General features: G+C 44.6%; 3 protein-coding genes across 3 annotated transcripts in view; 1 reads left to right on the forward strand and 2 right to left on the reverse strand.

Annotated features, from left to right (window-relative positions):
- Positions 1-1,503: 1,503 nt before the first annotated feature.
- Positions 1,504-19,790, reverse strand: LOC132570155 (granzyme A-like). The gene is made up of 5 exons (XM_060236587.1): positions 19,730-19,790; positions 13,535-13,679; positions 8,251-8,392; positions 4,375-4,623; positions 1,504-1,668 (listed from the first exon to the last, which is right to left on the reverse strand). The coding sequence occupies exons 1-5, from the start codon at positions 19,788-19,790 to the stop codon at positions 1,504-1,506; spliced, it is 762 nt and encodes a 253-aa protein (XP_060092570.1).
- A 9,125-nt stretch (positions 19,791-28,915) lies between these two features.
- LOC132569675 (granzyme A-like) lies at positions 28,916-37,617 on the reverse strand. The gene is made up of 5 exons (XM_060235988.1): positions 37,544-37,617; positions 35,124-35,262; positions 33,446-33,587; positions 32,333-32,605; positions 28,916-29,461 (listed from the first exon to the last, which is right to left on the reverse strand). The coding sequence occupies exons 1-5, from the start codon at positions 37,605-37,607 to the stop codon at positions 29,303-29,305; spliced, it is 777 nt and encodes a 258-aa protein (XP_060091971.1). The 5' UTR covers positions 37,608-37,617; the 3' UTR covers positions 28,916-29,302.
- A 33,689-nt stretch (positions 37,618-71,306) lies between these two features.
- Positions 71,307-71,474, forward strand: part of ESM1 (endothelial cell specific molecule 1) — a 9,988-nt gene continuing 9,820 nt past the window's right edge. Inside the window, exon 1 of the mRNA XM_060235989.1 lies at positions 71,307-71,474. This exon is cut by the window's right edge and continues 485 nt beyond it. The gene's annotated coding sequence lies outside the window, so the exon portion shown is untranslated.

Genomic DNA, 71,474 nt, shown 5'->3' on the forward strand with positions numbered 1-71,474 from the left:
GGAGTTAATGCCTTCACTTGGGTGGGTGGGGAGGCACTTGCCCAGAGCCTCTTTCTAGAGCCCATTGTATTTTCCCCACAGCAGACCTTATTCCTAGTCCCTCATAAAAGTGCAAAAATCAAAAAGCTGACAAGTGTGTGATGCAAATACTTTTATTCTAAAGTGTAAAACATGATGGCAGGACCGCAAGGCAATGATTATAAGAAGACTGTAGAGCAAAAATTAAATTGTAATGATTTAGATTTTGGTTAGAACTGAATTTCCCCACAATAAATTTCAATACAAAAATAATTTCTTTAATTAATGAAACAAGTTGAGTAGGTTACCTCAAGCAATAAGATTTCTTGGCTTTCAGTAATTCAAGCAATAGAACAGAAGGCAATCAATAAGGGTTAAGATGCTTTAGTTTTTGGACCTCAAATGGGCAGTTGCCCTGGACATGACACTTAGAGTGGAGGCTACATAGACCAGCAGTACTAAGTGTTTGAAACTGGGCTTATTCTTGACTTCAGTCCTTGAGTGCACATGGATCTATGCTTTGTCATGGATCTATGCTTTGTCTTGCTGTTTCTTCTTTCCAGTCATAAAGGCTGTTGAAGAGATCCATGTAAAATTTACTCCTGTGGCTCCAAATAAAGATTCAAGTCATTATAAAACACTGAGAATGTTGTACCAAAACCACCTGTAACCAGGAGGTGTGCCCATTTGTTTTCTATAGATTTCAGTCTACATCTGTGCTTGTGGAAGTGAGTTCCCTGTTGAATGAATATTGTCAGTTCTTATGGACTGTTTGATGGCTTGAGTATATCACCATGGGAGCATGTTATAGATTAAAAAGTGTGTAAAATGTTTATAAAATATTTGGGGATTTATTGTGCTCCTATATTTCAGCTGTTATGTTTATCAATCTCCAGCTGAGGGCTGGAAATCACTCAGAATTAGAACTGCTCCCCAGATGACAGACATCAGCTCCCCTGGAGATGGGGGGATGTTAATGCCTTCACTTGGGTGGGAGGGAAGACAGCAAGACACTCGCCCAGAGCCTCTTTCTAGAACCTGCTGTATTTTCCTCCACAGTGGGCCTTATTCCAAGTACACAGAATAAAACTTAAAACTCCAGTGAAATGGGTAAAAAAGAAATAAACCTGGCATTGAATGAAATGGCTTTACAAGTTGGCCAAAGAACAGACAAGATGACTTCTTTAAATTAGATTTTTTTAATCTAATCTTTAGTACGCAAAGTTTTCCTAAATTATGATGAAATCCTTTGTGGAAGGGCTATGGAAGAATTTCAGAGCCATAAGAATGAATGCTGGATGCTCCTAAACTTTAGTGAGACCCCCTCTTTACTTCACATGGCCTTACCATGCATCTATGGAAATGGAATGTAGTTGTGAGATGTGGCACAGAGATGAGCATAAAGCAAAGAAGAAGCTTTTAAAAAAGGTGCTGCATAACCAGTGATTAAGAGAGCAGAGCATAAACTGCAACGATCATCTTAAATCATCCCCGTGTTATATTGTTAATCCAGACTACGTGATCCTTTGTGAGGCGAGTATAGACATCTGGGGCTTTGCGCCTAAGAACACCACATCTCATATTATCTGCAATATAAGAAGTGATGCCTCTTTGTATTCTTTCACATATCAAAGGGCCACCAGAGTCACCCTGGGAAAAGAAAGAAAGACATTTGATGAAACACACTCTACTTTGATCAGACTGTTATAACAATGAGAAAAGTCAGTAAAAATGAAGATCTTGCACCTGTCCTGACCTGGGTGGCCCAGGTGAGCCCAATCTCATCAGATCTCTGAAGCTAAGAAGGGTCAACTGTGGTTAGTACTTGGATGGGAGACTGTCCTTGAAATACCCAGTTGAGAGGTGGAGGTAGGCTTATTCAGCCACCTCTCAGAATATCCTCCAGGCCCTCAGTAGGGGTCAGTCAACGGGTTGACATGACTTCTAGGTGTACACACAAATACCCCCCAAAATGAAGATCTTGCACTTGATGATTTACTGAAAGATTTTAAGTAAAGTGGTGCATAAAACACAGCATAACTTTGACAGTCTAAGTGCTGTAATGATTCACCAAATACACTTTGGATAGTTGAAAAGATGTTTACAAAATTGTTAAGTCAAAAATAATTTGAAAAAGTAACAAAACCTCATTTCTATGCTGGCTTAAAATGAACGTTGTACTTTATGAAAACACATTCAGACACTGGACACTGTTTTCCTCCACATTTACCCCACATTTAAAAGTAGGCTATCAGATAGTGCTCAGATAAAGCATTCTCCCTGGCATGATAGTTTTGTATGTGCATAGTCATTTTGGGGTCGGGGAGCATTCAAACATTCATCCACTATTAGCAGTGATGCAAAATCGACTATTTCTGGTTTCTGACTTATGTGTACTGAAGTCCAATGTAAACTATACTCAGGATCAATTTATGCAATCAGCGTAGTCAAGCAGAAGTCTCTTCTCCCAAAACATTCAGCCCAGTTTCCTTACCTTTATTGGAATATACAAGGTCTATAGTTCACCTTCTTGGAGAAGATCAGAAGAACAGCTTATAGAGGGTGGACTCTATGGCATTATATCCAGCTGACGCCTGTATCCTCTCCAAACCTTGACCTCCTCAGACTATATCACAAAATCTCCAGAAATTTCCCAACTTGGAACTGGCAACCCTAGTCAAGCCAGGGTCTAATCAGCCCTCCCTCAAAGGCCAAAATAGGTATGGATGGGGCCCTGCCCCCTACCTTTTAACACTAAAACCTGGATTCAAATTAGGGTTGCCAGTCCCCAGTTGGGGGCAGGGACTCTCGCAGCTTGGAGGCCCTCCCCCCACTTCAGGGTCATCAGAAAGCATGGAGGGGGAGAGGGAAATTGCTGCTGGGCACTCCATTAAACCCTATGGAGATCAATTCCTATAGGATAAAATGGGATTCCTATAGGATACAATGGAGCCCAGAGGGGCTGTTTTTTTTGAGGTAGAGGCACCAAAATTTCAGCATAGCATCTGGTGCCTCTCCTCAAAACACCCCCCCCCCCAAGTTTCATAAAGATTGAACCAGGGGATCCAATTCTATGAGCCCCCAAAGAAGGTGCCCTTATCCTCCATTATTTCCTATGGAAGGAAGGCATTTAAAAGGAGCACAGTCCCTTTGGAGTTCAATCATGCTTGTTACACCCTTGTTCCTGACTCCACCTCCAAAGTCTCCTGGCTCCACCCCCAAAGTCCCCAGATATTTCTTCAGTCGGACTTGGGAACCTTAATTCAAATACTGCTGTTGCTTAACAACAGACACTGAGGGAATCTGTAGTGTATAGCTCCTCTTAGCATTTTTGCATTTTTAAACCGCCAAGTATAGGGGAGAGAGTAAGAGGGGAAGAGGGAGGGGGGAGAGGGAGGGAGAGAGGGGGAGAGAGAGGGAGGGAAGAGGATTGGGAGGGAGGGGAGAGGGGGAGAAGGAGAGGAGGGAAGGAAGGAGAGAAATTTCACATTTTTCTGCAAACCTAGAATCCTTTCAAGGTTTGTAGAAAGATATGTCTTGCCTGTTCACAGCTCCAGCCACCAGCTTTAAGTATTCAAAGACTGTCTGACATAACTGTTAGTATATAGCTGGGTAAACTAAACATTAGGAGTCCTGGGACCCCCTGGGACCATTTGCTCCTGTGTCACCAGAGGACTTTTGGGGGCCTTTCAAAAATTCTTACATGGAAATAACATTATTATTACCCACTGACATGGTCTACTTGCTCCTCTCAATTCCCAGATTTCATTTATAACAAAGGAACGCTTGGATTCAGACTGGTGTTTTGATGGGTACAACTATTGCCACCCATTGTGGTTTCCTTACCTTTCCTCTCCCACACCTATTGCAGCTCTGAAAGCCATCCAAATGCCATTCCTGGGCTTCCCCTACCCCACTGAAGCAGGATTTGGGGAGATATTTAAAGCTGCCACAGGAGGGAACCAGAGGGAAAATTGAACCACATGAGCAGAAATCCTTGTTTTTGTGGAAATGTTGGTCTAGAACTGAGTCCAAATCTAACACCCTTTTTATAGAGGAGATGTGTCAATGAAAAGAAAAGGGAAAGACACTTATTGTATAAATAAAAGCTGGTAATTTGGAGGAGCTAGTAAATCATGTCAATAGATCATGGCAGTGACTAACCAATTCATGATTGACTGATCCAGGTGGGCAGCTGCCTTGGTCTGAAGCAATAGAACAAAGTTGACTGATTAGTGAGTATAATTCTATGTAAGGTTACTCCAGCATAAGCCCATTGAAATCTCTGTAAAAGTACTTTAACTGGTTAAAGCTAAGCCTTATCTTAAACCTACATTGGTAAACTAATAGACTTACTCTACAGACGCCTCCATTTAAGTTCCTGACAATAGCACACAGTTTATTAGTTGTTATTCGATGGTTATAGTTGCACTTGCGTCTGTCCACAATAGTGACATTAATTTCCTGCAGCACATCAGACGGCCACTCTGACTCTGTTCTTCCCCATCCGGCTGCTAGACAGTGTGTGCCTGGTCTGACATCTTTATTAGTTCTGGGAAGCTGAATGGTTCTCACACTTCTAGTGATCGTTGCACATTTATTAAGCTGAAGAAATAAGAATGAAAAATAGTTGTTTATAAACAAATGGCAGTTCCAGATATTGGTTGTTCTAGGCTAGCTGTTCTACACAGTCTGGAACAGACCTGATTCACAGCACAGTCCTGAAAGGACTTGCTCCCTTCTAAGCCTGTTGACTTCAATGGGCTTAGAAGGGTGTTATCTCTGCTTGAGAATGACTGCCATTCTCTCTCTCTCTTTAAACTCGCAAAACACTGTGCAGGACATTGCTCCTTCACTCTCTTCTGTTTTACAGTCCGCTCTGACTAATGGCTTCTTAATTTGCTATGTTTGGTATACTCACAGTGAGTGGGGTATTTCTGAGTAAATTGTTAGCACTTCTTTTCCTGGAGCTGGTAGTGATTTGCACAGGAAAAGAGCTTTAATTGCTGGCTTTCTCTTTGAAGCCAAAGCATTTGCACTTTGCTTTATTTTATTACCATTGCTAGGGGTTGTTGCTATTATTTCAATTTAATGACTTGTCCCATCCCAGCTGGCACCAGACTCTGGGCAATGTACATCAATAACACAATAGATACACACAAAGTACTAATATATGAGGCACTAGAGGTGTGCCCGCTCACTGTGCTCATTAAATCCCATAGTTAACTTACTTCACTTGCAATATTTAATGGTAGTTTGAATATTGAATTTGTAGTTCAGCCTCCTGCCAGAAGAGGTGCAGAAATATCAGATGAAGAAACAGCAACGAAGATCACTGTACCCCAAATTATAATTATGACAAACCTTTCTCCCCAGTGGGGACCCAAAGTATCCTCCTCCCCTCCATTTTATCCTCATAACAACGACCCTGTGAAGTAGGTTAGATTGAGAGGGTGTGACTGGCCCAGGGTCACCCAGGAAGCTTCAGTGGCAAATTGTGGATTTAAACCTGGGTCTCTTATATCATAGAAAGACATTCTAATTTATACATTCCACAGGCTCTGATATGTCAGGTTAGTTGTTAAAACTATATTTCCCATGTTCCTTGTCTTTGTGGCCATTTTCTGCAAGGGGGACCCAAAGTAGCTAAAAATTTCTCCTGTTCTCTATTTTATCCTCACAATGACCCTGTGGGGGACATTAGACTAAGAGGATGTGACTGACTCAGTGTCACCCAGCAAGTTTCTGTGGCAGGCTGGAGATTTGAACCTGAGTCTCTTTGATCCAAGTCAGACCCTCTAAGTCTCTTTGATCCAAGTCAGACCCTCTAACTACCACGTTAGAGGTAGTTACAGCGGGGTATTTTCCACCCTAGGCTTCCCAATCCCCAGGTCCCAGCAGGGGATCCCCCATTTTTACAGGCTTTTCCCCGCCCCTAGCCAGCTGGCTGGCGGGGGAAGCCCCCCCCCCCACAATCACTATGTAGTTTTAGAGCTCCTGCAGGTCCGTTTTTAAAATATGTGCCTTTAAGGCTGAGCAGGAAACAGGAAGGGCTTTGGAGAACGGCCCCTCCCTTTGTTTTGCTTTCGTTTTCAGATCAAGTAAAGTTCTGCAGGAACAAGACCCAGTAAGTATTTGTGTGTGTGAGAGAGGGAGGGGGCAGGGGATTCCCTGGTTTGGAGGCCCTCCCCTCGCTTTAGAAAGTGTGGGGGGAAGGGAAATGTCTACTGGGCACTCTATCATTCCCTATGGAGAACGATTCCCATAGGAAATAATGGGGAATTGATCCGCAGGTATTGGGGGCTCTGGGGGGCTATGTCTTGAGGTAGAGACACCATATTTTTAGTATAGCATCTAGTGCCTCTCCCCAAAATACCCCCCAAGTTTCAAAACGATTGGACCAGGGGGTCCAATTCTATGAGCCCCAAAAGATGGTGCCCATATCCTTCATTATTTCCTATGGAAGAAAGGCATTTTAAAAGGTGCGCTGTCCCTTTAAATGTGATGGCCAGAACTCCCTTGGAGTTCAGTTATGCTTGTCACACCCTTGTTCCTGGCTCCACCCCCAATGTCTCCTGGCTTCGCCCCCAAAGTCCCCAGATATTTCTTGAATTGGATTTGGCAACCCTATTCCACCCTGTTTTTCTGTGGTGCCTCATCCTTCCTGGCCTTTTGTGGGTAAACCATTCTGAAGCTAATCTGGCCAGGAAGTTCCAGTTCCCTTTATTTTTGACATTGCATACCCTATAATCATCCTGAAACTTGGCGAAGTCTGAGACTCCTAGCTTTATTTGTGATGAGTAATGCCTTCCACACACAGACAAAGTTAACTTCCATTGGAAACAGCACTGGGGGTGGGAAGAGGTTAGTTCTGGTGATAATCTGGTCCAGCATGGTTTATTCCCTTCATTCCTGGTACTACAACACCCATGACCATCCTAGTGCTAGTGTGAGACTCTTAGCTTCATTTTCTGATGAGTTATGTCTGCCACAGACAGATGTATTTTATGAAGAAGAAGAAAAATTGTCACAATCAGATATTTGATTTGTAGATGATGTTCTGCACTTTGTGATCTAGCCAAATTTTTGGGAACTGCAGATGTCTCTTCACAGGATTCTTGCTGTTCTAAGCAACACTGTCTTCTGAAGCTGAGCTGGTGTTATTTGCTCAATGCCCAGAATGTTCAGTTGTTTTTTGAGCCCTCTAGGCACTTCTCCAAGTACTCCACTGACAACTAGCACCATAGTAACCTTCTTTTTCCCATAGGCACTTTAACTCTATCTGTAGGTCTTGGTATTGTGTGGTTTTCTCCTTTTCTTTCTTTTCTATACTGCTGTCTTCTGGGATTGCAATGCTGATGATGATAACACAATCTCTTGTTTTTTCTACAATTGCGGTATCAGGGGTGTTATGCTCCAGGTGTTTATTTGCAGTTGGAAGTCTCAAAGAATCTATTTAATCATTTTCCATGATCTTGTCTAGTTTGTGCTCCCATTAATTTCTGATTGAAGGTAAGCTATACTTCTTGCAAAGATTCCAGCGCAACATAGATGCGACTCTGTTGTGACATTCTTGTAAAAACTTTTAAATCTTTTACTGAGGTGATTTTTAAAAAGAAAATTAGCAAGACAGAAAAGATGAAAGGCACAAAAAAGTTCACCCTACCATTACTGTGAAAATATATACTAAAATGATCAAAGTACATATTGTATGGCAAGTAATAGTTTTAAATGAAAGTTTGATTTCACTTTTTTGTCTCCCTGCTTTTAGGGATTATCAAAAAGTAATCTGGTGATATTATTCAGGGTCTCATCTTTAATCCAGTTTTTGACAACTAGTAGAAGAGTACATTTTATGGAAAAGAAAAGTAAATGTTCATTTAGGCCCATACTATTCAGCTCTGGAAGCTTTTTGCACTCAGGGTTTGTACTATTCAATCACATTTGAATTAAGTTCTCTCTCATAGGCTTTTAAGTGAAAAAGCATCCAATTCACCTGATGAGAAATACATAACAGGTGGGATACAGACAATTTTTTCTCTCTGTCTTTCCCAGTTCTTCTTATTTCAGCCTCTACCCCACATGCTCTTTTCCATGCAAGAAAGCTTTGCTTTCTTTGGGTAGTCTGAGAGGTCCACCTTTTCCCTTTCCCCCCAGAAAAAAAATTGGTTAGATCCAGCCCAGGATTTCATATCCCTCTCCCAGACATTCATGTTCAGTTCTAAAATGTACCTTCAAAAGCATAATGTCATTTTCAAGTGTTTTGGGGATATAATATCTGTGACGAATCACTCTGGTAACTTGAAACACCTGCTTTTGTTTCTCATATTTAGATAGCGAATGAGCACCAAGGATAACTTTGTCTCCAATATTTCTGGAAAGATAAAAATAGGTACATTTAAAGAATAAACATGTATTGTCCAAAGTGCATTTATTATTTGTAATTATATATTTTGTTTGTGACAAGTTTCCTGCAGTAGCACATTGTTTTGTAGCATTTTGAGTTTTGCTGTTCTTGGTCTGAATCTTTTTTTTTTTTTTACTGCACATATGTAGTAAGCCTGATAGTGCAGTGAAGGGGCTGTAGCCCATGGAGGGGCTCAGTGGTAGAGCATCCACTTGTCATGCAGGACACCCTGGGTTCAGTCCCAACATCTGCAGTTAAAAGGATCAGGTAGGAGGTGATGTGAAAGACCTTTGCCTGAGACTCTGTGGAGCTGCTGCCAGTCTGAACAGACAAGACTGAACCTGTTGAGCCAAGAGTCTGATTCAGTATACAGCTGCTTCATATGTAATTTCTTTACTTTCCCTTCCATCCCACTCCCACCAGCAGAAATGGTGTGTGTGTGTGTGGGGCTTTTTGCCCTTTTTCTCTGCATCCCTGTACCCAAGGAAGGACATATGAAACCAGAAAAAAGGGACAAAAGCCCCCCCCCCCCTTGCTGTTTCCACTGGCAAAAGCAGGCTGGGAGGGAAAACAGAAACTCCTTCTCTCTCCTTACAGTGATCCCTTGCAGCACCAAGCAAATGAGTGTTTAAGATGAGTTCCAGAAATGTACACCTGACAGCAAGTCTGATTCCGCACCCATGACCTGGCACATGTCAGGTGTATTGTGTATTTTGCCTCCATGTCTTATATTGTTACTTTAAAATACATTTTCTCCTCATGTTTGCATGTTAAAACTAATGCCAGAAGAAGGGACATGCAAAAGGTTTACTTAGATTTTCTGTGATTAGAAAAATGCAGCTCACAGCTTTTAAAATGATGGAAATAATTGCTGGTATCTTTCATGTGTGTCTGTATCAAATAATCACATGAGTAGTTTGCCTGTGGGCCTTTGCTGGTGGATAAAACATCTGCACCAGCTCTGGTACGAATAGACACAACCTTGCATATTTACCTAAGTGGTTTACAATGGAATCTCACGCAGAGTTATTCCTATTTGAGGAGCACAATCAAATATTTCTGATCCAATAAAGTTTGCAGATGGCTGGATAATTTCTGATTCTGAGTTATCCATTCCCAATAATAGTGGAAAATATCGGATGTTGTGTCAGGAATAGCATTTGTCACATCTCATGCAGCATGGCCTCCAACGGCAACTGGATCGAGGTGGCGTGGCGGTGCTGATGTTGTTAGACCTCTCAGTGGCTTTCGACACGGTCGACCATCAGCTACTGACCCGCCGCCTCGCCGACATAGGGGTTAGGGGGCTGGCCTTACAATGGCTTTCCTCCTTCCTCAAAGGACGGGGACAAAGGGGGGCAATCGGGGGTGAGCTCTCCCGGAGGCGCACACTAGATTGTGGGGTGCCTCAGGGAGCAGTTCTCTCTCCGATATTATTTAACATCTACATGTGCCCCCTTGCCCAGATTGCCCGGAGGTTTGGGCTTGGTTGTCATCAATATGCAGATGACACCCAGCTCTATCTGCTAATGGATGGCCGACCTGACTGCGTCCCAGGGAACTTGGACCGGGCACTACAGGCCGTGGCAACTTGGCTTAGGCTGAGTGAGCTGAAGCTGAACCCGATGAAGACAGAGGTCCTTTGCGTGGGCTGCGGCGCTCTGGGAAGGGAAATACCTCTCCTGGTTTTTGACGGTGCGCTGCTGAAAGCGGCGCGCCAGGTCAGGAGCCTGGGAGTTCTACTGGAGCCTTCACTATCGATGGAGGCCCAGGTAGCCGCCACTGCCAAGTCAGCGTTTTTTCATCTGAAGCGGGCAAGGCAGCTGGCCCCTTTCCTGGAGCGCCGGGACCTGGCAACAGTGATCCATGCGACAGTCACCTCAAGATTGGACTACTGTAATGCTCTCTACATGAGGCTGCCTTTGTGTCGAATCCGGAAGCTGCAGCTAGTGCAGAACGCAGTGGCCAGGCTGTTACTAGGACTCCCGAAATGGGAGCATATACAGCCAAGGCTGTGCGAACTGCACTGGCTGCCAGTTACATACCGGGTTCGCTACAAAGTGCTGGTCATTACCTTTAAAGCCCTATATGGCCAAGGACCTGCCTACCTGAAGGACCGTCTCTCCCCATACGAGCCCCAGAGAGCACTGAGGTCAGCAGGGAAGAACAAGCTGACTATCCCTGGGCCAAAGGAGGCGAAATTGCAGAACACCCGCGCACGGGCCTTCTCCGTTGCGGCTCCGTGCCTGTGGAACCAGCTCCTGGAAGAGGTGCGGGCCCTGCGGAGCCTGGACCAATTCCGCAGGGCCTGCAAGACCATCCTTTTTAGGCAGGCCTTCGCAGACTGCTGACTGAGGATGGCCGAACTGATGAACCATCAAAGTGATTCTATATAATGATTTTTGCCATTATGTAAATGGACAGAATAGCGCCAGGAACATCACTGCTGCTGTCAAATTATATAAACTGGAATGGCTTTTTAAGACATCGATTTAAAATATTGTATAACTTTTAATGCTGTTTTAAATTATTGTATATATTGTATAATATTTTATCTGAATGTTGTTAGCCGCCCTGAGCCTGCCTAGGCGGGGAGGGCGGGATATAAATAAAAATTATTATTATTATTATTATGAAGTCCACCTAGTTGCTGCATGAGTGGCAAGTGCTAGTCAGTATGCCAGAGCATCACCTGATCAGTTAAGTGACCACCTACTGGAACTCTACCTACACTATGCATGAGCATCTGGTAGAGCAGAGGAATGCCCTATATGATGTGGCTGTGGACTAAGTTGGCATCCATTGTCTGGCAACCGCTGGTAATATCACTGTCACAACACTGTAGAAATTTCCAGTCTCTATGGTTTGAACAGGAAGTGATATCAGGATACTTTAGGAATTTTTCAGATCTTTATGTAAAAACTACAGAGATTTGGACATTTCTGAGGCATTATGACACCACTTCCTGTTTTGGGACAGAATATGAAGCCAGGAATCTTAAACTTCCTAGAGTGTCCTGACTTCACACTCTGTCCTCTGTTTCAGTTCAGAAAGTGACATCCCATTGCTGTTCCCTCTTCCCTGTTTTCCCTATGCTCCATTGAGAAGGGAGGGTGTGGAGAGTGTTACTGGAGGTACTCTTCTAAATCCAGGTCAGTGGCAACTGTGCCATGGAGGCAGGGGGAGAGACCACTTAGGCACAACAAGAGGCTGACTCTCCCAGACAGTGCTCATCTAGAGGCCTTTTTAAGGACTTTATTGAGGTATGATGCTTCAGCACAGCCAGCCTGGGTCAGGTAGTCACTCCCTTAGCCCACATTCTCCAGGAGCTGATGGCCTCCTGTTGTAAGCTAGATCAAGCTGGCATCCAGCTCCATCCCCTGGTGGCAATGCTGGTGAAGAGGTTGCAGAGAGACATTGAGTTTCGGATGCAACCAGAAGAGAATTTGCATGTTTATTTATTTAAAACATTTCCTGTCTGAACCATTCCTGTCTAAACCCATTGAATTCAATAGACTTAGAGTGGTTAACTCTCCAAAGAGTTGCAGCGTTGATCAAATGATCACAGTCATCACCAAAGCAATTACATTCCTCACCTGCCATACTTCTGCTGCTGTTAAGCTCATAATCTCAGGCATGCAGCATAAAGCAATGAGTTCTCTGTTGAAAGGGCCATCCCTGATTTCACAGTGTAGATCACAGGCATGATCAACTCAGACATAAAAGCTTTTCAGTGCAAGTGCAGGCAATTAATGCATTCAGCAGTAAGTCACAGAGGAACCATGAGGAACCATGAAGATTTAAAAGGGAGGCAGAATCACCAGCCTCTCTTCCAAGACGCACACAGGAAGCTGCCTTGTATTGTGCTAGAACTTTAGCCTGTTAAGGTCAGTGTGACATTGGCAAATCTGAAGAACCCCCTCCCAGGTTCCTCCTCAGCCTAGTACATGTAGAGCTTCCTCACCTTCCTTTACAGCAGGCCTACCCCCCCCCCCCCATTCATGCTTCTCTCTCCCAGTGTTTTCATCAGTCCATTCTGCCCTAGTCCTTTCTTGTCTTCTACTCAGCCAGTTTCCCTTTTCAGTCCTCTTGTTCTTTCCTTTGTCTGCTGGACTCTCCTTGTCACTAGGTAACTCATGAGCATCCTGCTGGGCCTCCTTGTGATGCCTCCAGTGCTAGTTCTCTACAGCTAAGCTCTCTGGATCTCTCCTACTGAATGCTCCTCCTTCTGCTAACTCTTCAGTCACATCTCCTTCTGTGACTCCTACAGGCTCCTTACTCCCTGCTTCTCCCACACCTAGTCTTTAAACTCCACAACTGGCCAGCCAGCTTCCGCATCCCCAACAGTGATGGCATGTAACTTCCAGCCTGATCATCCTTCTTCCTAATCATGCTGTATCCTACCTCTAACTGCTGTCATGGCTTTGCAGGGCCTTGTGTGTCTCAGTCAATTTGATCTGATTTTACCAGCAACTGCTCTCCAGATTCTCAAAGGCAGGTATTTTACATCTCTTACTTCCTGATGTAGAGTTGCTGACAAACCAGATATTCTGCCACTGAGCCACAGCCCATTTGTCATTGCCGCACCCCCCCTACTATCTTTGCTTCTCCCCTTCTCATTCCTACTATCCCAACCCGCCCCCCGTTTAAAAGCCCAAAATATCGCTCCAAACCCATAGTGAATTATGTCTGGATTCAGATAGGCACCTCACGGCAGTAGCCTCTCAAAAAAACCTGGCACAGTCTGAGGTGCTCTGCCATGAGCAGATGGCACATGCCTGGCTGCTGAGAGAGGCATGGGCTGCATGTGCCCTGGAGGAGTGGTCACAATGCTCATGCTCTTGGAAGGCGCTTGCATGGTGTGCTCCAGCTGTTCAGACAGCCCAGAAATGCGCCATTCAGGCGCTTCAGCAGTGCTTCCTAGTGGCTTTTAAAAGCTGAGTACAGCTGTAGGAATATGAGGTGGATCACTTGCAGCTTGATGCCTGGATGTGCACATGTAAACTCACTTTTTAAATCTGGGGGTGGGGGGTGGGGTGGCTGTGTCAAGCTAAATTGCTCATGTGAATGTAGCCTATGTAAAAAATAGAAATATGTTTGCAAACTTACATGTGACAATGAGCTGCTGTTAGCACCCAGTTTTTTTGGATCAAAGTTCCTCCACAGTGGATAGCATTTCCTTTAACTATGGCTGCCATGTAGGGTCTTGAATGTGGAATTGACAGTCTCCCTCTCACGATTTCTCCACAGTGACCTGAAGCAGAAATAATGCAAGTGAATCAAGTTGCTTCATATACTCTGGGCTGCAGGTTAATCAGTCAGTTCCAGTGCAGGGAATGTAAATGGACAATGTTTAAAAAAGCACACCTACTCCAAGCCTTTCAGTTGTATTGAAAACTGGAATGTCACTAGATTCTTCTAAGGCTAAGTTCAACATTCTGGGTTTTGGAACAAAATGAAGACTGCAGAAGTGGTCAGGGGCATATGTGGCTGTAACAGTGTTTAAATGTTCTTTCCTCATAAGTCTGTCAGGTACCATAGAACCAGAAGTTGCAGCATGTTTTGTGGGACACATGGCCAAAGGGTGATTGACTGCATCCTCACAGGCATTTTCTTTGGTATGGAAAACAAGAAACCTCTGGATGCAAGGGGAAAATCCACGTGATGTTATGCTGATTCTAAGGAGCCGTCCTGGAGGTTTCTTTTTTCTTTTCTTTTCTTTTTAAAAATGGAAACCTGTTTCTCCCCAGTTTAAAGGGGAAGCTCCAGACTGGCTGCAGAGGAGATCCATGTGGAGATTTTCTCTGTCACCATTAAGGGAGGGCTTTCATGGAGCTTGGGGAAGGCAGTGGCAAACCACACTATAAAAATTCTGCTAAGAAAAATGTTATGATGTGACATCACCCCATGGGTTGATAAGGAGTTGGTGCTCGCACAGGGAACTACCTTTTACTTTTAACGGAGCTAAGCTCTGCTTTCTAAATGGTTTCAGGAAGCTCACTGCTGCATCCTGTTCTTTCCTTGTAACTCTTTAAAGTTTTTCCCCCCTTCCTTGCTAAGCTGTGCTGTGTCATTACAGAAAGGCTTGAAAGCAAAAGTGAAAGCGAAGGAGCCATTTCAGAGCTGTGAGGGATCGTGGTGTGATCACCCACAGCCTGGGAGTTTCTGCAAACACAAGACAGAAAGGGAGAGGAGCAGGGGTGCAGCTGGTGACAGTGGCAGGGATGTGTTGTGGGCAGCATTAATTAATTTTTTTTAGTTGCCTTTCTTCCTCTAGAGCTCAAGGTGGCTTATAATATAAAAAATACACTGAAAATTTAAAAACATTCAACTAAAATTTTAAATCACAGTTTAGGACTGCTTTAATTAATTGCAGTCCTAAAGAAACAGTCTCCATTTGCCTCCTAAAGGGGGCCAGGTGCCCCTTGTCCCATAATCATGGGGCTGTCATGAAAAAGGCCTGCTCTTCCCATCAAATGGACATCTTTGATTGATGTCAGGAGGGTCTCTCCCTTTGATTTTAATTCCTGGGCAGGAACATATAGGAGAAGATTGGCCTTCAGATACTCTAGTCTCCAGCCATGTAGGTTTTCATTCATTTTATTTATTCATTAGAAACATTTGTTAGCTGCTATTCTCCTTTGAGCAGATCAAGACAGTGCACAATATTTTATTTTTATTTTTTTAATTTATTGTGGTAAATTTATATTCCGCCCTTTCCCAGGCAGGCCCAGGGCAGATTACATCCAAGTAAAACCAGTCAAATACAATAAAACCAATAAAATGCAATTAAAATAACAACACAAGACAGTACTGTATAACAAAGGCGGGCGGGCTCATAGTGCAGGCTGGAGTATAATCAGTGGCCCAGATATAATAGTTCAGATGATGGATCACTATGGGGAAGGATAGCAGATGGTATAGGCAGCAAGGAAAATACAAATAAAACATTATGAAAGCACAATAAAATCATAAGCAATCACAAAGCCCCCATAAAATGGCAATTCAAAAACTCCAATTAGGTCTGCCAATAATAAAAGCTAAATCAATCACATGCAGGCTTAAATAAAACTTTCAACTGCTTCCTGAAGATGAAAGGGGGAGCACTGTTGTTTAAACTCTAGTTCTGTAAGCATGTATGGTTGCTATAGAAACTAAGAAAAAGTAACAGTAACAATGGTTAGAAGGAGAAGAGGGGAGGGGGAAGATTAGGAGTGTTATACTTTTAAAACCTGCGCACGTTGGTGCTAGGCAAGATTGTGAGGAAATCCACCAATCAGTGAGTTCCACAGGGGGTTAGACTTAGGTATATAAGGACTGTGCTGTGACACAGAAGGCGGAGTCGACGGGTGGAAGCTAATCTATCCGGGCTCCCCATGCTTTGCAAAACATGTTCTATTAAACAATCCTTGTTGGACCCTCCCGTGTATGAGTCATTGCTTAACATACAACATCTGGACAGGCTCTACACGTGACAAAGACAGACAGTAAGTGTGCCAGGCACACCTCCCTGGGTTGTCCTGTAATTGTGGTGCTGCCACAGAAAAGGGCATCATTCATGTGCCCCATCAAATGAGCATCTTGAATTGGTGGGGCAGTCAGGAGGGCATCTCCCCTATGATCAGTGTTCCCTTTAAGCTCAGTTAGTGTGAGCTAGCTCACAGTTTTTTAGCCTCCAGCTGACACATATTTGTCTTAGTTCAGAAAAAATGTCCCCAGAGCAAACTAATCTATGCAGTAGCTCACAACTTTAATGCCAGCAGCTCACAAAGCAGAGTTTTTGCTCACAAGACTCCACAGCATAGATGGAGTATTGCCTGTGATATTAATTGCCAGACAGGAAAGTATGGGAGAAGATACTCTGGTTCCAAGTCACATAGGGCTTTAAAGGGCACCTTGAATTGGCTCAGGAGAAGATCAGGAGCCCATGTAATGCTGTAATATTGGGGTCATATATTCCTAATAGCTGCCCCCAGCCAAGCAGTTTAGCCTCAGCGTCCTGCACTACCTTCTGAACACTCTTCAAGAGCAGCCCCAAGGAAAGGGCATTGCAGTAGTCCAATGTTATGTTTCTAAGGCGTGGATCACCATAGCTAGATCTGACTGGCCCAGGAAAGAACACAGCTGAAGCCAGCTAAAGCATTCTGGACCATGACAGCCACCCAGTTTTCTAAGGTGACCACTGTCCCCAGCAGCATTCTCAAACTGTGTGGTTTCCCAAACCAGTGGCTTCCCATGGAAAACTGGTAGACTCTGATACTCTGGTTTCTCTTCAGATTGCCTTTTACTAGAGAAACTCTAGTAGACTCTTGAGAGGAAAAATGTATGAAGACCTAAGTGGAACCCTGATATTTTGAATGTCATTTTCAGAAGCAGCTACAGTAAAAACAAAACATCTGAATATAGAGTGTCACCTGGAGAAATTTTAGCTTGCTCAAGCCCTGTGGAGATCTTTGAAAATACTTAGAAGAGTTAATTAGAGTCCAGTAGTAGAAGAGAGATGAACAAGATTTGGGGTGCACTGTACAGCTACCCTCTGAAATATTCCTTTTAGAGAACTTTTGATCAGCTTTTTAAACCCTTTTAAAGTTTTTTTTTAAGCAACAGCAAAGCAGCATAGATCATAATTCCCCTATGGTGGTGGCCAAATGGAGCTCTCCCATTGGCTTAGGGGTGCATTCCACGCACTCTACAAACCATTGGCCCATCATGGCTCAGTCAGCATCTCTGGCCTCCCATTGGCTGACACCCTTGCTCCTGTCTATTGCAGGCCCAGGAATGTTGAACAAACTACCAAAACAGTCTTGCCTCAGAGACAGACACATCTCCGATGCTTCTCTGTGTCCTCTCTGTCAACAGACCTCAGAAAGGACTGCCACTCTACTGCAGCCTCACATCATGGTCACCGCTGGCAACAGACCTCTGCTGCCCCACCAACGGCTTACACAGACGGCCTCCCAACACACGTTTCTGCTTGTGCACCAGAGAGTTGATTGTACTTTGAAGCATTCTTGCTATAAACTATATGAATGTGAAGCTGGACAAAGCTCTTGTGAAATGAAGAAACTGGAGTTCCACCTCATCGCATTAAGGATCAGTTTGTTCACAGCTGCGCACCAAGACAATTGTGCTATGCTGCACATCTGGAGAACTGAAATTGACTACCTGAACTTTATAAAGAGAATTTGAAGATATATTCTGCATGATATTTTGGACTTACTCTTGTGAAATAGGATTTGGACTCATCATTTACATTCCTGGTGATTTACAATATATATTCTGAATTCTTTTTGTAAATCGGTTTCATTATTTCTGATAAGAATTGTTTATTTCAGTTTATTATATTTAGAGGTTTGATGCTGGTTTCTCATGGAACCTTGCCATCTCATCCGTGTATTCTTTTTTGGGTTGCTAATCTCCAGGTGAGGGCTGGAAATTACTCAGAATTTCAACTGCTCTCCAGATGGCAGAGATCACTTCCCCTGGAGAAAATGGCTGCTTTGCAGAGTGGACTCTGTGTCATTATACTCTACTGAGGTCGCTTCCCTCCTGCTTTGATCTCCACTGTGGAGAAAGACTGTAGAGGTTGCAGGCAGAGGGGAGAAGATGGAAAGCTGAAGTCAAATCAATTCCCATACAGAAAACAGCCACCTTGAGGCGTATGTTCTATGGTATACCATAACACAACCAAGCCAGGCAAAACACCCCAGATCATGCCACAAGCTCATGTTGATGCTAAGCACCACAAGGCTGAATATGACAGGAAAAGGTGGCAAAAATGCACTGCAAACAAAAGGAATGCTGAGCTTCAGCATCTGTGTGACTGTCATCATGCCCCCCCCCCCCCATAATTTTTCTTATCTTCATTCTGGGCCTCTTTCAGGAGTTTGAGCCACCACAGACAGGGGGACACACACACATGTGGGGCGGGGAACTAGTATCTCGTTTAGCTGTGAGGTGGGTGGGAAGACAGCAAGGGTGGGGGAGTGAGTGAATGCTAATGGTTAGGGGTGGGTGAGAAGACAGCAAGGATGTGAATGAATGTGCATAGTGCCCCAGGCAGCCTTCCTGCCCGCTGTCCCCCACTGGCCCTGTTAGCACCACAATGCAGCACTGCGCTCTGTTGCCCCCACACAAGGAGGCTCAGCCCCCCCACCCCCTCCTTCCCTGGCACTGTAATGCAGCGCTGCGCTCAGTCGCACCCCCCATCAGAGCATGCCATGCCAAGGTTGGGCCCTACTGGCTTTGACATGGCCGGCGCGTCATCTAATGCTTTGAAGCATGCGTGGGAGAAGGCTTCTCCCCCCCTCCTTCTTGGAACTGGAAGTGAAGGGGAGTGAAGCCTTCTCCCATGCACACTTCAAAGCATTAGATGGCACACCGGTCGCATCAAAGCCAGTAGGGCCCAGCCTCAGCGCAGCTTGTTGCTCTCTGATGGGGGGTGGTGGTGATGGAGTGCGGCGCTGCATTGCATAGATGAAATACACCCACACATGGAGGGGAATATCTCAATTTTCTCTGATGCAGCTCTAATAAAACGGCACAAGTGTGTGAAAGTACTTATACCTGCTGTTTTGTGGCTGCATTTTTATTCCCACCCCTTGGTCTGGTTTAAATTTATTTTTGAAGATAATTAATTAGTTTTGTTATTCCACATATTCTACATAGAGCAAAAATACAAACACAACTATGGGTTCTTGCATTTTCATTTTCATTGCTTGGATGTCCCTATTGCTTTCTCCCTCTCCCCCTCCCCCCTTTTACACATGTTGCTTCTTGTAATGGTCAATTTGATATTATGGTTTGGTATGTCTGGCATATCTCTCAGTGGATTTAAACTGCAGGTTTTTATGCCAGATGTGAACTGATGTAATATTGAATTGACCACTAGAGGAAGCAAAAACCCATGAATCAATAGGGACACACAAGGCACAAATATGAAAATGCAGAAAAGCTTATATCTGCAGGAGTATTGTACTGCGGACAGAGTATTGTAGCTCAGCTGCAGGGTTCAAATTCCTCTTCATGTATGTTACCTATCTGGTAATCAGATGCAAGTCAGTATCTCTCTGCTTCACATGCCTAGCTTTCCTTTCTTGTGAGGTGGAATGGAATAACTCCATGTCTGCCACTCTGAGCTTCTTGAAGAAAAGTCAGGATAAATGTGCAATAGATGAAGCTTAATAGAAAAAAAACCTCTAAATAGCTTGGGTTGCCCAGTCATTTCATCATTCTATCACACTGTACTTCAGACACTATGTGGTAGGCAGTGAGAAAAATACCTCAGTCTGAGGCAACACTTACCTCTGTGCATTCCAAGGAATAGAATGGCAGCAGAGAAGGAGAAGACAAAGAGAACACTCATGGTTGCTGCTTTGTGTTCCACCCCACAGTGATATTCCTCATATATATGGAGAATATGAAGGAGGTAGGCTTTGATTTTTTTTCCTTTTAAGGGCATTGTTTTTACATAGAACTCCCACAAAGAGGTCTTTGGGCCATCTGTAACAATGTCTCAGTTCTGATGAGGTAATATGTGTCATCTAATTGGGGGAGGGGCTCTGAGGAGGTGAGGGCCCTACGATGTTTAGAGGGATTCCGTAGGGCCTGTAAGACCCACCTTTTCAAGATGGCCTTCAACTAGCGAAAAAACTGTGACAAATCTAGATATGCTGCTAGAAATGCTTTTATTCTTGAAACGTTTTTACTTCTGAAATTTATTGAAACCTGTTTTTAACGCCATACTGTTATATTAATTTTAATACTCTGTAATTGTTTTAACCATATTTTATAAGTATAATTGATGTAATGTGTGTTTTATGTTGTGAGCCGCCCTGAGCCTGCCCCGGCGGGGAGGGCGGGATAGAAATAAAAAATTATTATTATTATTATGGTTCAGTGATAGATTTCCAATTTCAAACTTCCAGCATTTCCTGTAACAAGTGTCTGGTAGCAGGTGATATGAAAGACCTCTGCCTGAGACACTAGAGAGATCTCTGCCTCATTGAGCAATTTGCCCAAGGGTGGAGGAGAGAGAGAGATGGAAGTTTATTGTGAAGTTAAGTCATTTGCTACTGCTGCAAAAATCTAGTTCTAGTTCCAGTTTATGGGACCTAGATAAAGAGGTGGCAGTGGTGGCTGCGGTGTCTTTCATTAGCTGTCACCCTTTCTGGGCAGAAAAGATATTAGCACGATGGTACATGCCCAAGTAACATTAAATTACTGCAATAATATTGTGGACATTAAATAATAGACTTTCAAGCCTCCCTGAAAGACAGCCAGTTGGTACAGAGTGCTGCACCTGGAATGTTGACTGCAGTGGGTCATGGGTAGCAATGAGGCAGGGTTTATTGGGCTCGAAGCCACCCCAAATAAAGCCAGCCGGAAATAGAGCGCCCTGGAGCTTCCGGATAGTGCTCGGGGAAAGGGGCAGGCCGTGGGCACCTGGGGAGCATCAGGAAAGCTTATGCGTCCCGTCTGCGGCTCCCCGGGCACTCTCCAGGTGCTTCCCGGCCTTCCAGATGACCAGGAGGTGCCTCAGAGGCACCCCAGTGAAACAGCACCACTTTTAAAATGGTGCCTTTTTGAGCTGGGTGGATCAGCCTAGAGGACGGGGTGAGTATGGGATGGGGCAGACGGCAGATGTTGCCATCTGGAGGGTCTCTGAGTCAACCCAAAGTGCTGGTCTGTTAGCAGCCAAGGTGTTCCCATTACCCTTTAGAACTCTGTATGGCTTGGGAGACAGCATACCTTCTCCCATATGAACCCACCCACTTGGGTCATCTTCGGGCACCCTGATTCAGGTGCTCTGGCCATCAATCTTCAGGTAAAAGGATCAGGTAGTAGGCAATGCGAAAGACTTCAGCTTGAGACCCGGGAGAACTGCTGCCAGTTTAAGTAGACAAAACTGATGTTGATGGTTTGATTCAGTATAAGATGGCTTCAAGTGTTCTTCTGAGGAAAGACTGAAGACAATTTAAGAAAGGACCTTTTCAGTCATGGCACCAAACTCTCCACAGGGAAATTCATCTTTTCCTCTCCACCAGAGGGTGAAGACTTCTTAAATTTTGTTTGGTTTGCCCTCAGTAACCGTTACTCTTTCCATTGTTGTGCTATGTGTGTTTGCCTGATTATACAATATGTTGGAATGTTTATTTTATAGATACATATAGATGCTGTTTTAATGTTGAAAAGTTTTAACATTTTGATGTTGGTCACCTTGGGGGCACTTGTGACGGAACCGGCCCGATTCTGCCTTCAGACCCGGTCCCGTCAACTCCCTATTGAGTCGCCAACTCCTGGAGGGAGCTATTTCTCCTCCGGCCACCTGGGCTCGCTGCCACCACCTGCTCAGTCTAGGGGTTCAGATTGAGAGGAACAGGACTCCCAATCCCCCTCTCCAGCTCTGAGGCCAGGCCTCAAGGTCCTCTGCCACCCAGTACTTGGGATTCACAGAGACCACAGCACTTCTTCGGGGAACCCCTGGAGGACTGGCACCTTATCCAACTGCATGCCTTCCCCCTTCCCCAGGGCCCCCTTCATAAAGCAGCGTGGTCTAAGCGGTCGGGATCTATGTGGTACAGAGATTGACTGCCAGCATTCAAAACAGCAAAAAAATATATTTAATTAAAAGAGAAAAAGAAAAGAAAAGAAAAGAAAAGCACAGCAAAAATAGTTGCATGCAAAAGGTTAGCACAGCACAGCACCCGCACAGCAAACAGCATGACAAAGAAAAGGTGGTTATAAACGCATCCTACTGTCCCTGGTCTAAACTTGCTTGCTTTGTGGGTGACTTACTTGGTTTGACTGCCTGGGGGCCTCCTTTTCCTGAGGAGGCCTCTCCCTCAGTCAGGAGCCCACAGACGCACCACCTCTCTACTCGAGGGCCAGCTGCAGACTGCCCTTTTCAAATAAGAAAAAAAACAAAAGAACTTCCTGCCTCTCTAGGAGGCTTTCCCCCTAGAGTTGCTGGTTTGGCTCTGGAAGGGAGGGGGGGGGAATGAAAGGAGGGCTAGGCCCCAAAGCCTACCTAGCAGTTTCATGTTCCCTCCCAACTAAGATGGCGTTTCTCCACAGCACTATCTTGATGGAAATGCAGCATGGGAATGTTTTCAATGAAAATAAATAAATAAAAACATTCCTGACCAAAGAGACCAGTGGGAATTGTGGGGTTTATTTGGGTGGATGATTATGTTGTGCAGGGTCAGAAGAAGTAATGAATTTAAGGAAGGTGTTGGGATAGATGAATGGAAAGAATCTGCAACAGGGAACTGTGAGGAAACCCAATTCTTCCTTGCTGTTTTGTAAGGTTCATAATATGGTGACTTACAGCCCAAAAGGTTTTCCATGCAGTTCTCTGTGTCTTGACATCCAGGGGTTTTTTTGAGCAGGAACACAGTTCCGGCTGGCTTGGTGTCAGGGAATGTGGCCTAATATGCATATGAATTCCTGCTGGGCTTTTTCTACCAAAAAAAGCCCAGTTGACATCTATGCCAATGTTGAGAAAACCAGTAGTAATGACAGGGAGAAAATAAAGCCTGTTAGGTTTGTCCTGTGTCCCAGGAACATCAGTTTGCCAGTCCTCGTCAGTAACCTTTCTTTTTTCTCTGTTTTTTCTTGATACTGATCTAGAGACAGAAGATCTTGCTCAGTGCACTTTGTTTTCTACTGTATGACATTTTGGGCCAATTTATACAAATAACCAAGACATTAATTGTGTTAATCTGTTGTGTTTGTTGTGTCAGATTCTATTCAGGAACATTGAGGTGGCAAGGCAGTCCAAAGTCACCTGCAACTTTGGCAGGGAAAAGGCAAATGGCTCCAGAGCTGCTTTCCTCTTTCAGCATTTCTGTTTGTTGTGGTCTATCCTCAGTTTCTCCCTAACTTTTAAATATTATACCATCACTCTGAATGGGGGTCAGTGGCCTTCTGGTTGGCATGCTATGGGTGCAGGGATATGCCTAGATCAGAATGCATTGTCTGCTTTCTGGGGCACTCACCATACTCTGGATCCATGTTTCATGTGGGCAGTGCTGTGTGATCTTTTGGAAGGTTCTGAGGGTGTGAAAACCATGAGTCTTCCAGCATATGCAGGTTTTCATGCTGTTCTGTGCAAGATTGTCCAAGGCCAATGGGCAACTTTCCCCATTGGTTTTATTTACCATTATTTCAAGTGTTTGATTTTTCTCGACTAAACTCCAAACCTTGTACTGGGGCTAAGGAAAAATTCTGCAGATCTCCCAAGCAATCAAGATTTCTGCAGATTGTTCTTGCAAGCTTTGGTATTCCGTGGAACTGTTGCAAGCATTGGTAATCTGCAGAAATTGCAAAAATTCTGCAGAATGCCAAAGCTTGCAACAGTGCTGTGCAGAAATCCCAAGCTTGGGGGTGGGGAGTGGCAGCGATGCACTGTACTCCACTGCTTGTATTTTTCCCACCAGAATTCACAAAATGCCCACACACATCTCCAGTTTCTTCTTGCATTTTCAACTCTGTCTTGGAGGATTGCCAACCTCCAAGATATTCTTGGAATTACAACTGATCTCTAGATGACAGACATCAATTCTCTTGAAGAAAATGGCTGCTTTGGGGGGTGAAGTCCATGGCATTTATACCCCACTGAAGTCCCTCCCTTCCTTAAATCTTCCCTTCCGAGGCTCTATCCCCCAAATCTCCAGGAATATCAAAACTAGGAGATGGCAACCCTATCATGACAATTGTGGTAATTGGGCTCCTAGCAGCAGGAATCTGGGATGCCAGTGAACCCAAAATGAGACTTTAGACATTGCTGATGAGGTCTTGCCCAGTGTTTTGTTTTTAATGTGTTTTTATATTTAAAACTTGAAAGATTCTTACGTTCTATAACATGCTACAAGTTATTGTTTGAGGCAATATATTTTGAGTATATATTGAGGCAAGTATATTGTGCTAATAACCTTATTAACAGAATAATACTGGGTACTGATTGATTTTCATTATGTTAGTTATGAATTGATAATTCAATTGCTTTCACAAGGAGGTTTGGCTGCAGTTTGGCCATGGGGGGATTTGGGGAGGAGCATTCACATGACATCATCCCTTAATGGTGCGTTTCCCATGCTTTCTTAAGCTTTGCTGTAAACTTTCCTATACTCTGATTTTGCTATATGCAGATGACATTGTTTGGTGTAGTGGTTAAGTGTGGAGAGCCAGTTTGGTGTAGTGGTTAAGTGTGCGGACTCTTATCTGGGAGAACCGGGTTTGATTCCCCACTCCTCCACTTGCACCTGCTAGCATGGCCTTGGGCCAGCCATAGCTCTGGCAGAGGTTGTCCTTGAAAGGGCAGCTGCTGTGAGAGCCCTCTCCAGCCCCACCCACCTCACAGGGTGTTTGTTGTGGGGGAGGAAGGTAAAGGAGATTGTGAGCCGCTCTGAGACTCTTCGGAGTGGAGGGCGGGATATAAATCCAATATCTTCTTCTTCATTGTCCTTTTATTGAGGATGCTGCTAGGACTTTGAAGGGCATGTGATAGTTTTACTACATATTGTGGCAAAGATAATCTCACAATCAACTTTGATAAGACCAAAGTCTTGGCATTTGATAGTTTGTTCCGTGAGGGGAATAAAGTCAAGCAGATTAACAAATTTACTTATCTTGGGTTTGTATTTCAGGAAGCAAGATCTAATGCAGCATATTTTAATTTGACGACAAAGTGTGCTGAGAGAGCTACATATGCAGTTCTGAGACTCTTCTGCACCAAAGAGGAATCTTATGTACCTGCTGCTCTGAAGTTTTTTCAAGCTAAAGTAACAACTCAACTTCTTTAATGTATTTCAGCATTCTTTTGAAAAAATACAATCTAAATTTCTTTGAGCTATTTTACAGATCCCTCCTTGTGTTCCTAAGTCCCTTCTTTGACTAAAACCTGGACAAATGGGAACTACGGTGAGAATTCTGTTGGCCTTTCAGTGACTTGGAATACACAGAAATCCAAGAGGCCTTCTTCCCTTAATAATGTAAGATTTCCACCAGCCAAGATGGTTACACTTAGCTGAGGGTAGTCTAGAAAGAATGGGCCTTTCACCTGGTGCTCTATTGTCACAGAATATGGATCATGCAAAATTAGTATAAAATGCTTTAGGTTTAGTCAATATATCCAATATTCAAGTATGATTCTTTGTGTAAGGCATTGGTTCTAATTAATCCCTGAATTGTTAGGTAAAGGTAAAGGTATTCCCCTGTGCAAGCACCAGCCATTTCCGACTCTGGGGTGATGTCACATTACAATGTCTTCACGGCAGACATTTTACAGGGTGGTTTGCCATTGCCTTCCCCAGTCATCTATACTTTGCCCCCAGCAAGTTGGGTATTCGTTTTGCCGACCTCAGAAAGTTGGAAGGCTGAGTCAACCTTGAGTCGACTACCTGAACCCAGCTTCCTCTGGGATTGAACTCAGGTCGTGAGCAGAGAGCTCAGACTGCAGCACTGCAGCTTTACCACTCTGTGCCACGGGGCTCCTTCCCTGAATTTTTAGTGCAAGTTTAATGTGCAAACAGGTTGATTTGTCTATCAGCCACAGTAAGTGTTATTGGCCCTTCTCCCTCATGGTGTAATGTGTGTTTGTTGATTTATATGTCTTATTAGATTGTTCATTTTATGTAAACATTAGTTTAAATGCTGTTTTAATGCTGACAAGTTTTAACATTTTGATGTTGGCCACCTTGGGGGTAGAAAGCCAGCACAGAAATGTTTTAAATAAAAATAAATAAATAAAAAGGTTTCTAGAAAAAAGAGACCGGTGGGATTTTGGGGTTATTTGGGTGGATGATTATCTTCTGTGAAGTGTGAAGAAGCAGTGAGTTAAAGAAAAATGTTGGTATAGATGGATGGAAAGAATCTGAAACAGAACTGTGAGGAAACCCGGTTCTTTCTCACTCTTTTGTAGGGTTCATAACATGGTGACTTATAGCCACAGAAGTTTTCCATGAAATTCTGTCTGTGCTGAAATCTGTGGCAATGTTGAGAAAACCAGCAGTGATGACAGGGAGAAAGGAAAGCATGTTGGGTTTGTCCTGTGTCCCAGGAACATCAATTTGCCAGTCCTCAAACTTCAATCACCTTTTTCTTTTTTCTCTGTTTTTTCTTGATATTGACCTCAAAAGACAGAAGATCTTGCTCAGTGCTCCTTGTTTTCTATCATATGACATTTTGGGCTAATTTATACAAATAACCAAGGAATTAACTGTGTTATCTGATAGTTTGTTGTGTCAAATGCAATTCTACATAGGTGTCAATTCTTAAGGTCTCAAGGCAGTCCAAAGTGACTTGTAAGTTTAGTGGGGAAAAGACAAATGGCTGCAGATCTGCTTTCAACATTTCTGTTTGTTGCAGTCTATCCTCAGTTTCTCCCTAAAATTTAATTATTATACTACCACTGTGAGATTGCTGCATTCAGGAAGACATGAAATAGGGCTTTATTTTAGATGGTGTTTTGGTGAAGGTGACCTATTTTGGCCGACCTGCCTGTGTTTTTATTTTATATGTTGTTTTTATTCTGGTTGTCTTTTTTCTCTTGTTGATGGATGGTTATATTGGTTTTATGTGATTGCAACTTGGTGTTCCATTGTTAGCCACCTTGGGGAGGGATAGTGGCTCAGTGGTAGAGCATCTGCTTGGTAAGCAGAAGGTTCCAGGTTCAATCCCTGGCATTTCCAAGTAAAAAGGGTCCAGGCAAATAGGCGTGAAAAAGCTCATCTTGAGATCCTGGAGAGCCGCTGCCAGTCTGAGTAGACAATACTGACTTTGATGGACTGAGGGTCTGATTCAGTATAAGGCAGCTTCATATGTTCATATATGTTCATATGTTCACCTTGAGTCTAAAGATATAAAGTGGGACATGACTATTTTAAAATAAAGAAGTAATAAACTTCATTGTCCTCCTGCTCAACTTTATGGATTCTATATGTAATGGTCTACAAGTGGAAGCAGGTCAATGGGCCATCAGTTCTAGCTCTGTTCACATGTTACTGTGAATGCATGAGAATGCTGCCTGCCAACATGCATTCACTCTACAAATGAAACCAGTGACCAGTATCTAGATAAATGTGGGATTTGTGTCACATGTTCAGCTGCACATGTGTAGACTGTAGTACGTTAATTACTCAATGCACATCCAAAGAATTGTCAGCATATGCTTGCTAGTAAGACGACAGGCTGGAGTCAGATGCTTGATCTGTGACAGCTCCTGACAGCTTCCCTTATCTGGTTTAAACTGGTTCTGTCCAGCATATTGTGCCTATCCAAGATGACTCAGCACTGAGTGCTGATTGGTGCTTCTATATTGCTGTATGTATATATTGCCATGAATAGGCTGTACAGTTCATCTCTGCTCTCAGTCGTATTGTCTGGCGAAGCACTTTGTCATTGTGTACCAGCATAACTGTAAAACTTGTAAATAAATGTAAATAATTAGCACAAGTCAGTGTGCAACTGTTCCTGTCTATTATTAAGCCTCACAAATCCAGAGCATACCAGCAAATACGCCAACAAGAATAGTCAAGTGTCCACAGACTGTATATCCTCCATTTGTAAGTTATGACCATGGTTAGTGTACCAGGGCAATGCTCAGACACTGAAACTTCTGGTTTTTACTTCTCATAATTTTATACAAGTCTGCGGTTGACTCTAGGGATTCACTAGTGGAAGGTGCTCACTTTTCTTCATTTCCCTCCCCTGGTAGTCTTCCAACCAGACTGATAGCCACATGGAGGGGACAACTGTCTTCTCATTCCTCAACAGAACCTTGTTAATGAAAGGGGAAGACAGCCATTTTGACCCCTTCTCCTTCCCTGTTATTGCTTCCTGACCCATGTGACTATAACTCCATGTGACTTTTGAAAAACCTGTAATAAACTTTTGGGGGCTTGGAAGCATCTTGTAGAAGAAGGGAAATGTAGGAAAGGTCCACAAACATTGTGTTTCTTCTAACTTTGTAGAAACATAGACCTTATGTCTGTTGGCCACACTGTATTGACATTTTGATCTTCACATGATCATTAGATAAACACACAAGTAAAGTTTCTTGAAAGCCTATACTGCCTGAAAGTTAAAATGCTTTATTTTCTGGTGTCAATTGATGTTACCTACCTCTATATGCCCCCTCTGTCTTCCTTTTTCCCCTCCTTCCCTCCCACTGATGCCTCTCCCTGAGAAAACAATGTTTGGTTCCAGCTGCAGCATGGTACAGGCCACTACTTGAATTGACTGGTGCTGGTCACTGGGCTGGTCCCAGATGAGCAGAAGGAAACCATCAAGATTTGCTGGGATCACCTCACTTTCTCCTGTTTTCCTCCCCCACATCATTTCCTCTGTTCTTCCTCCCAGCAGTACCCACATTCTCATCTTTCGATACCTCTTTTTTCCCTTCCCATTCAACCATCTACCAAGCAACCCGGCAACCCAAGATTACTCCCTTAGTTCCCCATAAGTTAAAATAAGATGCAGAATACTAACTAGGGCTGCAATATTTAATTGCATAATTGGATAGATGAATCATGTCCATGATTAATTGCAAAGCATTTTTTCCCATGAAGGTACTATATTAAGTATTTAAAAGCTGAGCCATACACCCTGATTTAAGAAAGACATTCCTTCTACTGTAACGTATCTTCTGAGATGGTTACAGTAAGATATATTCATGCAGAATTTTAACTCACAATTACAGTGTTACTAATATGCAATTATATTCATTAATTGTTTGATTAGAACGTATACGACCAGTGCATTTTATTAATTGGGAAAGATTGCAATATTCATAATATACTTTTGCCTGAATGAAAGCAATTTGTAAAGGCCTGCCAAAATGGCAATTATCAGGAAAGGGAATCACAAAATTGATGTTCAGTCGCCTCCTATGATTTTATGTATCCACAAGAGATGGGTCTTTGTAAGCCGAGTGTAGACACCAGGGTATTGGGCTGTGCCACATTTTGATGGTTTTCCAAAGGATGTGATGCCTCTTTGTTCACCCTTGCATATCAAAGGACCACCAGAGTCACCCTGGCAAAAGAAGGAGAGATATAATATTAACATTTGCACAAGCTGGAACATGCCAAAGCCTTTTAAAGATTTGGCAGTTGTACCTGCCTCTCCTCTCTTTGGTACAAATACTGTTGCGTGCTTTCTCACTCTTATTTGGCTGGACTATTGTTGGAGTTATGACTATTTTGTGTATTATGTTTAAGAGATATTTTAAATTTGTTTATGAGATATTTTAAATTTTAAAATATGAGATGTTTTAAATTTGTTGTGTTTAATTGGATATGATTTGTTTATTGTTATTGCAATGTTTTAATGTTATAAACCACAAATTAAATTAAATTAAGACATTTTGGGAACAAATGTTGGTTAGAGAAACCCTTGATATCTTATTTGATGTAGTTTCGATGTCATCGCATTATCATAGTGTCCAGACTTGGTTGACAGAAGCAAGAATCTCTGATGTCTCCTTTGTCTTTGTACCAAAAATCGGACTGTGTGTTAAGTGCTGTCAAGCTGCTTCCACCTTGTGGTGACTGTATGAATTAATGCTCTCCAAAATATCCTGTTGTTAACAGCCTTGCTCAGGTCTTTCAAACTGAGGGCTGTGGCTTCCATGATTGAGTCAATTGATCTCATGTTGGGTCTTCCTCTTTTTCTCCTGCCTTCAGCTTTCCTCCTAGTAGTGTCTTTTCCAATGACTCTTGTCTTGGGCTACATAACAGGTGTCAAGCATGGTAAAATTCCATTGATAATTGATTGTTTTAGGGTCCTCCATAACACTGGTCTGTGAAATATCTTGGAGGACCAAGGTCTGTTAGCTCTGTTATTCTTTTCCCTCCTCCTTCTTGCTTATTGCTTGCAAAGTAGAAGTAGAGAGAAACAAAACTAACTTGAGAAGTAATCAGCACCTTCCCATACATTCCTGTTAGGGAGTGCGACACATCTGGGGAAAGCAAGGACAGAGTCCTGATAACACCATGAGAATGTAGACATTTATGATGATAGTTTATGTGTGAGAGCTATCCCTCGCCCCCACCTTTTGGAATCCTTTTGAAGTAAGCCTTAAAAGTGTTGTATCAATGTTTTTGTAGCATCACTCTCAAGAATCTGTTACACTGAAAGTATCAGTCTATCAATAAACGTAGTTTTGTATCAAGCTCGACTCGTCATTGAAACCGCATGCTTGACAACAGGATTGCAATACATTCCTTGTAAATAATTTCTTTACTCTGATGCTGGTTACTTCAATGCTGGGAAATCCATGATTGGGTTTCCAAGCCATTTTTATTTGTAAATAGTAACTCTGCATACAGCATAAGCCTGTGTCTTACATATTTTTCACAGTTAAACAAACAGCAGTTCTGCAGTGTGGTTAGAGGGGGGAACCATTAAATCATACTCATGATGCCCCCTTATACTCCATATGCCGATCAAGATCCATACACTGACTGGCAGCATCTCTCCAGGGTCTCACACAGAGGTCTTTCACATTGCTGGCTACCTGATCCTTTTCACTGAAGATGTTTGAACTGGAACTTTCTGCAGATGCTGAGCCATGGCCTTCCCCCTGCAGTGGCTCTGATCCAAACCTGTGGCTGCAATTGCAGTTACTGCTCACATTATCTAACAGACCTCCCCGCTTCTGACCAACTATTTGGATGGCTAGATATCAGGCCTCCAGGTATGACATCTATGACATTCATGATATCTATATCTTAAATCTATAAAATGTGTTGTACCATCTATGCCGCGTATTTTGATTGTTTGTTGATTGTTTTATGGATTTATTGTTGGATTTTACTGTTTTACTGTTTTATCATGTTTGTGATCCGCCCTGAGCCCATTACAGGGAAAGGCAGACTTTAAATCTACTAAATAAATAAATAAAATCCTTAAGAGACCCTGTAAAGGAACTCCTAATCTGGTCCCAAATAATCATAACTGATTACAAGTACTATACATACCATTTAAAATGGATAAAAGGTTAGGTGCAATTTTAATGGCAAAGACTGATGCAGCATATTTCATCAGTCCTAGCAAGCTCTTTGCATGCAGTGCAGTTTGCCAGCTAACTGAACACTGAATCAACAAGAATTTTGGTTCTTGCTTTATATGTCAGTTTGCCCAACTTTTGAAAAGAAATGCATCCATTGATGTTGCACTAATATACCTATATAATGCACACATATGTCCATTATTTTTTTTCCAAAAATAATTTAAAAACTGCTGTGGTGGTGTTTTGGACCTATTATATATCCCATATACAATCAATGAGGAACTAAAACCGATGAGAAACTGAAGTTACAGGCCTACATTAAATCATTATATATTTGAAGTAGTGTCCAGAATTACTGCTTGAGAGAAAATATGTGGGTACAATTTAGTGGTTTCGTAATACAATTAGTTAAAGTCCAAATGCTGTATACTGTTAATTTCAAAGTGTTCTTACTGATTTCTTTTATAGAACAGTTATTTGTTGTCAAGCAAAATGTACTGGAAATACTTATCACTATATAGGAGAAAAAATAGGACCAAATGCTGCTTTCTTAGCCCAGAAAGTTTATGGGGCAGAAACCTTATAAATAAGATTGTGAGAGCTGTGAACTGTGGCACTGGCATTTGGAAGTGGGCCCCTGGTTTGTAAATAGGGTTTTCCAGGTCTGTGCTGGAAAATACCTGGAGACTTTGGAGGTGGATCCAGGAGACAGCGGGGCTTGGGGAGGGGAGGGACCTCAGCATGGTACAGTGCCATAGAGTCCACCCTTCAAAGCAGCCATTTTCTCCAGGGGATCTGATCTCTGCCAGCTGGAGATCAGTTGTAAAAGCGGGAGATCTCCAGGCCCCACCTAGAGGCTGGCAATATTATTTATAAATCATTCTCGTTCTTACCTTACATGTATCTCTCTTTCCTTTCTTGTCACCAGCACATACCATGTTCAGTGTGACAACTGGATTGGAATTGTAGTGTTTCATGTCATTGCAGATGCTCCTCTCAAAGACTGTGACATTCGCTTCATGCAGCGTATCGGAGGCTTTTCTGTCTTTGTTATGAGTAATGCCCCATCCAGCTACAAGACACTGTGTGCCTGCTTTGAGATCTTTGTAAATATTAGTAAGCTTAATGGTCTTCACGTATTGGTTGAGTTTTGCTGTTCTGTTGAGCTAAAGGAATAATAAATCCCAGAAGTGATAAAAAAGTTTACTTCTTAAGATTTTATGCTACAATACTATTTTTTTTTTTTGCAATATTCCTTGTTGTTTGTCACACACACACACAAAAAGGAAAAACAGAAGAAAATGGTAGACTTCAAGAGTGTTTACCCTTGATGGACACCCAGATAAAAATCCATAGAAGGTACTGGCAGTTGTGGATTTTTCCACAGTGGTAATTTGTAACCTGGGGGAACTTTCTTCTTGTGTGCAGGCACATGTGGATTAATATTCAAGAGAGTTAGGGGACTGCACTAAGGAGGCAGCAAAATCACCTGCCTATCGCATCCACAGAGTGGACAATTGCAAAAGAGGGAGGAGGAGACCATTTTGTTCTGTCCTCCCAGTCCACATTGCTATTAATTTTTGGGTTCCACAATCCCAGGAATTACCGTAACTTTCCCAAAATTGAAATGGAGTGATAGGGGATATTCCTTGCACCAAGACTACCAAGTGAATGACAATGATGACTTAGTAAATTGTATCTTATAAAGAACTCTTTATTATCCTTACTGTTGGTATGTGTAGGATAATCTATAACAGACTTTATGAAAACAATATCCACTGAAAACTTGTCAGCTGAACCAGAGAGCTGAGACACTTATAGATATTGCTAATAATATAATTGTAAAAGTAAACTCTAGTTTCCATGTGAATGACTACTTCAGTTTCAGTCAGTTTAATTTGGTGGTAAAATATATTACTCATATGGCAAGCAGGATGAGTTTCTGAAATTTCTTATAAAAATAAGAAGCATTTATTGTATATGTATGTGTTGTTTTAAAAATGTACCTGGAGAAGCATAATGTCGTTGTCCATGGTGTCCCAATTAAAGCATGGGGAGGGTACCGATTTAACAATTTTAAAAATCTGCTGGGTTTCTTCTTTCTTAGATAATGAATGAGCTCCAAGAATGATTTCAGGATTACTGCCCCTGAGAAGACAAAATGACACTGATAACATAAAGGGTGACCAAAGTTTCATTTCTCATCAGTGCTGTACTAGTACTTCCTTTCTGATAAATTCTTCACAGTGAACTTTGTGTTGTTCACTGCCTGAATCTCTCTGCCATCTCCACTCATATGCTCTCATATGTTGGGAAAGACTTTCTTTTTCTGCCTGAGATCTTAGCAAACTGCTGTCAGAGTAAATACTGAGCTAGTTGAACCAATGCAGGCCCACAAATATAAGGCAACTTCAGTGTCTGTATGCACATTTGTCACTATATGCTTCTGAAAGGCTGACCCCCAGTGTAGATTGTGAAATCAACACAAGAAGCTTGGAGTTCATATTACTAGATGGCATACTCACCCTTTAACTTTCTCCAATTTCAAATATTAAAATCACCAGTTTCAATCTGCAGTCACACACTCTAAATAATGCACTTTCAATCCACTTTTAATGCACTGGCATAATCCAGTGAACTGGCATAATCCAGTTGGAACGTGTCAGGTGTTTACACAAATAGTACTCTCAAGGAGTGTGAAATAAACTAGGCCACACTTCATCTCTGTGGTGGACTCAAGGATGCAGTTGTGACAGAGAGTATTCCACTTTCCCCCCCATTCCAATCAGACCAATCAAATCTGAAACACTGAATGGAGTGCTGGAGGGGATTTCTTAAAACCTGAGGTGGTTTGTAATATCCAACTATTGACTGAAGGGAGTGAGTTTGAGTGAGAAGGGATAGAAGGTATCCTGAGACAGGCAGGGAGTCCAACTTTTTAGAGTATTGGTTTACACAAGCAGGGTTGGGCGCTGTTCCTGAAAAAGCAGTAAAGAATTAAAACTTGTCTGTTTATTGTTTTCAAGTTTGGGACTCCTGGCAAACATGCAAAAAGCACCTTCCATGGCTGAGAACTTATACCATCTATAGCAGGGATGGTCAAACTGCGGCTCGGGAGCCACATGTGGCTCTTTCACATATATTGTGTGGCTCTCAAAGCCTCCCCTGCCCTATTGGCTGCCTTGGAAAACGCATTTGTCTCTTTAAATCACTTCTCTAAGCAAAGCCAGCTGGCAGCTTGAAGAATGCATTTAAAGTTAAAGTTGCTTTCTTTCCATCTCTCCCTCCCCTATTTTCCTTCCTTCCTTCCTTCCTTCCTTCCTTCCTTCCTTCCTTCCTTCCTTCCTTCCTTCCTTCCTTCCTTCCTTCCTTCCTTCCTTCCTTCCTTCCTTCCTTCCTTCCTTCCTTCCTTGTCTTGTGGCTCTCAAACATCTGACATTTATTTTATGTGACTCTTACATTAAGCAAGTTTGGCCACCCCTGATCTATAGTAACGGAATGGAAAGGAAATAAGGATCACACTTACAAGCTGAATAAAACTTGAGTGTGTTTGTTATCTCTGACTCCATTGCTCTTATCATGACTTATATACCACAGTAGGATCCATAGGATACGGTCTTGTTCATGAACAATTATGTCCAGCAATATTTGGCAAACAACAACAAAACAGAAATCCAGACTTACACATTACAATGAGCAGCTGTTAAAACCCAGCTTTCCTTGACCAAAGTTCCTCCACAGTAGTCTTTTCCTTTGATTAGGGCCATGAAAGGTCTTGAATGGGGAGATGATTCTTTCCCTCCAATTATACTGGCACTTTGACCTAAGCAGGAACAAGCCGTGCCAATCAGGTTGCATTCTACAGGTTAATTTGTTAACAACATTGCAAAGTCGTATAATAATGGAAAGGAAGCCCATGCAACCCGTGATCTGCCAGACAGAACTGCTCACCAGTTGTATTTTTTCAATCCCAAGCAGACAAAAAAAAAAAAAGGTTTATTGATAGGCTGCTGTACATGGCTGACAGGCCTGAATTGGCTTTCTGGGCCTTTTTTGGTTTCCAGTCTCCATATGGGGCCTGGAGAGCTCCCAGAATTACAACTGATTAGCTGAGATCCATCTTCTCCCCCAAACTCCACATTCTCAAGGCTCCACTGATAAAATCTCCAGGAATTTTGCAACCCAGAGCTGACAATCCTGTCGTTGAAGTCCTGTGCACTGTCACTTCAGGTGTAGACCAAGTAATTCTGCATAGGACTGCTTGCACAGGGGACTACCTTTTTTTAAGGTGCTGCAAGACTCCTTTGATATTTGTATGCAGCAGAATAATGTAGCTATCTGCATTACCGATCACATATATAACACTAAAAGGTAAAGGTAGTCCCCTGTGTAAGCACCAGTCACTTCCGACTCTGGGGTGACGTTGCTTTCACAACGTTTTCACGGTAGTCTTTTTATGGGGTGGTTTGCCATTGCCTTCCCCAGTCATCTACACTTTCCCCCCAGCAAGCTGGGTACTCATTTTACTGACCTCAGAAGGATGGAAGGCTGAGTCAACCTGGAGCCTGGTGTTCTCTCTCTCTTTCACTGGAGAGAACACCAGTGAAAGAAAATGTTTGAGGAGGACAAAGGAATTATGGGAAGGGAATTCCATAATTTTGGTGCCATGACCAAAAACGTCCTTTCTTGAGGAGCCACCAATTTAGCCCCAGCTGGTGGAGACACCCAAAGTAGTGCCTTTGCAGATGACCATAGTGATTGAGTAGGTCTGAAAGGGAAGAAGCAGTCCTTAAGGTATGCTGGCCCTAAGCCATATAGAGTTTTAAAGGTCAATACCAGCACCTTGAGTTGGGCCTGCAAGCAAATTGGGAGCCAATGTAGGTGGAACAAGACTAGAGGGATATGGTCCATATGACCCATCCCAGCCAGCATTCTGTATCAATCGAGTTTCCAGACACACTTAAAGCAACATTGCAATACTCTAATCTAGATGTAAAGAGTGGCAAGAACTTTTTCTTTCTAGGAAAGGTTATAGCTTGATCACCAACCAAAGCTGGTGAAAAGTGCTGCTGACCACCTTGCTACCAGCTTATCCAAGAGGAGACCAGTTCCAGTAGCATGGCCAAGCTATAAATCTGTGAAGAAGAAGAAGAAGAAGAAGAAGAAGAAGAAGAAGAAGAAGAAGAAGAAGAAGAAGAAGAAGAAGAAGAAGAAGAAGAAGAAGAAGAAGAAGAAGAAGAAGAAGAAGAAATTTGATTTATATCCTGCCCTATACTCTGAATCTGAGTGGTCACAATCTCTTTTACCTTCCCCCCCGCACACACAACAGACACCCTGTGAGGTAGGTGGAGCTGAGAGAGCTTTCACAGCAGCTGCCCTTTCAAGGACAACTCCTACAAAAGCTATGGCTGACCCAAGGCCATTCCAGCAGCTGCAAGTGGAGAATCAAACCCAGTTCTCCCAGATAAGAGTCCGCACACTTAACCACTACACCAAACTGGCTCTCTGAACTACATTCAGGCTAAGGCTATGGTTACACAAGCAGTTTGAGCCAATATCATTGTGACACCTTTGCAGATATAAAGAGCACAATCAGACAACAGAACAACATCTGCCTTTTGTGTCCCAGTCATCAGCACCCAGGTCCAGCGCATCCTGGAAGAGGAGTTTGCTGACCCTGGGGAAAGTCCAGTCTTTACATATGCCAGTGCTTCCAACCCTGCATTTCCCAATGTCTGAACCCCCTTATTGCGAAGTCAAGCTGTTGGGAAGTCTAAAGCAGCTTTATGGGTTCATGTGTACCTGGGATAAAGGTGCAATTCCAGGCCAATTGCTGGGTCCCGAAAATAGTATGGGGAGAACACTGAAGCCCTTTCTCTACACATTACATGGTCCTGATTCCCCATGCATGGGAACTGAGAATAACCTGAAATTCTTATCTGACATCTGATGCAAGGCAGGGGGAACCCCCAGCCCAACCTGTATACTCCATAATATCAGTATTTTGCTACATACTGGGCAGACCATAGAAAGCACAGACCTATTTCAGAAGGTTGCAATTGACAGTCCAGACATGGGTCCAGATACAACATGAAAGTACTCACCTTTGGGAATCTCCATAAGCAAAATGGTAGCAGAGAAATATAAGACAAAGACAAGCTCCATCATTAGTGCTTTGTGTTTCTCCCCAATTAAGTACCTAATATATACTGAGAACATAAAGGAAGTGGGCTTTGTGCTATGACTGTTCTTTCAGAAACAGAAAGATGAAACACCCCCAGTGTGGCCTTCGAGCTTTCTAGAGAAGGGTGTCATTTCTAGGCATTGGAGAGTGCCTGTTCTGTAACTGACTCACTTGGCTGGCTGGCTTTAGCAGGCTTGATGCTGTTTCAATGTGTGCGCGGTCTGCTATATATGAATATTTCCTGTAACATCTGTATATTTTATATTGGTGTGAAAAACTGAGGTGACAAATACTGCAAGAGGAAGAAACATTTTGGGTGGGTGATAATTGCCTACTGAGTCAAAGTAAAGCTTTTTTTTAAATGGATAGGGAAGGTGATATAGGTAAAGAAAGACTTATGGAAAGAAGGGTAACTAGAGACTTGGTTGTAGGGTGTAGACCAGTTGTGGGGAACCTTTTTTCTGCCAAGGGCCACTTAGAAACTTATAACATCATTCGCAGGCCAGCAGGAATTCATTAGCATATTAGGCCATATCCCCTGATATTAGCATATTAGGCACTGCCATCTGGGATAATCAAGTGGAAGTTGAATTGGTGGAAGCTGGCTCCCACCCTCCACCCCTCCTTCCCTCCCTTCATGCAGAAACTGCCGCTGCTCCCACCAGACTCAAGGCACCCAAATACCCCACCAACCGTCCTTCACAACACCCACCACTCAGAACATAAGAGAAGCCATGTTGGATCCGGCCAATGGCCCATCCAGTCCAACATTCTGTTACACAGTGGCCAAAAAACCTCCAAGTGCCATCAGGAGGTTCACAAGTGGGGCTAGAAGCCTTTCAACTTTGCCCCCTTCCTAGCACCAAGAATACAGAGCATCACTGCCCCAGACAGTTCCAGTAATATGCTGTGGCTAATAGCCACTGATGGATCTCTGCTCCATATTTTTATCCAATCCCCTCTTGAAGCTGGCTATGCTTGTAGCCACCACCACCTCATGTGGCAGTGAATTCCACATGTTAATCACCCTTTGGGTGAAGAAGTACTTCCTTTTATCCGTTTTAACCTGTCTGCTCAGCAATTTCATCGAATGCCCACGAGTTCTTGTATTGTGAGAAAGGGAGAAAAATACTTCTTTCTCCATTCCATGCATAATTTTGTAAACCTCTATCATGTCACCCCCCCAGTCGACGTTTCTCCAAGCTAAAGAGCCCCAAGCGTTTTAACCTCTCTTCATATGGAAAGTGTTCCAAATCTTTAATCATTCCAGTTGTCCTTTTCTGGGCTTTTCCCAATGCTATAATATAATATCCAGAGAGAGAGAGAGAGAAATAAAGGGAGATAAAGAAATGAGAGGGAAGAAAAGAAATGAAAGGAAATAAAGAAAGGGGAAGAAAGGTGGGGGTAAGAAATGGAAATAAAGAGAAATAAAGAATTAGGGAGGGGGAAGAAAAGAAAATAGCAGCCCAGCCTGGAAATCGCCACTGGCTGGGTGGGGAGGCCGGCACACAGCCCAGCCTGGAGAACGCTGCCGGCTGGGTGGGGAGGCCAGCCTCCCTGCCAGTGGCGTCACTGGGGTGGGTTGCACCCTGGGGCCAAGTGCGTGGGTTGCACCCTGGGGCCAAGTCGGTTGCACCCTGGGGCCAAGTGTGCCGGACTCGGAGGGAAGAGCAGCAGTCCTCGTGCGCTGCCCAGAGGTGCTAAATCCCTCGCGTTCGAACAAAGGAAGCCTCCGCCTGGAGAAGCCGAAAGATTTGGGGACGGTAACCGTCCCGAAACTTGAGGAGAGGCGCTGCTCGTCCTGCAAACTACTTCTTCCATCAGTCCGTCCCTCCCAAGGCGCTGGCGGCGGCGCGGGCTTGTGCAAGACCAGTTGCTAGCCGAGAGCGGCGGCTGGGGGAGCTCAGCGCACCTGGCGAGAACCAGCGAGAAAGAAGCCCGCTTCGGGTCCTCGTCGCCTGCCCCCTCCTCCCCCGCCGCCAGAAGCAGCGCCTGCGGTGCGGAGTCTTCAGCACTGGCGCTCATGCGCACTGCCGGCAATGCTCCTGCGCTACCCCTCACCCGCTCCTCCTCTTGCTGCTGCGAGCGCGGCCGATGCCGCCTGTTTTCCTCCTGCGTGAGGGACTCCCTCGCTCTCTGCCTGCCTGCCCCCTTCCCTTCCCTCCTGCGCCCCGCGCGTCTAAAGCCTCCTTTCCCTCGCTGGTTGGCTCGCAACGTCCTCCCTTCCCTGGTTTGCCTGCTCGCCCTCTGATGCCTGCCTGCGGAGAGCTGCGCTTTCCTCTTCCCTCTTGGCCTTCTCTCGCTTCGCCACTGCCTTGAAAGAGCCTCCCCGCGTCTCCCGCCAATAAAGACTGTGATTGCTTGCCGCCTGCTGCCTTCAAAGAGCCCTAGGGGGCCAATGAGAATGCTCTAGGGGGGGCCAATGGCCCCCTTGGCCCTGCCCTAGTGACGCCTCTGCTCCCTGCCCAACTGGTGGTGATTTCCGAGCCGGGCTATGCGCTGCCCCCCCCCCAGCCAGTGGCCTCCCTGGGCCCAGCTGGCTGGCGGGAATTGCAGCACCCCCGGCCCAGGGATCACCAACGGCCAACTGGGAATGGGGAGGCCGGTGTGCAGCCCCGCAGTCACTGCCAGCCAACTGGGCCAGGGAGGCCGGCGCACAGCATGGCCTGGAGATCCCCATGGGCCAGCTGGGCCTGGGGAGGCTGCTGCTGACCAGTCTGAGGGGTCTCACGGGCCGTAAACGGCCCGCAGACTGGAGTTTCCTCACCCCTGGTGTAGACACTAGAGCAGGGGTGACCAAACTTGCTTAATGTAAAAGCCTCATAGAAGAAACATCAGATGTCTGAGAGCTGCAAGATGTGAATGTCAGATGTTGGAAGGAAGGAAGGAAGGAAGGAAGGAAGGAAGGAAGGAAGGAAGGAAGGAAGGAAGGAAGGAAGGAAGGAAGGAAGGAAGGAAAATAGATGGGGAAGAAGTGGAAAGATAGCAACTTTAACTTTAAATGCATTCTCCAAGCTACTGGCTTGACTTGGTTTGGATAAGTGATTTAAAGAGATAAATGCCTTTTCCAAGCTATCTTGATGGTGTGGTTCCATTTCTTTTCTAGTAAACTTGGTAGTGCAACTGCAGTGATTCATACTTGATTTCAGTGAAATACTGGGAGAAACTTAACATAACTCAACCACTTTTGATAAACTACATTTCCTAGGATGAACCTACATCTTACAAAATACTCATTACTGCTGGGGGTAGGTTACACAAGGATGTTAAATATTGCTCCAACCATACTCAGCTGTGCCTTTTTTCTAGTGACCATGATGCTAGGAAACTTTAACCTTCCTCCCCATATCACTTTTGCTTCTTCAGTTCACCTTGTGGTGATACTCTTGATTCCATTTGAGAAACCATATCACTACAATGGGCCAGTTTGAGGAACAGAAATTGGGAACAGCTTGAGGAAGAGAAATTGCCATGGGAGGGAAGGCTGAAGCTGCTTCTATTCACATACCATTGTGGCAAAGTGAAAAGGGCACATGTGAATCTGGGAAATGCACAATTTCAGTTGATACATCTGATGCAAAGACATCATGAAGTCTCTAAGCAAATGCTAGGACTTTGTAAATGTGTAGTCTTGCCCTTTTGTACTTGTTAATTCTCTCAAGGAGAGATCTGATTGGGAAACTACACATTAAGAGAAAGTGGGGTGGTGGTGGAGGTTAATCTAATGGTTTTACATATTATCAGGTGGACATCAGGAAGAAGGTGCCAGATGCAGAGTTGGAGGCTTTTTCTTTTCTGATGTTAATGGAGGAAATTTAGATCCACCAATGTTGGAATGGCATGAAACAGATACAGATGAAGCCACTATTAAAATCCTCCCTGTTAGAAAGGGCATCTTAGGGTGAAGTTATGAATGACAAGTTATAATAACTTAGGGCCAGTATGCATGACACTTGTTGGACCAGTCCGCAGGTGCCCTGTGCACAACTAAACTCACAGGCCTACATAGCTCAAAGGAAAAGGGCTCATTTGCTCAGCAATGTAAAGGGAGTGCTGTGACAGGGGAGAAAAGAGCTTATGGTTTTCCGCCAACTTCACATTTGTTCATGGAAAGAGCAGTGGGCTGTTCTGTCTTCAGCTGTAGAGTCCTGAGACAAACTATCGCCTTCTCAGGAGCAGGGAGTCTTTACAGTAATGGGGGGGGGGGTCTGGCCTTCAGAGCAGTACAGAGGTCAAAATCACAGTCTGGATTTTGCTGGTCCACATTTGCAAGTTAAACATCAGCAGCACAATGGCCATGCAAACTGATTTCTGGTTTGGAGGCCAGGAACAGAGGCCACTAGCCTGGTGATTGCCGTTGCTCAGCCTTTCTGCTGTTCCCACCAGGTGGAGGGAGAACATGGAGAAAGGATAGTCTGGGATAGTGTTCCATCTAAGCTGAGTTAGTGTGAGCTAGCTCACAGATTTTTAGCCTCCAGCTCACAGATTTTGTCTTAGCTCAGGAAGGATGACCTCAGAGCACAATAATTTATGCAGTAGCAAACAATTTTAATGCCAGTAGCTTACAAAGTAGAATTTTTGCTCACAAGACTCTGCAGCTTAGAGGGAACATTGGTCTGGGGTCTGCCCTATGACGAAAGGGACAGCAGTGTCTTGAGATGAGGATTCAAGAGCAACCCCTGGCATTCATGGACTTTTAGGAACATTACCAGACTGGTCTCATGCTTTATTCTCTGCTCTAGATTGATAAAGCAGTGGGAGGAAAAGGTGGGGCCAATGGCATTATTACCATGATATCATGTCCAGGTGAGCACCAGATGTGGAACTCCCATACTTTCTATGGTAAATACCACAGAGGTGGGGGAATCCCTAGAGCATCATGGACACCTTGATGTCTCTTCCAGGTGCTCATGCAAATATGACATGCTCTTTTCTCCCTCCCCACCTTGAAACTTGAAACATTCTTGCAATTCCAGGAGATGAGTTACCATTATTCCTGGAATTTATTCTGAGTCACTTCAGGTATACCTAAGCTGACCCAATAGGGCAATTTTGGGGTGTATTTCCAGCTCTGGTATAATCAACTGAACACCCCTAGATCCACATTCAGCTCACGCCTGGGGACTGACTTCACAGAATGTACATCTGATTACAGAAACTTAAAGAAGACATGAGGAAAACTGTAGTGTATAATTAGGCCTTGAGTCTTTTGAGGAAACCCAAGTGGCTTACAACATTGTTCTCCTTTCCTCATTTTATCCTCCCGTACACTAGAGGAAATGCATCTTCAAAAGTGGTTCCTGCTAGATATGTCAACACATAACGAAAATATTTCATTCAGAATGATAGTATGGTTAATATTCAAATATATGTGGCTGCATTCATGAATTAATAGATTAATTAGAGAACACTCAATGAATTGACTACTCTTTCAACATTTGCTTGACAGCCTTGATATATTTGCCTGATACACATGGCAAATAGGCTTATCTGCCTGGCCACCAAAGCAGTCTTCCACTCAAGGGGGAGATGATGTCACCTATATGGCAAGATTACTGTGTCTCTAGCACTGTAGGACTTTATGGTCCAAACTTTATGGTCTTGTCTTTGAAGAGGTACATTATTTAATATTCTGCAGCAGTATGAGTCTAAGAAAAGTAAAGTAATTCATAGATTTCCTAGTGTGTCATGGAAGCAATTAGCAACATGATATGTGATGGAGTTTGTGGCCTGCTTGAGGAAACTGTTGATACCCTGTGAGTTTGCAGATTCTTCACAGGAAACTAGCCAAAGACATAGATTTGAGGTCTGTAGTGATGACTTTGTTTACAGCCAGACACAAAAATGATCTCTCTTGGCCCCAAACCACAGATGCTGAGGAACTGTTTGAAGCGGTTATGTTCAGTCATTGAAGTCTGTACCTTTGAAACCCAGAGGCCTTCTCTAAAGGTCATTACAGAAGAACAGATATCCTAAGTGTAGTCTAGGATGCTTTTCAAGCCTAGTGCTTAACTACATTTAAATTTCCTTAAAATAACTGTTTCTAGGTCCATACTGTTCCTCTTTTCCTTCTGCTCGCACCAAAGCATGTCAGCATAGCTGAAGAAAGCACTTTTCAGAATGTTCATCATGCTGCTTAATCAATACATTTAAAGAATGTATGGGAGTTTAAAGAAAAAATTTTCCTCCAATTGTCTCCTTATGCAATGTCAGCTGGGTTTTAAGTGACTGAGCAAAAGAATTAGCTAACAGGGGAAGAATTCTCAAACAGTAGAAGTTATTACATGAGTGACTGCTTACAAAGTCATTGGATCAAAAATTACAGTTCTTTAATGTCACCATAACTAAAATACTTCAGAAACACAGAGCTGTATATACAAGCTGGGGGAAAGACTACACATTCTTTTAGTTCTGTGCTTTGATAATCTCATATACTTAGCACATGGAAAAGAAAACATGAAGCTGAAAAAGAAGGCAACTAAAATAATGAAGGGGTCAAAGCACCTTTCCTGTGAGGAAAGGCAAAAGAGTCTGGTAATTTTCAGTTTAGATAAAAGGTGACTAAGGGTGGGGCATGACTGAGTTTGATACAATTATGCATGATGTGGAGAAAGTGGATAAAGAGAGCTTTTTCTCCCTCTTCCACAATATTGGGACACTCAGCAAAGTAAATGGGCAATAGGTTCAGGGCCAACAAAAGGAAATACTTTTCTCAACATGTAATTTAATAGTGGGATTCATTGTCTTTGGACATAGTGATAGCAACAAGTTTAGATGGCTTTAAGAGGGAAATCAATTAAGGATCATTGGGCTGATCCAGCAGGCTTCTTAAGAACATAAGAGAAGCCATGTTGGATCAGGCCAATGGCCCATCCAGTCCAACACTCTGTATCACACAGTGGCCAAAAAATATGTACACACTGTAGCTAATAGCCACTGATGGACCTCTGCTCCATATTTTTATCTAACCCCCTCTTGAAGCTGTCCATGCCTGTAGCAGCCACCACCTCCTGTGGCAGTGAATTCCACATGTTAATCACCCTTTGGGTGAAGAAGTACTTCCTTTTATCCATTTTAACCTGACCACTCAGCAATTTCATCAAATGCCCACGAGTTCTTGTATTGTGAGAAAGAGAGAAAACGACTTCTTTCTCTACTTTCTCTATCCCATGCATTATCTTGTAAACCTCTATCATGTCACCCCGCAGTCGACATTTCTCCAAGCTAAAGAGCCCCAAGCGTTTTAACCTTTCTTCATAGGGAAAGTGTTCCAACCCTTTAATCATTCTAGTTGTCCTTTTCTGCACTTTTCCAATGCTATAATATCCTTTTTGAGGTGCAGTGATCAGAATTGCACACAGTATTCCAAATGAGACCGCACCATCGATTTATACAGGGGCATTATGATACTGATTTGTTTTCAATTCCCTTCCTAATAATTCCCAGCATGGCGTTGGCCTTTTTTATTGCAATCGCACACTGTCTTGACATTTTCAGTGAGTTATCTACCACAACCCCAAGTTCTCTCTCTTGGTCAGTCTCTACCAGTTCACACCCCCATCAACTTGTATTTGTAGCTGGGATTCTTGGCCCCAATGTGCATCACTTTGCACTTGGCCACACTGAACCTCATCTGCCACGTTGACGCCCACTCACCCAGCCTCAACAGATCCCTTTGGAGTGCCTCACAATCCTCTCTGGTTTTCACCACCCTGAACAATTTAGTGTCATCTCCAAACTTGGCCACTTCACTGCTCACTTCCAACTCCAAATCATTTATGAACATGTTAAAGAGCATGGGACCAAGTACTGAGCCCTGCGGCACCCCACTGCTTACTGTCCTCCACTGCGAAGACTGCCCATTCTTCTTATGTTCTTATTTCTTGAAGCCACAGACATAGCTGTTGCTTTAAAATCAGTATAATTTTAAGGTAGGGATTTGAACACACGAAGCATCTGAGGCAGACGACTGGTTTATTAAGGCCACTTTTATTTTCTCTGACTGGCAGCAGCTCTCCAGTAGATGTCTTCCTTATCATTCACTGCTTGGCCATTTTAACTGGGAGTTCTTAGGAATGAGGATTGTCATCTCTTGGTTAGGAAATTCCTGGAGATTTGGGGATACAGCAGGGAGAAGGCGGGGTTTGGGGAGGGAATGGACCTCAACAGGAAATGATGCCACAAAGTCCAGTCTCCAAAGCAGCCGCATTATCCATCTTATCCAGGGGACCTGATATCTGTAGTCTGGAGATCAGTTGTAATTCCATGAGATTTCCAGACCTCATCTAGATGTTGGAAGCCTTCCTGAGGGCTTGAACATAGGTCGAGGCAAGGAGGCAAAGCTCCTTCTCTGCATGTACCATGGTGGAGACCTGAATCAGGCACCATATGCATGGGGATTAAGATGAACCTGCAAGTCTTGTGAGACTATTACACAGGACATAGGGTGGGAACTAGGGTTACCAACCTCGAGGTGGGAACTGGAATTACCCCAAAATTGCAACTGTTCTCCAGACTACAGGGATCAGTTCCCCTAGAGAAAATGGCAGCTTCAGAGGTTAAATTCTGTGGTATCACATACCTGTTGAGCCCTCTTCCCTCCCCAAACTTTCAAGGCTTTGCCCCACAAATCTCCAAGAATGTCCCAACACAGAGATGGTAACCCTAGTGGGGCCCCAGACCCAACCTGGGTTCAGTGGCCATTTTGTATGTGTGAAGAGGCCATCTGTTTGGTCATCATTAATGGATTTCTGTGACTGTGGGTAGGGCTGTAGTATACTTCCTTGTCCTCTTTCAAACTGTTGATTTGTACAATAGGAACCTGGAAGAATTTGAAGATTAGATAAGGCAAATCTTGTGGTTATGGTCTTTACAGAAAGGTAAGAGTCACAATGGGTTAAAGTCTGTTTGGGAGACCAAGAGATATCATACCCCTCCCTTTATTATGAAAGAATACAGGGAGCATGAAATGACACAAATGAATGCAAAAAGGTTAACATATTTTAGAAGCTCCTGTTATGACTCCAAATGATTGTTGAGAGAAACAGTCCTTTCTCTGGAAGGGTCTTAAGCCCTTTCCCTCATCTTGAACAGACCCGCTGAAGTGGGGATTCAGTTTCATCTCCCTACTGAGGCTTTTGTCTCTCTGCAGTCTCCCTCACTTTGCAAGCAGTTAGAGGAAGTACTCTTGGGACAAAACAAAATAATACATTCAGCTACTCAGGTCAGTCAGGGATTTCATTCTATAACATTCCACACAGTAATTGTCATGGGAAGTGTTGTCTGGCGTTCGTCCCAGAAAGTACAGCACAGCGCGCCTGTGGGCGGTGCTTGGAAGGGATGAACGCAGCCCGCCTATGGCGAACAGTGGCGGGAAGTTTAACTGGTCTGGATTGGACCTGACCAGGAAGAAGGTTGTTCCGGGAAATGTATATAACAGGACCCGGCCCCACCATGTTGTCTTTGTGATGTACTCACTAATAAAGCATGTTGCCATCTGAACATCTCCAACCTCAGTCCATTACACTGGCGACGAAGGTGGGATACTGGTGAGCAGAGAGCAGCCTCCAGCTGCCCGAAAGTCCTGTGCTCTGAGCTCTCGTGCTTCCGTGGCCGAGGCCATGGCTACTGTTCCCAGACAAACCCTACCAGCATTCGACGTCACTCAGCCCGACTTATGGGAATCATGGGTGGATCAGATCAACTACTACATAGAGCTGCACAAAATGGAGGCAGTGGCAGAGAAGAAGGCGCTTCTCCTGAGTTCGTGCGGGGTGGAGACCATCCAGCTGATGAAGTGACTCATCGCGCTGACCACCCTTGCAAGGGCCACCTACGACCAGCTGGTCAAGGCGATGATGAACCATATGGTGCCCCAGCCGTCCCGTTTCACACGCAGGCATGCATTCTACACGAGTATCTTGCAGAGCTCCATGGATTAGCCCTGAGATGCGATTTCCCAGGGGACCTGGAAGAGATCCTGCTGGACTGCTTCATGGTTGGCGTTAGGGAGGAGAAAATGTGCCGAAAGTTGCTAGCATACAAGGACGAAGACATCAACCTCGTGAAAGCGCTTCGAGAGGCAACTGCCTTTGAACAGACGCACACCAGCCCTTCTGCAAACCAGGCTGCCATCTTGGGCAGCTCCGAAGAGGAAGGGGCACACCAGCTTCGCCGCCAGCCACGCAGTGAGCTGAAAACACCAAACAGACCATGGGCATGCACCAAGTGCCCAGCTGTGGGGACCCACACGAGCGCCGAGACTGCCCCTACTGCAACACAGACTGCAGGAGCTGCAGAAAAGTGGGCCACATCGTCCGAGCTTGCAGGGCCAGAACAAACAAGAGACCTCAGTCCACACACCACGACTCAAAAGACGCACACACGATGGCCTCAAACAGCATCTAGGTAATGAACTTGCCCCTGGACACCCCCGACAAGGTCAAGTGCAGGTCTTGATCGAGGGGGGTCCCTGCCTGAATTGGACATGGGATCCTCCATCTCCATAATTTCAGATGAGACCCTCAGTAAACTCTGCCCCCACAACCGGCCAGCGCTGTGGCCCGCAGAGTTCATATTGCGGGACTTTCAAAAGAATCCAGTGCAGATCATGGGGTGGGCCAGAGTTAGGGTGGAGTTCAAAGATTTTAAAGGGGCCCTGGACATACTTGTGGTGAAGCGCCAGCTCACCACCCTTTTTGGATTGGCTTGGTTTAAGCACCTGGGCATCAAAATTGTTGGGGCGGACCACATGCAGGCCCACAATTTCGACCAAGTGTGCCGGGAGTTCCCGGAAGTATTTGATGGGGCTCTAGGAACCTAAAAGGGGCCACCTATTGTGCTGCAGCTGGACCCCACAGTTAGGCCCTTAAGGCTGAAGGCTCGGCAGATTCCGTTTGCACTTAAGCCGAAAATTGAAGCCGAACTGGACCACCTCATGGCCCAGGGGGTGCTACAGCTGAATTCAGACTGTTTGTTTCCCGCCGGGAGGAACTCTCCTTACACAAAGGGTGTATTCTTTGGGGCAGCAGAGTGGTGGTCCCTCCCCCACTCCGGAAGCAAGTGCTCGAAGCCTTGCACGAGACACACCCAGGGATAGTGCGTATGAAAGCTCTGGCGCGGAGATATGTATGGTGGCTGGGGATGGATGAAGAGATAGAGGGATGGGGTCTCTCCCACATGCAACCCCCATGGCCCAAAAAGACTGCACCTATCTGTGGGCACCCCAAAAGATACACTACTCCCAATGGTGAGAAAAAACCAATTAGCCGCTTCCCCCACTGTAATTATCGTGGGATAAGTGACTCTGGGAGCTGGGGGTTTTGGGGAGAGCCCCCAAAACTGCCGTGCAGCTTCAGGGCACTGTCCCACACAAAACCCACAAGGCCAAAAAAATTGGACCAGGGGGTCTAATTCCTGGAGCACCCAAAGCCAAACCTAACTTCAAATCAGAGTATCTCTGTAGGGCCCCAATGCACTACATTCATCTATCTACTCTGTAATCACCCTGGCACCAACATAAACCCAGTTGCCAACTTCAGTGCCACACAAAACACAATCTGGTCAATGTCCGCTGCAGCGAACCCAGATGCCAGCTTTCCAGCCCTGCCCCAAACAACATGGGGAGAGCTGGCCAAGTACAACAAGCATGCTGGTTCTGGGTCTCTCACCCAGATGACAGCTTCCCTGCCACCGAACACACAATCTGCAGTTGCCAGCTCTCCAGCCCTGCCCCAAGCAATGCAGGGAGAGCCGGCCAAGCACAACAAGTATGCTGGTTCTGGGTCTCTCACCAAGATGACAGCTTTCCTGCCACAGAACACACAATCTACAGATGCCAGCTCTCCAGCCCTGCCCCAAACAACGTGGGGAGAGCTAGCCAAGCACAATAAGCATTTTGGTTTTGGGTCTCTCACCAAGATGACAGCTTCCCTGCCACAGAATACACAATCTACAGATGCCAGCTCTCCAGCCCTGCCCCAAACAACACAACTCTCAAATAACAGGAGCAGTGTACCACACCTAGGTCCATATCTGTATTTGACACAAAGCAAGATGAAGCATTCAGACTTACCTTGAGTGATGAATGGTTGGCTGGTCTAGGCTCTTTGGCGTTACCCAGGGTGTGCCATGAGGAGGCAAGCCAGAGTTGCACCCCAAATGAGGGAGATGTATGGGAGGGCCTCAGAGAGTGAGAGGGAGGGAACCATTCCCTATCTCTCAGCAGCAACACACACCAGCCATCACTGTCCCACTAGGCGAACTTTAGCCAAGATGTGGCTGCCCTCCTCATCACAGGCCCCTCCGTCTTTCACCTCCAATGAAGAAGAAACAGAAGGAAAAGAAGAGGACAAGAAACAAAGAAGACATTGGATTTCCCTCCTGCCCTTCACTCTGAGTCTCAGAGTCTCAGAGCAGCTTACACAACAAGTTACATAGTTTCCCTTACGTCTTTTCCCCACCACCGCAGCAAATGCCCTGGGTAGGCCTGAGAGAGCTCTCACAGAAGGCATCCTTTCAAAAAAACTCTGAGAGAGCCGTGGCTGACAGAAGGTCACACCAGCAGCTGCTCTGCCAGCAGGGGAGTGGAGAATCACACTAGTTCAAAAAGAGATAACAGTCCATACACTTAACCATTATGGCACTCTGACTGGAGCAGCTGGTTTTTCTTTGCCCTTTCAGAAATTCTATTGGCTATGATGACTTGGGCATTGGGAAAATTTTCTTTTACTGCTCTGCGCTGACTTCATGCAGCATTCTTTCTGAGTCAGGCAGGCAGCATGATGGGAGAAATGTCGGGGCTGGGCCATTTTCCCACCAATCAATTGACCAATTACTGGGCTCTGGGCTGGCGCTCCTTCTGGGCTCTCTCTACTTTTATTTTAGGGAGGAGCGTTTCCCTGACTTCTCAGACCAGACTGAGAGTGGATGCAAGCACAACCAGGTGCTCACTTCATGCACCCTCAGAATCCACGTCTGGGCAGTCGAACAATGGCATGTTGACCTTCAAGAAGACCAGCATTGCCACTGTGTCAGGATTGAGGCTTGCGGGATGAGGGCTGACAATGTCGACCGCATGGGAAAAAACGCACTCACTCTCAATGCTCGTCGGTGGATGCGAGAGGAATGCCTGGGCCACGGCAGAGAGGTCCGGCCAGACCATCTCCTTCGAGACCCAGTAGTCCAATGGATTTGTGTCCTGTGGTGTGCAGGGCTCCTCAAGGTACACCCTGACCTGCGCAGCACCCGTGTCCGCTCTCATGGGCCCAACGCTCTGGGAGGGGCCAGAAAACCACCCGAAGAGTGCCATCTCCGCAGTCTTCGGTGTGGGAGCCTTGTGGGAAATGCAGCCTAGTGGGGGAAGTGGGGGATGAACAGCAGCCACCAAAGCAGAGGAGCTGCTTTCACGCCTCACTTCCTCAGCTCCTGCCGACCTTGCCCTTTGGCCCACCTCTGCTTAACCTCCTGTGAGAGCTCGTCTCGCCATTGATTGAGCTCGCTGACCGCTCGGCGACCTTGCCCTTACAGCGCGGGTCACACATGGCTGCCTGCTTGTAGACCTTCTGCTTCACGAGTGCCCCAAAACATTGCTCAAGCCTGCTTTGAAGACGTCTCACGAGTGCGTGCACCACTGGAAGGTAGTCTGCACGATCTTCGCATCGCACCAGAAACTGGGTCAATATCCCCTGGGCCATGTGGACCATGGGAACAATCAGTGCAGTGCTTGCCGTGTCAGACAAGAGCATCTCTGTGAAGGTGTTGAAGGGCTGAAGAACTTTCACAGCCTGAGAGTCGGCTCTCTTCTGAAATGACCCTGCTCTCATCGATCAGGGCATCCAGGGCTGCTCTCAGCTCCACCAAGCACTCCAGCATGGCACAGATGGAGTTCCAACGAGTGCTTACGTCCCCCACCAGGTGGTGATCTGGCAAGCCGATCAGTGCCCGTTTCTCCTCCAGCAAACGAGCGTCTGCATTGCTGTGGGAGAAGTGACTCACCATGTGTTGGCATTTCTGGAGCAGAAGCCAACACCCATGAGTCTCTGTGATGTAATCATCATCCCTTTGGTGTCCGTCACCATGCTGTGGATCAAGTGGGCTGCACAGGGAATGCGTGTAATGCCCACATGCTCGGTCATTGCGATCATGTTTGTGCCACCATGAAGCCCACGGTGACCCCACTGCCTACCCATTCCTCTGTCGACTTAGTGATGATGGCACTGATGTCCCCTGTGTGCGGCCTGTCGATTGGTTCGGCATGCAGCAAGGCGTTGCAATAGCCAGCCTGGGGGCCCTGACCCTGCCTGTCGCTTCCACCACCCCCACCCACCTCCTCGGCTTGCCACCAGTGCGCAGTCAGGGACAGATACCCTTCATGTGAATTGTGGGGAGTCCACAAATCTGAGGTGAAGTGAACAGTTGCCGCTGCAGCATGGGACAAATGCTCCCTCATCACAGACCTCATTGCCTTGAAAAATTTTAGCACAACGCTCCCGCTCATCGTGGTGTGGCAGGGAACCTTGTACCAGGGGGCAAGTTTACGGAGCATCCCTTGCAAACCATTACTATCCATTAAGGAGAAGGGGCGTCCCTCGGCGATCATCTCGGCAATGTGTCAAGTGATCTCCGTACTAAGGCGGTTTCTCACCGCCCTTGTTGGCATGCTAAAGCCACCCCCACCAAGCATCTCGGTCACAGTTGCTTGGCACTCCCTCCTTACCATGGAACTCCCTGGGAGAGCTTTGGAGGTGGATGCAGCAGAAGGATCCACCTCCGTGTTGGGTAGCGTGGCCCGCTTGAGCACCCCACCGGCAGCCTGTCTCTCCCCACGAAGAAGCTCCGCCGCATGGTGCTTCTTCAAATGGTTCCGCATCCCCGCAGTTGAGATGGGAAAGATCCCTCCCACGACTGATGCGGTCCCTATAAAGCTGGCACTGCGCAAACTGGGGATCCTCCGTGATCTGGATTTTCTTCCAGACATCGGAGGAGAATGGGTGCCCACGCTTACTGGAAGGTGGGGTCACCAGAGCCACCTCCTGTGAGGGACTTGGGGAAGGCACGTCGTGCCTTGGGGTGGCAGGAGGAGATGGCCATCGGGGAGGGGGGGGGTGGAGATGGCGGCACCTAGAGGTGTCTCTCCATCTATTCCCCCTCCACCTCCTTCGGTGGCATCTCCTCTTGTCCATCCCCAGAAGGCCTGCTGGTGTCCAGAGGAACCGGAGAAGTGGGTTGGTTGATGGCCACTGTCTCCTCCAGCTCCGCTATAACCCTCCGCGTCCTTGGGGTGATGCTGCGAGACAGAAAACTGTAACTCAACCCCAGCCCCAAAGGCGACTGCTCTTGCTCCCCCTCCTCCTGCTGCTGAAGCTGAGCAACAACAGCTGGAGGAGGGAGTGCCTGAACAGCAGACCCCTGTCCAGTGCCAGCACCTACAGGCACCTCTGCTGGGGCAACTCCTAAGTCAGCCACGGGGAAGAGGCAGGGTCTCTTCCTCGCACCACTGAACCCCGAGGGTGGAGTGGTGAAAGGACCCTCTGGAGCAGTCCCACACACAGGTGTGGGGGTCCTCCCCCTTCCCCTCCCCTCCACCCCTCTGATCTTCTCCTTCGCTTTGCCCCCAGGGCCCCTCTTGGTTCCCCAGCAGCACAATGGCTGTCTTCACAGCTTGGATGGCCCATCTGCTCCTACAAGAGCCTCAGGTGCTTGAAACAGGTAGGAAGGGCTCTCCTGGAGAGGATGCATTGCCAGATGTCCACAGTCTTGAAACAGCTGCCTTTGATCTACTCAGACTTGGATCTTTGCTGCTCCTAGCTCTTGTGGAAGCCATAGACAGAAAGGCTTATGACTATCTTTGTGAAGTTCTCAAATTGGGTGCTTCTTAGTCCTGTCTTAGAGCCAGTTTGGTGCAGCGGTTAAGTGTGCGGATCTTATCTGGGAGAACCGGGTTTGATTCTCCACTCCTCCACTTGCAGCTGCTGGAATGGCCTTAGGTTAGCCATAGCTATCTCAGGAGTTGTTCTTGAAAAGGCAGCTGTTGTGAGAGTCCTCTCAGCCCCACCCACCTCACAGGGTGTCTGTTGTGGGGAGAGAAGATATAGGAGATTGTAAACTGCTCTGAGTTTCTGATTCAGAGAGAAGGGCGGGGTATAAATCTGCAGTCATCGTTGTCATGTCTTTCCCTATGGTCTCTTTCGGAGGATGGCTAGAAGTCTCTATATCTTTGGGTCTTGCCAGAAGATCCCCTTTCATTTCGGTATTATTTCATGCTGGTAGATGATAGACCAATACAGTCTATGCTCAAGGAGGGCACATAGCTGGATCACCCATGTAGTGAGGAGGTGGAAGAAAGACTTGAAAATGAATCCCTAATCTTTCCCTCGAGTCCTGCAACATCCAAAGCACAATACAGTTTAGTGTGGCTGATACTCTCCTTGAGCTGATTTGAAAAGTTGCTTTCATGGAAGGATAGCTGTGGTTAAACTGTTACGTTGTGATAGCAAGATAACACAATCACATTGTAGCACAGTTACAACTGCCATGTTCTGTGAATTCAACATTAAAATGCAGAGGAAGATATGGTGGGGACCGTGGAAATTACAGTGGTTTGAACACCCACCATCTCTGGTCTGGCTCCTCGCCCTCTTTTCATGCTTTTCTTTCCCAGCAGGCAAATTATCAAAGTATGTTTACTTAGGGCACAACAAATTACTGAAGTGTTAACAAACAAGTTGACTGACATGGCAAATTGGAGAGCCAGAGAAATGTGCCTGGACTTTCTGGGACAATCTAACTTCAGACCTCAGGGCTGATTATAGACGTATATTATCCTACTTTCATGCATACCCGTGTTTCTCCATCCAGACCAGTGTGACGTAGCAATCTGAGTGCCACACTACAGTCTGGAAGATGAAGGGTGCTTTCAGACTAGAGATCTGGCCCAACCCAGGAATGCCTCCCACTTGATTGAAACAACCACATTCACACAACCACATCTGTCCTTCGAGCCCAACCCATTCTCACCCTGTCCCCAGATGCATCCTATCCACCGTTAAAAGCTACCTGGATCTTCTTGGTAGCTTCCCTGTGAATCAGCTGCATAATCCCCTGCTGTCTAAAGGCCCCGGTGTGACTCATGAGTGGAAGAGCTGTGTGATCATGCCAAGCTGTTTGCAGCACCACTGGGTTTTTTTTTTTTTCCAGGAAGCTCTTTCTGAGGTGTGCTTGTGCGCTTCCCTGGGTAAGTGCATGTACAGGGGACTTGTTTTAGAAAAACCTCCCTTTCAGCAGCAGTGAGTACTTGAGCTGCGCTAGCTGTCTGAAGATGCAAGTACGGACTGCTGCTGGGATCCTGCCGCTTCAATGGCAACTGTCTGATCCCTCTAAAACGGACCTGCCTGAGTCTGGGTTTTTTGCCTCAGGATATGAGCACATCAATTTCCCAGTCTGAAACCACCCAAAGGCTCAAATCCTCACTCTGTCATGAAAATTCACTGGGTAACCTTGGACCAATCATATACTCTGAAGCCAGCCTACTTCACAGGCTCAATGTGCAGCTAAAATGGAGGGGAAAGAAAAGTGATGTAAATAGCACTGGATGGCTGACTACTGGGGAGAAATTCCGGTTTTAAATGAAGTGATTGATAATCTACCTCCACTGAGTGAGCAAAACTAGTCGCTACATGAGGCCTATAGTGGAATGTTGGGACAAAGACAGCCACCCACTGTTCAATTGATCTTGCCTTAACAAGCATCGGTCACTATATTACTGATCCCACTTTAGCCAAAATTTTTCAGTATTTGCATAAACCCTTCCTCTAACCATAATGGCAGACACAGTTGTTTGGTCACAATTCATACAACGCATGTGCCAGCCCATAGGCCAGCTTGCTCTTCCCTTTTTATCCATACTCCTCTACACCAAACAACTGATACAGTGATATATCAGAACAATAAACTAATGATGATCCCCCCCCATTTCGTTTCCAGATTTTTTTTGTTCACCTCTCATTGAGGATGATTATGATGATATTGGATTTATATCCTGCCCTCCACTCCGAATCTCAGAGTGGCTCACAATCTCCTTTATCTTCCTCCCCCACAACAGACACCCTGTGAGGTGGATGGGGCTGTGAGAGCTCTCAGAGAAGCTGCCCTTTCAAGGACAATCCCTATGAGAGCTGTGGCCGACCCAAGGAGGAGTGGGGAATCAAACCCGGTTCTCCCAGATAAGAGTCCACACACTTAGCCACTACACCAAACTGGCTACACCAAATTTGGGAGGTCAGATAAACCTACCCTCCCCACCAACTCTCCTTCATGTTCCACCTTCAGTTCATGGACCTGCAGGTTGTCTCTGTGTGAAGGAAGCCATGGCATCCCACAGTCTCAACAGCAGAGTGATTGTTAGCCATATTTCTTATTTTGGGGGTTAAGTAGAGGCTGTGGCTCACAGAGGTCCCCAAGGACAGCATGATTGTCTTCCTCATAGATGTTGTAGGCTGTTACCACCTGATGACCATCTTCCTCGCAACAAGTACCATCAGGGCTTTTTTTGTAGAAAAATCCCAGCAGGAATTCATTTGCATATCAGGCCACACCCCTGATGCCAAGCCGGCTGGAACTGCATTTCTGCTCAAAAAAGAAAAAGCCCTGGGTACCACCGTCAGGACTGGTTCCAGATTTTGATGGGCCTTTGGCAGAGAATTCCTAGCGGCCCCCTTGCCACTCACCTACATGCCTCACTTGCTTCCTGTGCATCTGCCTTTTCGATGCTCACAAGCTCCCCCACTGCCCATGCTCACAACTATCTGCATTGCCTGCAGCCTTTTCCTTGATGGCCCCAGGCAATGTGTTCACTGGGTGCAGGGTGGGAAAAGTGAGTAGGCAGGAAAATGGCATGTTGCAGAGGTCGGCAGCAGTGGGCCCTGCTAGAAGCCATGACCCCTGACAACTGCCCCACCTGAGGTTATGCTGATGTCAGGACTAACCATCATCATTCTTTTGGCCACCAAAAATACTCAGCAACAGCAAGCCCTGCTAAACCACTGGTGGAATAACATCTGGCATCTGTCCCCATGTCCCTCCTTGCCCCGATTCACAAGTTACAGTGAGCACATATACAATCCCACGTGCATACGGTGCTTTTTCTTTATACATGCATTCAGTACACATAGGATGTACATGTGCTCACTGTAACATATGACCAGGGCTTGTATCAGTTAGTGGTCAATGGGGTATGTTTCATCATCCATAACCAAGGGAAGGACTTGGACCTCAGCAATGGTGACAGTTGGTATCCCAATCACAAAATCCTGCATCTATTGCAGTGCAGCTTGTACAGTTGCTGAAGGAGACTGCATTATGGTTGTAAACCATCCCATCATCTTGTGTAGTCTGTAGTTCCCTGGAGGAGTATTGAGTAAAAATGGGCATATGGGACAATAACATGTGGATCAATAATACCAATGCAGAGTGGAAAGCCTGGGTGGGCTACCTGAAAAACTGAAACAGGCTTGGAAATATTTTTGGATTGGAAATATTTTTCTGTCCAATAGAGGGCTCTTGAATTCACACATTTTACTACTTTTATTCTCTGTTCAACCATGCCTTTCAGGAAGGAGGGTTAGATGGATGTAGGGAAGGATGTTTATTTCCCTCCCCTCCCATGAGAATCAGCTCATAAAGAATGAAGGATACGAATTCCTTAGTGCAGGGCTGGCCAACGGTAGCTCTCCAGATGTTTTTTGCCTACAACTCCCATCAGCCCCAGCCATTGGCCATGCTGGCTGGGGCTGATGGGAGTTGTAGGCAAAAAACATTTGGAGAGCTACCGTTGGCCACCCCTGCCTTAGTGCCTTTTAATTATACAAGTATTTGATCTTGTGGAACATCCTATTTGTTACAGCTGTGTAGAGGGTGCCATTACGTTGTAGTCATTTACTTAAGGCCAGGAAGACTTGGGTTCAAATCCCCACTTACCCATGAAGTTGGCTGGGTGGTCTTAAGCCAATCATTCTCTCTCAGGCTAACTAATCTTACTGGGTTGTTGTGAAAATAAAATTGAGAAGGGGAGAGGCATGTATGCTATCCAAACTCCCCAGAAGAAGGGTGAAAATTCTGAAGCAGGCAGCAATGGATAATTAAACAAACAAACAAACAAACAAACAAACACAAAAGCAATAACAGGCTCAAATTCTTCATAATAAACAGTACATAAAATAAAGCCACACAGTAATTTTAAAAATATCAACAATCTGCAATTTAAAAAAATATCCAAAAAGTGTATTGGTTAATAAGACCACAAACATCTTAAAATCAGCCTTAAAAAGAGCCTAAAACCATTAAGAAAGGAATGGTGTAGCTATACCGAGCTGAAAAGGAACTAAAAAAAGCCAGTGTGTACAGTGGTTAGTGTCAAACTAGGGTCCAGGGAACCCACCTTCAAACCCCCATTTTGCCATAAAGCTCACTAGGTGATGCTGTGCTAGTCCCTCTCTCTTAAATAGGGTTAGCAGCCAAGTGCTCGCAACTGGCAGTGAGGATTTCAAATCACCATTGGCTCCGCCAATGTGGTGTCACTTCCAACATGACCCAAGAATTATTGCATTGGGGAAACACTCTAGGATTCTATTGCAGGTTTTACAACAGGGTTTCAATGGAATCCTACAGCATTCCTCCAATGTGATGACATCACTTCAAAGGTCATGCTGGATGCAATGTCACACCATCAGAGCAATGGTGATCTTTCCCAACATTTTCCCCGCACTGGCCTACCGAGGGTCGGGGGTCAGGGGCTACCCGACTACTGTCAACCTGATCTACCTTACATAGATTTTTATTTAGACGGAAAATTATTATTAAAATGATGAATAAAAGTAGTATTTGTTTATTTAGAATGAAGGAGAAATCATGTATGGAGCCATGAGCTCCTTGGCTAAAAATGTTCTAAATTAAATCAATAAAACCCAGTAAAAAGATCTAGAAAGGAAGTGTAGAATGTAAAGGTACAGGAGGAACATCAGTTGGATTGTGCCTGGTTGAAGTGACAGAGACAGACTAAAGTGTAGAAATTACTGCCAGGGGATATAGTGATGGTCGCAGGAATAAACAGCTTTGAAAGGGGATTGAATAGATTCACAGAGGACAAGTTCATCAATGGCTACTATAGCCATGGTGACTGAGGGGAACCTCCACATTCAGAAGCACTAAATCCCTAAATTCCAGAGGCAGGGGAAGGTATCAGCCTCTATGCCCTAATGGAACAGGTTGGCCATTGTGTGACAGGATGCTGGACTAGATGGACCATGTGAGACGCGATGCTGGACTAAATGGTCTGATCTAGCAGGCCTCTTATGTTCTTGTGAAGTGGTGTGTTGCTAACAGGCATTTATGTCACAAGAACACAGGCATGAAGGTGACTGAATGATCAGACTATCAGTTCATCAAGGTCAGTATTATCTAGTCAGATTGGCAATGGCTCTCCAAGGTAGGGCTTTTTTTGTGTGGAAAAAGCCCAGCAGGAACTCATTTGCCTATTAGGCCACACCCCCTGGTGCCAAGCCAACTGGAATTGCATTCCTGCTCAAAAAATAGCCCTGGATAGCCCAGGCAAGCCCACTTCCAACATGACCCACGAATTATTGCATTGGGGAAACACTCTAGGATTCCATTGTAGGTTTTACCATAGTATTATTAGACAAAAGGGTATTAGACAAAAGTCTTTCATATCACTTGCTGCTTGGTCCTTTCACATGCCAGGGACAGAACCTGGAACCTTCTGCATGCAAACCAGATGCTCTACCACTTAGCCACAGCACCTCCCCTGGTCCTGTTCTAACCAGGTTGATCTTCCTTTACCAATACTGTTGCCAAGATAGAGGTGGCATGACATACCCATCACCCCTTGGTGAAGCCATCTGGCTGATGACGGAGTCATTGACCTTCTCGTCTTCTGCCCTAATAACTGCAGTCACAAGGCAACTGGTAGTTGGAGCAGAATTCTTCCAGGCAATGGGCAGGGTCACAAGTTCCCTGCAGCTGCTCTTTCTCTTGACTGTAAATAAGCATTGAAAATAAGCTCTAAAGTGGGAGTACATCAATCAGCTGTTATGAGTCCAATTCATAATCCCTTTTTTGATGTGGTGTAAGAAGTAATCAAAAGATTATCTGACCTTGTTAACATTTCAGGAGGTTGATATTTCCAATGAAAACACCCCCCCCCCCCCCGTGGTGGCAGCTGATATTTACCTGTCAAGGGAACCCGCTTAATTCTGAAACCTTTCCCATGCCGTGGTGAAGCCCAGTTGTAGCCACATTATTAAGCACATTATTAAGAATATTCAGCGTGTGAATCTGAGAAAGGAAACTTGCCCTTTGATCCCATTTGTCACTTTGGCTGCAATCCTGCACAAAGGCTATTAAATCATATTAATTTTGATGGCATTTGAGCAGTCTAATTGTGTGCAGGATTGCAGTTCTCAGAAAGTTAATCTTCTAGTGGCCTTGCCAGCTCAAGAAGGAATGCAAGGAGCTGGACTCATGGAAATGCTGACGTCAAAGGTTTCATTCTACACCTTGTACATAACAAAGAGTGTGTAGTGTGTCTGACTGGGATCTGGGAACCAAAGTTCAAATCCCCAGTCTGACATTGAAGCTTGCTGGGCAGTCTTGAGCCAGTCACACAATCTCAGCCTAGCCTACCTCACAGTGCTGTTGTCAGGATAAAATGAAGGGGATAATGTTGTGAGCCAATTTGAGTCCCTACAAGGTAGAAAAGTGGGGTGTGAGTAGATAAAATAAGTATGAATGGTAATAAATAGGTTGAATGGTTTGGGGGGAGGGTGTGTGTGCATGCACGTGTGTGCTTGGAAGTCATGGTTGACTTCTTGTGACCTCTAGTGGGCATTCAGAGAGGTGGCTTGCTATTTTCTACCCCTGCATCTTGGCCCTGGTATTCCTTGGATGTCTCCTATCCAAGTACTTGCCAGGGACAGCCCTGCTTAGCTTCCAAGATCTGAAAAGATTGGGCTTGCCGAGCTATCCAGGTCAGGGCCATAATAAATATAATCTTGATTTATTTTGTCTCCTCATAAGAGCCTATACATATCATGTAGAATCCTTCCTTCCTTTCTTGTCCAAGGTTCACTTCAGGCTCTCAAATTCACAATTTAGAGATTACAAGCCATGTTGTTTCCTGGAAGTACAGTGTTTTGGAAATGGATCCTGTCCGCAACTGCTGGGATAAGTCATTCATTTATCTTCCAAACAAGGTTCATTTGTCTCTGCTGAAGTGCTGTCAAAGGGTGCTTCCTCTTTGGGAACTTGATCTGCGGGCAAGACGAGATGTTTACAGAGTAGCCTTTCAAGAACAGACCTGGCTGATATTTCTAGACAGTGCCTGAGACTCCCCAAAGGGAGTTTTAATAGACACTTTTATTGGCCACAGAATGAACACAAATAAAATGCTGGGATATTAGTATGATGGATGTTATGTTTTCCACTGCTGCTCCAACTTAGTTAACTTGGCATACTGACAGACCAACCTTCTTATGTCTTGCCACAGCACATATGGGCAGATGGATGCCTTACTTTTGTCCTCTGTGTGAGTGTGAAACAGTCTCAGGCAAATATTAGAGTGGAGAAAAAATGGGGTGATAGGGTTGCCAATTCCCAGTTGGGGGTAGGGAATCCCCTGATTTGGAAGCCCTTCCCCCGCTTCAGGGTTATCAGAAAGCAAGGGGGGGAGGGAAATGTCTGCTGGGCACTCCATTACGGAGACTGATTCCCAAGGGTATAATGGAAAATTGATCTCTGGGTATCTGGAGTTCTAGCGAGCTGTTTTTTGTGGTAGACACCAAATTTTCAGCATAGCATCCAGTGCCTATCCTCAAAATACCCTCCAAGTTTCAAAAAGATTGGATCAGGGTGTCAGGCTCTGTAACTCTATCATGCTGAAATTATAAAATACTAACCAAATGGACTCTCCATACTAACCCACAGCCTTCTGTTATATTGTAGCAAGCATGCATATCAAAGAAGGGACGTTTGAAGTGTTGACTTTGTTTAGGTTGTAAAAAGAGCAAAGGAATGCGACCGTTAATAGATACCGCGGTCGGCCAGCATCTTCCCAGAGGCAAAGAGATAAGCGGAAGCTCTCGTGTGAAAGTTTGCACCTTTACTCCCTGTTGTTTTGAGAAAAGGGGGTATTGTTTAGATATCGCTTTGATGTAGAATTCCATAAGACCAAGAGTCACCCATTCCCAAGTATTAGTCTCAACGTTTGTAACCAGCTATGAGTTTCCAATAAAGTATACATTGTCTCAATGAATACTGCCTTGAGTCTCCATCGCCTGACACAGGGAGTCTAATTCTATGAGCCCCAGAAGAAGGTGTCCCTATTATTTCCAAATGGAGGGAAGGCATTTAAAAGGTGTGTGGTCCCTTTAAATGTGATTGCCAGAACTTCCTTTGGAGTCCAATCATGCTTGTCACACCCTTGCTCCTGGCTCCACCCCAAAAGTCCCCAGATATTTCTTGATTTGGACTTGGCAACCCTATTGGGTGAGCCAGAACTTTATAATTAGCAATAATCCCATGACTTCAGAAGCTGGTGAAAAAGTGCTACCACAATCACAAACTTGTATTTAAATAATGCTCCATTGACACTCAGGCAGATTCACACATTACAGAGGACATAGGTTGGATATGGATTCTATACTTTGTGTCCTGTGTAACAATCACACATGTGACTTGCAGAGTCCTTCATGTGCAACATTACTTTGAATATTTCCATGTTTAGAGTTCTGCTCTAAGTGACTTACAGAACGATATAAAAAGCAAGCCATTAAAAAGAAACCTTTGGACATAAACAGCGTAAACACTATCCATAAAAGAGAGCTCACATCAGAAGCAGTCCATTCAGAAAGCTGGTAAGATAACCCCCCTAACTAAATGCCTGTTTAACATGAATTTTGGCCTGGCCCTTAAAAGACAGTAAAGCAGGTCCCAGATGAGGACAAATGCAAATGGGGGATCCTGTATTTGATTCTTCCCATGTGTAACCCCCATGAAATTCCATGTAAATGGAAAACTAACCTGTCAGAAAGTAGTCTTCTTTGAAATCCTATTAAATGGCATAAACTACAAGCCCTGTGATGGAACCGGCCCGATTCTGCCTTTAGACCCGGTCCTGTCAACTCCCTTTTGAGTTGCCAACTCCCGAGGAGAGTTAATCTTCTTCCCACCACTAGGGCACGCTGCCACACCTGTTCAATTTAGGGGTTCCTGACGGAGAGGAACAGGACTCCCAATCCCTCTTGCCAGTTCTGTGGCCTCAAGGTCCTCTGCCAACCCAGCACCTGGTTATGACAGAGACCAAAGTCCTTCTTTGGGAGACCCCTGGAGGATTGGCACCTTTGCCAACTTATGCCTTCCCTGGACTCCCCTCTAACAGTAGTGTGGTCTAAGGCGGTTGGGAAACCTTGGTGGTACAGAGGGACTACCTTTTAAACAAATAAAACATTTATTTAAAACAAGCAACTATTTACAGACATTTTTTAATACAGGGTGAACAGAAGTGATAAATGCTCCTTCTCTCCCTAATATACAACTGGTCCTGACCATACCATCCAGAACCGACTCTCCCATCTCCGAGACTCAAATCAAACTCCAACTAGGGTTGCCAAGTCCAATTCAAGAAATCTCTGGGGACTTTGGGGGTAGAGCCAGGAGACTTTGGGGGTGGAGCCAGGAGACACTGGGGTGGAGCTAGGAGCAAGGGTGTGACAAGCATCACTGAACCCCAACGGGAGTTTTGGCCATCGCATTTCAAGGGACGGCACACCTTTTTAAATGTCTTCCTTCCCTCCACCCTCCCCTTCTCTGATTTTACCTCAGAGGCGGAGCAGAGCGGGCGATGCTGCTGCGCTGCTGCCGCCTCTTCTCTGGTTCACCTTAGCTGCTCCTCCAAGATGGGGCGGCTCGCCACACTCCTTGGCATCGTTTTCCCCCCTCCCCCTGCTTTTGTTTTTTTGGAGAGCGGGGGAAGAGGCTGTAAATCCTGGGGTCCCCTGCCAGGGTGGGAGGGTTGGGAAGCCTAACTCCAACTGACTTTCCCTCCCAAAATCTATAATATAAACCCCAGTTCCCACCCAGGAATTGGTTTTCCCACCTGCAGCCTTCTGGGAGACCAGCCTGAAAGACTTCCTGTCTCTCTAGGAGGCCTCCTCAGAAGTGCTGCTTCCAGACCGGCGGGGAGGGGGAAGGAGGAATAGACTAGGCCAAAGCCTTGCCTAGAGTTTAAGACTCCTCTAGCCAACTCCCAGACAAGCACAGGCCTAAAATGGTGTTTCTTCACAAGCCCAACAAAACTTCTCCCTCAGCATGTGCAAGATGTACACACTATGGGTCTTTCCCTGTAGATTGTTAATTGACATATAGGGATTCATAGGGTGATGTCCACAATCTTAGCTCCAAGCAGGAAGGTCACCTTGCAGTCAAAAGGCCTGTCACAGGCCCCGCTCTCTATATTCCAAATGTTCAAATCACCCACTACCCCGCCCCCAGCTCCCCATAGATATCTTCCGTATAAGAGGATATTGGCCCATTGCCCAAGGATATAAGTCCTTCTACCAAGGATGAATAATAACACCTTTGCCCAGTTGAACAATCTTATCTTTAACCTCTCCTTTCTGAAAGACTGGAGCCACAGTGTTATGTGAAAAAAAGTTCTTTGCTGTTAGCCACCCTGAGCCTGTTTGCAGGGTGGGCAGAATACAAACAGAATAAATAAATAAATAAATAAATAAAATAAGCTCAAGTAGTAGGAAAGACACAAGAAAAGCAATAATACAAAAGCCTGTGTGTTAGAATTCCCTGGTTCTTTTTGGCTTTGTATTGCTGGTGTTTCATTCTGAACTTCACAGCTTGGCTTCCTTTTGTAGCTTCCCTTTGACTCTTGCTTCATATATATATAGTATTGAATACGTGGCTTTGTGTAAAAGAAGACAGGAAGGGTTAGCTAGTTCTGGAATGCGAAGAATGGTTTATTCAAATATATCTAAGTTTAGGGCCAGCTAATATAGTTTTCAGATGTCCAAATAGATGTTGTATGCTGTATTATGTTGTGCATACTGTTGATGTCAGTCATTAGTTGAACTAATAGCATCAAAAATAATAATTGGTGGAATAAGCTAACTGAAACTCAAATATTCCAAACAGAAATTTATCAGGAAATAAGACCCAAAGAACCAGTGGGTTTTATTTCTGAGTAAACATTCATACCTGCAAAATTTAAAAAAAAAAAAAATTGTACCTCACTTTCTCCCAAATGGGGACTCAAAGCAGCCTATGTCCTTCTTCTCTTCTGTAGTTTATCTTTACAACAATCTTATAAAATCAGTCAGGCTGAGTGGCCCAAGGTCACCCAGCAAGTTTCCCTGGCAGAATGGGAATTTGAAATTGGATCTCCCGCATCCCAGACTGACAATCTAACTCTTCTTAAGTTACAGTGTAAAATAGCATACATGGAAGCTAACTTTATAAAGATAACTTTATAATGTAAATAATGCATTGTCTGTGATTGAGTTTTTGCTACATTTCATTTGCCTGCTGCAATTCTGCTTCTCTTTTCTGACATCTGTGTTCTCATCAAGGGACATAGGCACCTTTTATAGATCTGTTTTGAAGAAATCTATGGAAAATAAAGAGATTTTTAATTAAAAAGACAGGACCTTATTCAAATGTTTATTTGAACCTACACAGACAACCGTTTTCCACATATTCTATTATACTTCTTCATCTGCTGTATGGTCAAATCCTGCATGCTTCACAGAATGATATAGGGTTGCCCCAACCCAGTTAGCTGACCATCAGGGAGACTTATCAGGAGCAGGAGGGAGGCAGGCCCAGGCTATGTCACCAGCAATGTGGCAACATTACTTTCAGTGTAGACTGGAAGTCACATCATCACTTCAGCAATGTCTGGACAATGCTGTGTTATTTGGGCAAAAACTTTATGGTAAAAGCCATTTTTACCATAGAGTTTTTGCCCAAATACCACAGCATCACCAGGATGTCCCAATGTGATGACATCATTCCCAGAACAGGCCAAAAATAACATCACCACGCCACTGGCATATTAGCCTGGGCCTCCCTCCTGCTTCTGGTATGTCTCTATTTGAATCTCCCAACTAATTAATTGAAAGTGAATCAAACTGTGTGCTGGTATATGCTAATGGCCCTAAGCTAAATGGTTCAGGTGAGCCTATTCTCACCAGCTCTCAGAAGCTAACCAGGGTTGTCCGCAGTTAATACTTAGATGGAAACAGGGCCAGCCCTAGACTGTCTGGCACCCTAGGCAAGGCTAACTTCTGGCACCCCCCCCCTGCTCTGCTAAAGTCATGGAGTCACATGGGGGGCACCCAGTTTGGCACCCCCAGAAGTCTGGTGCCCTAGGAAATTGCCTAGTTTGCCTAATGACAGGATCAGTCCTGGATGGAAGTCACCAAGGAAGTTAAACATTGCTACATGGAGACAGGTAATGGCAGACCACCACTGTTTGCCTCTTGCTTTGAAAACTTTATGGGGTTCCTGAAGATAATGACTTGATGGCACTTTCCATCACTAGACAATAGTGCTTGTTCATTCATTCACTGAAAACCGGATAAACAATTTGGTGTCTATTCCTTTGTGCAAAAGGATGGGGACTGGCAGTTAGGAGCACAATCCTCAATAACTGAAGCTTCTAAGAGGTCTGGATCAAGAGCAAACCATCATGTTCTGATATGTGGCCGGAATTCATGGAAGGATCCTCATGACTGGAGGGGTATCAGATTGCCACTAGTTTTACAGCTATGCTGGGCTCACAAAGAATTGCCACCTCCACATCAACCTAAGATGCCTGGCAGCATTCACAAGACTGGTCACCATCATGCCAAAACACTTAGAACTCCCGCTATTCACTCAAAAGTTGTCTAAATTGCCCCTGAATTTGCTATTTCAAAATATGTATCTTAACTTTTCTAGCGGCAGATACGATGTCCATTTACACTCTTGCAAATAATTGCAATTGGACTCGACTGTGCGACTGAACAACAACAACAAATAATTGCAAAGCACTAAATAATTGCAAAACACTAAACTGTAATTATTCTAATAATGAATGCCTGCTTCAGGTTGTAGAAGCTCCATGAATTTCATGTTTTAAATTATCTGTTATTATTTATTTGGTAGATTGTTATCCTGCCTTTCCTCCAAGGAGATCGGGGTGTTGTACTTTGTTCTCTCATTCTCCATTTTATTCTCTCAACAACCCTGTGAAGTAGGGTAGGCTGAGAGAGAATGACCGGCCAAAGATTGCTGACTGATCTTCATGGTAGAGGGGGGAATGTAAACCTGGCCTAGTCGGATTTGCAAATCAGTACACCATAACAAATAAGATCTGGGTCATTAGAATTATTTAATTGGTGATATGATTTTGAGACAATATACACCTCAAACCAAATCTGCTTTCAGTGAGTTTTCTCTTTTCCTCATCCCTTCATCTTGTGTAATTAATTATACAATTTATCTGCCCCTAGTGCCATTTGATATTGCTGTTTTTTTTAAAGTCGTTCATGATGAACAGTGTATTTGTTTTGTAATCTTCCTGGAAACATGGAGAATATTAGATCCAAATAATGTTGGATCTCTTCCAGATGAGTTTGCTGTTGGAGGGTTTTTTTTTTTTTTAAATCTGAGTTTAAAAAAAACCCACATCTGTGTTAACATTTCAGTTTTATCACCTTGTAAAGATAGTTTCCTTGAGGAAATTGAAAAGTACCAGAAATCTCTTTCATCCCGTCAGATATTGTTTGGTATTTTGCACAATGAGTACTTCCTAAATATATTTACAGAAGAGGCCTTGAACAGCTCGCTCATGCCCAGCCAAGAGAGTGTTCTATCCCTTATATAATTGCCATTCTATATGCTGACCTTTTAGACTTCTTTGTCTGGCTGTTACCAATTGCTGGTTCACACTTGCTGGCAGCCACCCAAGTCAGCACCTCCGATACAGTTGCCAGCCTCCACGTAGTAACACCCCCTCCCCCCAAAAAATACCATGAACAAATCACTATGAAAATATACTCTATTATTCAATATAAAATCGTGAAATTTTCTATCAATATTTATAACATTTTGTCTCTCTTCATTCATATAGCAATACATATTTATAATGTCCAAAATTCAACCAGTAACCCAAATTCCATCCAAATTCCTCAAGCAACTGAAGTGCTTGTGCTGTAAAGATTAATTCCAATTCATCATTGAAATGATCCAAGTTCTGCACATTGGGAAATTGTTGAATTTCAGGCTGAGCTGTTTTGCATCATCTATCACCTGGATCTTTTAACTGGATGCCAAGGACTGAACCTGGAACCTTCTGCATGCAAAGCAGATGTTCTTCTGAGCCACAGCCCAGATGATAGTGTTGGGTTTATTTTTCAATGTGGCACAAGATGCCTTTTTTCATTTTGTCACAGCAGACTAACATGCAAGCCTGTAGCTGCCCAGGGCCCAGAAGGCCCAGCCCCCTGAGAGTCTTTTGGGGTCCTCACCCCCATCCTAGGGCCACCCCTCTCTCACACAATTTAAATCATTCAGGAGGGACACCCAGGAGCAGCCTCCTGCACTATTTAAAGAGTCTGCCGATCAGCAGGCTCTTTTAAAGCATTTGAGGGGCAGTGGCCACTCCTACAAGGAGGTAGAGGAGCAGCTCCTGGCTTCTCCAACTTCCTGTTCTCATCCCATGGCCCACCATGCCTCCCTGTGGACCCTAGCTACAGGGCTGCTAACATGGCTACCCCTCTAGAATCTATCTGTACTGTTTCTCACCTTCACAACTATCTACTCAGTTTGTGCCAAGATTTTGTTAGGGCTTAGCCCACTAGACATGTTTTAACTTCCCAGCCAGGATAATGATGAGAAGGAATGAGATCAAACCTTGAAAATAAGCATGGAGGCTGGGGGTCTTGCCTTGCTCCAGCACTGGCTTGGCTGATGGATTCAGCAACATCTCCAGATAGGCATGTGTTTGCCTCAACTGTGCTATAGCAAAGTATCCAGTCTCAGACTACTTCCACATGGGTCATCTCAGCGGGGGTTTTCCCTGCTTCCCTACAACATTGTGGCAAATTTGTGCACCTCCTGGGTTTTGTTGGCTTTTCTTCATTCTTTCTCAAACCTTCTTTGCTCCAAAGTTTTGGAAAAGACTGAATAGCTTTTGTGTGGGTAGGCAAATTTAGATTTCCCTCACTCACATGGCAGCCATTTGTCTTGAGATTGTTCCTGCAGCGGCTGTTTCCTCCGCCCACCACAGTAGACTTTGAATATTTTAAATTGGCACTAGAATATCATTACATCAATGTAATATTATAACAAATATGCATACCAGTTTGAATTTATACCTTTTAATTTTTTGTTGTTGTAAAAGTCTCTCATCCTTTTTATAGCAGAGATGGAAAGGAACAGAGTGTTACTTTTTAAAAAAGCTAGCTTGGAATTGAGAGAAGTTGATATACATGGGCCACTGGAATTTCCCTCCTCCCTCCATCCTCTCACCTTATTAGCCCTGCTGAGAGCTTCATGGCTGAACAGGCATTTGAATCTGGGTCTCTCTGGTCTCCTAGTCCAGCACTCAAATCAATGGTGGTAGAAGGGAATGATTGGTACAAGAGATTTGCCAGTAGACCAGTATGGACAATGAGGGTCTAACATACCCATCCTTTCAATAAAGTTGTCTGCTTGTAAAACTCATGGGTCACCATAAATTCACATGCAGGGATTAAGGCCCATTTAGAGATTTACAAACTTGAGCAGAACTGTGCACTAAGTGAGAGCCACAGATTGTAAAATAACTGTTTGAACAGAGAAGTGACATGCCTAACTTTTTCCTATCCACCTAGTCCCCTATCCTTCTTCTTACCATTGACTTAGGGTTGCTTCAGATGTTCCACAGAAGAACAGAAGGGCTTCTTGTGGGGAAAAGTACATTCTGTCCTGGGACTGGGAGAAGGCACATCAAAGAATGAGTCATGCATGCATCTGGAAGCAGCTCTCAGGCTGGTTGCTGGTAAAGGAGGGAAAGCAAATTTCAACATCTTATGCTCCATATTGTACAAAATAATACTTCCAGATTTCCTTCCATAGGGAGATGCACAAAGGATGAGAGCAAGAAAGATGGGGGCATAAAAGTTCACATATTTCTCTTTCCACATTATTGTTGTTCTAAGAGGAACCGAACATAATTGGAACCCATAAGAGTTTTCCCCTTCAAAGACTTATTTTGTTCAAGCATTGTGTGATAAAATGCACTTTTGGAATTCTAATTTGAATACACCCTATTAGTTAACCATGCAAAAATAAGTAATATTAATGAAATTACAGTTAGATTAAAAACAACTGGGACAGATCTGACTTTTTTGTTTGTGGCAAGGGGTCTCTGACTACACTCTGCTTTCTACTTCCATGTTCTGTGCTGTCTTTAATGCTGCCTGGGGCAATGAAGAGCAGGGAAGGTGCAGTAAAAGGAGAGAATGACTCAGCAAACATGTAACTGATAGGTACACTTCCAACCAAAATATTTAGCCCATGTTCACACCACACATTATTGTCCCTGATTAGCTTTTCCATATGCATCCTTCCCTCCAATCATAGTGCTGGCTTACTGGATCATTCTATATAAGCAGATTAATTTTTTGCCTTTGGCATTCCAGCTATCTGGAAAATATGATCAATAGAAGTGAGCATTGTGATTTAGAGCAACCTAGATTATGAGAATGGGAGAGATACAGGAAAACAGCCGCTGGGTTGATTAACTAATCCAAAGGGTTCCATTAAGCTCTTAAAGAATTAAGCAAAATAATGAATTAATAAAGTGGAATGAACCCGAGGCCAAATAAATTATCTGTATATAACCCTAGGTTTTGATGGCCAGATTGTATCTATCTGTCTCTGGTCTCCTTACTTCAATTGAGCTCTGCTGCCTCTATCTTGAAATGGCTCTGACAACTTGACATGATGACCAGTAAACTGACTGCTGTTAACTGGAGTGTCTCAAGTTACTGAGTTGGGAAGGTGCAAATACCTTCACCCTTCAATGGATCCAAACGGCCCTAGAGATGATGCAGAAAAGAAAAGCGGGTCTCTTGAAGCTCAGGAAGGGAATAATGGCTATAGCTGGACCTTTACATCTGGAGACTGAAGGCTGAATGAAAAAAATTAAACTGACAACCATCTAAGCCTTCAAGGAAGATGAAACCACGAGACCCTAACATCTGTTTACTCTGTTGTCTCTGGCCTTTGAATGCAATGCCCAGTTATCTTTGTGGCTAAATATTGACAGGATTATTCTTTTGTTTCCAAGTATACTTTTCTTTAACTTTAAATGTGTGTTGTCATTTTCTAAAGCAATGACCAAAGAATCAGGGGTTCAGAAAAATGAGATTAACACAGGAGCCATGCAGTTAGATATATGATTTTTCCTACCGCATTCAAGGAACGACTCCTATAAGAGAAAGGTCTTATTTGCCAAGGGATAGACCCAGTGTTAAAACAATTCCTGTCCTGAAGGAAGGTATGTAACCTACTACTGCTCACCTCCCCCGCCCTGCAAGCACTTTTCTGGCAGACATCCTTGAGCATTTGAGACGGATGTGAGAGAATTTTCAGTCCTCATTGCAAAACAACCCAACTAAACATAACAGATTACATCAGCTCAGGCTTTTCAATTCCTGGATGGCAGCAGCGTGCTAATCCAGCCTTCATCCTGGATTTCGCAAAGTAAAACAAGGGAGGCTGGCAGGACGACAGAACTGCCA

Source organism: Heteronotia binoei, chromosome 4 (genome assembly GCF_032191835.1).
Source record: "Heteronotia binoei isolate CCM8104 ecotype False Entrance Well chromosome 4, APGP_CSIRO_Hbin_v1, whole genome shotgun sequence".
Classification (NCBI taxonomy): domain Eukaryota; kingdom Metazoa; phylum Chordata; class Lepidosauria; order Squamata; family Gekkonidae; genus Heteronotia; species Heteronotia binoei.

What these genes read in the sequence shown, in the direction of transcription:
- LOC132570155 (XM_060236587.1), bottom strand. Translation starts at nt 19,790, where the DNA reads ATGAGTGTTCTCTTTGTCTTCTCCTTCTCTGCTGCCATTCTATTCCTT. An exon ending in ATGACATTATGCTTTTGAAG is followed by an intron (nt 4,624 to 8,250) that starts GTACATTTTAGA and finishes TTATTTCTTCAG; the next exon opens with CTTAATAAATGTGCAACGAT. An exon ending in TAAATGGAGGCGTCTGTAGA is followed by an intron (nt 1,669 to 4,374) that starts GTAAGTCTATTA and finishes TTCTTTTCCCAG; the next exon opens with GGTGACTCTGGTGGCCCTTT.
- LOC132569675 (XM_060235988.1), bottom strand. Translation starts at nt 37,607, where the DNA reads ATGATGGAGCTTGTCTTTGTCTTATATTTCTCTGCTACCATTTTGCTT. An exon ending in GCTTATGGAGATTCCCAAAG is followed by an intron (nt 35,263 to 37,543) that starts GTGAGTACTTTC and finishes GTTCCTGCTTAG; the next exon opens with GTCAAAGTGCCAGTATAATT. An exon ending in ACGACATTATGCTTCTCCAG is followed by an intron (nt 32,606 to 33,445) that starts GTACATTTTTAA and finishes TTATTCCTTTAG; the next exon opens with CTCAACAGAACAGCAAAACT.